A 72,089-nucleotide genomic window follows, 5' to 3' on the forward strand; every position below is an offset into this window, starting at 1 on the left:
CCCTCCCCCTTATTGATCCTAAGGTCCCTATGAATGTGTGAAGTATTGTTTCTATGAACTTATTTATCCTTTAGCTAAACGATGTTCTTTTCCCTTTACTTCTTTTGAGCACGGCAAGTAATAATTGTGTGATCATTATTTACCATCCTCTCTTAATATGGTTGTCTCTTCCTCCTCGCAAAATCCAATCAATGAACATTACAGTGGTAACAGTGACAACATGGAACCTATGTGCGATGAATCTAGTCATGTTTTCTTGATGGAGTTTGAAGACGGTGATTCAATAGCTTGATATCTTAGAGAAAATGCTCAATGTGTGCTTGGAAATAATACAAATTTTCTTTCTGTTTTTCCAAAGTTGAACAAGATAGTGTGTCGTGATACGGCTGTCTCATTCTTGGAAGCCAATAGTGGCCTCATTCTTGATCATGTGTCTCCGCTCCACACGAGGACCGCTTCGAGTTTACCTAAGCTTGATGTTTCTTTTTCTCTTGGCGTTAGGCCCAAATCCCTCAAGCGTGTGATTCAAAGTGGTACGGTAGCACGTACAATTTTTAAGACTTGCGAGGAGACAACGGAACTAAGTAAGGCTTGCTTGCGTCACGTAGATATTCTATTGTTGTGTCCATCCCTTATGAGTTTTGTTTTTTGTTGTGGCAGCCAAACCTTGTTTGGAGGATACACCGCCTGCAACTACAAAAAACGAGAACGTTACAGAGGGTGCCAAACTAGATGAGCATACTGCTATTGAGTGCTATCATGAGGATGTAATGCCCGCTAGTTCATCTTCTCTTGTGCCTTATATTCCCACTAAGATCCCTCTATTCCTTATTGTTGACATCACTGAGACTTGCCCTCATTTTGCATTCGAGGGGTGCATATTGAACCAATGTGAGACTTACAAACAAAGCCCAGAAGTCGCTAAGTATATGCGCTATCTTAAGGTAGACCTAGTTGATCCACTCAACACGGACACCATCACTTGTGCTATTAGCGATCAATTTAATGCACAGTTCATTGGCAATCTTACTGTAGGAGACTTTGTGCACATTGAGAACGTGACTGTGAAAAAAAAAACCAAGTCAGATGGTTGCACATCTCCTTATGTACTATTTTTCAACTCTTCCATGGTTTGTAGAGAAGACAAAGCCTTTTGAAGTCAACCTTAGTTTCTACCCAGAGAGCAAAGTGCGTCAATTTTTGGATGAGGCACAATCCTTGCATGCACAGGGCACCCGTATGCACTTTGGAACTATAGCTTCTGTCATTATACAGGGCCATGCTAGCACTTCAAAAGCTAGTGTTTCCTAGGGTGATCTTGTTGTTGCAGATGGGCCTGCAGTTGAGGATTGTGCCACTATAAGACTACCTTATCTTTGCCCTTTTATATATTTTTTGCTTTCTAATATTTTCCCTTTCTTACCATCATAGCTTAGCTTCGTGAATGGATGCAAAGATGATTACCACGCTATCTTTTGTGCTCTTGAGACCGATGTGCATCCGATGTTTGTTGCACAAAACATAGGTTTCTTCACAAGCCGGAGCAATACGCTCTCAGTCTTGGGTATTACTATCCTAGCACGCGTCAAAATTCCTCATCTCAAGCATCGTTTGGAGGAAGCATATAAGGCCCATATTCTTGATGTTGGTCACAATCAAGAAGTAAGGATTGCTCTTGCTTTTCCTTTTTCACCATAATAGCTCAAGAAAGCTCTAGCTTGTCAAGTGACTGTACATAGGTGATTGGCACATTGCACTTTGTGAATGTGAATTCAATTTTGGTGGAACGTTTTTGTGGTCAATGCAAATCTACTAAGATTCATCACCAACAAGAGATAGAATTTTGCTCTATCTGCTTGCTTAGAATCTACAACTATTGTTTTGGTGCCCAAACTTGAAGGAAAGATTTTGACCAACAAAGATTCCCCAATTGATGGTTCCTTAGCGGGTGACATAGTCGACAAAGTGTTGCATCTTGACAAAAACTTTGTTGATTTATATGCTTCTGATGTACTAGATGCACGTGATATGCTAGCCTCCGTTGTTCGAACTAGTAAATTCACCATCAACCAATTAGGTATTGTCACATTCTTTGTCGAAGAAACAAAGTAGCACTCCTCCTCTACAATATTGAGGCTCCATCACCTCCACGCAGAAAAACCCTCTTTATATTATATTGATTTCATCCATTGCTCATCTTGTAAATTGCCATCTCTCTCTCTCTCTCTCTCTCTCTCTCTGCGTGTTTCGTTTACTTGTCTTCCTCCCTCCCCATAGCCCAAGGGGGGGGGGGGGGGATTTTGCACGTACATGGGCTCCTCAATCAACCAGAATGCATCTTTGCAACAACTCATTCATAATGATATCGAGAGTACTTTCCTAGCTAGTCACCCATGGAATAATAATGTTTTCCTCATGCTCAATAAAATAATCAGGTCACACTCGTCATTGCAAAAAAAAAAAAAAACATCATGATAGACGCAGTGAGAATATCGTTGGAGAAAACGCCAATGACGACACCTTCTTTAGCGCATTTGGCTTCCAGTAGACATGATTCCTCCATTTTGACCCAAGTATTGAATAGCCACACATCATCTATTGGTATTTCACTTGATATTATCCACGTATTCGCTTTTAGATTTAGTATTGCATGCGACGTCCATATTTATGGTGTGCCAAAACCTTCACCCAAAAGGACAACATTCAATAGTGGAGCCAATTCAACAACATTCCACAAAATCATCATTGTCGATAGAAGTGGTTGCCTATGTTTTTACTTCGGGAACAACTGATACTCGCGCAAACGCAAGTATTGTACTTGGGATAAAAAAGAAACGGAATCATTGAAAGTTTTGCTTCTCCAGAACTCCCTGTCTCCATCGCGAGGAAATTTTCTTGCTTGGGTGATAGAACAACCCTAAAAATAGGTGCAATAACAACAAAAAATAAAAAACTTAAAAAACAATTACACCCCACAATTCCCTTGAACATAAACATTGAACAAGCCTCCCCACCAAACAAAGCTATACATCAGTACATAAAAATAGTGAACAATGTTCCTATATATCAATGTTCCAAATGTGGACGTTTAATGTTGTTTTCACAATTAGCTCGAAAAGGGCATAGGTCGGCACTTGGGAGGTCTAGAAACAACGAGATACATGAGAACTATGTTTAAACTTCTTGGGGTCGTAAAAGGCAAGACCATGGTGGATTGCTCACCCAATTGAACTCCGTAGGATTTAACTCCCCCTTGGATACAATAAACAAGTTCAATGATTTAGAAATCCTCCTTGTCAATGTCAAGCTACCTTTTGCCAAAATTAAGGAGCTTACATACGATGGTCAATTTGGATTACCAGGTAGCGTTGTTAACATTTTGACATCCTTGGGGAAAACACAACAAATATTACCGAGGTTTATTCATAACAAAGCGTCAATACTAGTGGGTATTAAGCGCCGTCTATAGTATACCCATTGCTACCTTTCCGAAGTTGCCCACCCATTGCTTACAATGAAAGCCACTTCTCAACTATTGCAAACATCTTTATACAGGAACAAAAAAATTACTCTGAACAACGAGTGGCTCAGCCATTTCCATTGTCTACATTTTCCTTTGCCTGATGATTTTGTCGATGACAATCAACCACCAGAAGAAGATGATCTAGCCACATATGTCATGCTTCATGGAATTGAGACATCACAACAAGTAGTGGATAATAACAACAAAGTCTTCTTCGTAGCTCTTGCTGAGGGAAATAGTCCTTTGAGTAGTTTCAAAGATGAATACTGTGAAGAGCTTAGTTTCCCTACTATTTTCTATGGTGAGCCCCGTAAATACCATATACTTGCTAAGCTTAGATATCAACATGTGGATCAATGGGAACTTATGCACAGTGATAGAAGATTCTCGCTAAATATAGAGAATCTTTTCTTCAAAATAGTCAAAGTAATGACTCAAAAAATCATGGGGTCCATTTGGATTCATATGTGCAAAGGCAAGCTAAATCACAATAAACTAGTGGCTGCACAAGTTGTTGGAGATACTAACATTGAGAAGGTTTTGTCTTGTCAACTTGGATATTTTGACTTTGAAACATTGAAAACATCACCTGACTACAAGGAAAATTTGAAAAAAAAAAGCCTTTGCTATGATTAGAAATCTTGGGCCACCAACATTCTTTTGTCACATTTTTTATGACTGAGAAACGTTGGAAACCTTTGATTGGAGCACTTGCTAAGCTGAACCCCATTGTGTGTGCAAGCTCACAAACAACAGCATCATATATACGATATTTGGCTCGAGCTGACCCTGTAACAATAGCCCACTTTTACTTAAACCCATATAACGGGATAAAGAATTTGCTAGCCAAGGATATAACCTAGGAAAACTCAGATTACTTTTTCGTAACCGAGTTTCAGAGCCGAGCTAGCCAGCATGATCATGGGCTACTATGGATAGAAAATGCTCTTATTTATGGAAAAGATCCCAACGAAGATGTTGTGGATTTCATTGACAAGTACATAACAATTGATTCCATGCTTCTTCCTATAGATTTACAAGAAATCCAAACACACAACCATAAGAATTCTTGCTTTAGAAGACGCAAGGGATGCCAATTTGACTTTCCTCGCCACCCAATGCCTTTGAGTATGATTTTAAAGCCTTCTCGTTCTCAACATCCAATATCCAATACAATAAAAAGAAACACAAACAAATCAAAGATAATCTATTGCTACTAGATTATAAAGCAAATATTACATTCAAACAGTGGCTCCTATCTATGGACCTTCACTTTGAGGAATACATCCAAGCTATAGCATCCACAATCTCATACCAACACTTATTTTGAAAAGAACTATCAAAAATATTTACACAAATAATTAATTCAATCCAACCATTTCAAAGATTTGGGATGCGAATTTAGATATACAATACATTTTAAATGCACATGGAGTAGCTACCTATTGCACATCATATATATATAAAAATTTGATAACACACTTATTAAAGCACTCAAAGAGCAGTTCAACTCTTGCATTCAAAACAATGCAACTACATTTGATAGACTTCAAAAAGTAGGAAACACAATACTAAGCACACAACAAATAAGCTCGCAACAAGTAGTATATATTGCAGTTTCTCTACCTCTTTACAGTGCGACTCAATAATTTATATCCGTAAACACAAACTCTCCCCACGAGAGAACAATGCTTCTCAAGCGAAAACATCTCCTGCAGCACATAGACCCCACTAGCACGGAAATCTTTTATGAAACAAGCATAGACACATATTGTGCATGTGTTGCACAACTCAATGCCATATCATTGGCAGGATTTGCCTCCACATACACTACAACAAGCAACACATACAAAAAATGTACCAAGCCAAAAAATTATACGATATGTCAAATATAATGCTGCAGAGAACCCATATAATTATTATAGAGAACAATGTCTTTTGTTTCTACCATGGATAAATAATGAAAATCAGCATCTAACAAATGGAGTCACATGGAAAGATGTATACAATCAAAATAAACCTTTCATTGATACAAATGAATCTAAATACAACAAAACCACAACAGTGAAAGACAACCTTAACACCAACTCATTAGGCACTAGTTCACCTTCGACATCTATGACACTATCTGATATTTCCTCCCATATTCATGTTGACATCACACAAGACCTAAATATGCAACACCGCCAACTGCATACACACACTATACCAGCCATAAAAATAGTGCTCCAACCAAATGTTATTTATTACAAGATCATTTTACTGCCCAACAAAGGCTAATATTCGATGATATTTTGCTAAAAAAACGTATATTTCTCATAGAAACAATCTACATTTTCTTGACTGGAGACGCATGCACATGTAAAACTTTCACCATTCTTTTGATTGTCCAAGGGCTTCGACGTTTCTATAACCACAAATCACATTTTAGTCCAACAACAATAATAGCTTTGCTAATGGCATACACGGGCAAGGTTGCTTTTAACATTGGTGGAACCACTATCACTCGGCCCTCCACTTGTTGCTACTCACATCATCTAACCCTTCCCTATCAACTGAGAGATTGAATGAGCTACGACTCCTTTATTGAGACTTGTAGTTATCCGTTTTCGATGAAGTCTCCTTGATTGGAACCAACATCTTTGCTATGGCAGACTCTTGTCTGCGCACAATAAAAAAAAACTACTACGACCTGCCATTCAGTGGTGTTGATGTCAACTTGTGTGGCGATCTTTGCCAAGCTAGTCCAGTACGTGACTCTTGGATTTTTTCTAGAAAACCTCAATTGCTCGAAGCTATCTCACCCTCTTTCTAGCATGACCACATAAAGTGCTATGAGTTAATAATCACCATGAGACAAACTAATAAGACATTCATCGACATAATCAACAAGACCCAATAAAGTGCTATGAGTTAACAATCACCATGAGACAAATTAATAAGACATTCATTGACATACTCAACAAGATACGCATTTCAAAACACACCCACGAAGACATTTTGTTCCTCAATTTGCATTACATGCCCACAGTACCTCATCCAGCCATGGTATCCCATGCGAACAAAGATAAAGACCTGCACAACCAACATATTCTCAACACTACCATAGGGACATCAATATTTATTGAGGCACAAGACACAAGGGCAAAAACTTGCAACAAAACTATTCAAATACCAATAGATCCAAAGTTGACAGCAGGTCTTCACAAAAAACTTCACTTAAAACTAATCCTAATTGTGAAAATTTGTGTTGGAAATATGGACATTCTAGATGGCCTATTCGATGGTATATTCAAGCAGTAACACACAACTCCAGAACTCAAACCATCTGGATTCACTTTCAAACCACTAAAGTAGGCTAAAAAACTAGATATGAAAACAAGCAACTATACAATACATCAATAGATAAACAATGGAAACCAATCCAAAAAATAGCACATGAGTTTCAATAGGAAAAAACCTTCTAAACACTATTACTAGAAAACAATGCCCAATTCAACCTGCAACTATACACCGTGTGTGCACAGGGCTTGACACCAGACACCTTGGCTTTTGATCCAACCAACAGTCGAAGTCACGGTCTTGTGTACACTGCCCTCTCTTGCATAAGAGATCCCAACCACCTTTAACTCCTGACAGAATCAACTTTCGTCCATATTAAAGTAGACCAAACAGTTGTAGATGAGCTGCACCGCCTCAAAACACGCCACTTGGCAACCTTCACAGCTTGACCTCTGCTCTTTGCCCATTGATATACAATCTCTTAGCATTGTGTCCGTTAAGAAACACTACAAAAATCTTATTCATGATCATAACTTCATGGCTTCCCACATTCTTTGTCTTCAAGAAACAAAGCTACAACATGTTGACACAGGAGCGATGTACGATTACACATACACACTCAAACAAATGGCCCCATGAGAGTGTCCCTCTTCACATAAAAAAAAACCATACATCTATAATGCTACAACATCATTTCCATGAATGAGATAGAATGCATTTCAACACTCCTCAGTACACCACATGGTCCACCAATAACCCTGATAACATTGTACCATAGACCCTCCAATCCAGTTCCCTTGCTCCTGCAAACAATGACCACATTACTCACACCTCACCACTAGCACACCCCTACCATTTTACTCGGTGGTGACTTCAACATCAATGCTAACTACCAAACCCTTAAATACCGTGCTATTCCTAACCTTCTCTCCACACACAACATATAACCCACAACACAACAATCTACAATGCAACTTTGGACCATATTTGGACTACAAAAATTCTTTGACTACAACAGGCATTACCTTCTCATTTTGGTCAGACCACTTCGAAAACACATTCCAATGCCCCCCTCTTCTTGCTCTGTGACAGCACCTTCAAGAATCCTTTCATTAGCAGGCCTCGTGATACCTCACCTTGTTTTTTCTTGAAGAGATTCTTTTTGTGCTCTATTCTCTCAAGGGCAAGTGTGTAGGAGCTGGAACTTGGAACGCTACGGGCGCCTGGCATGCTGCTTTTTTTTCGAAGATTCAGCCACCCTCTTGCACGGAGTAGCGAGATGACCAACTCTCTAAGCTTTGTTTTCTGCAGCTGAGAGGCTGAGAGAGAGAGAGAGAGAGAGAGAGAGAGAGAGAGAGCGAGCAGCAGCAGCGGCATGAAGGTGCTGCTGCGGCATGAATAGGAGTGGCAATGCTGAAGGTGGTTCGGGATCACATGTGATGGATCGAACGAGCAGGTAATGATTCTGCACAATCGATGACGCTATTCAGAAAGTAATATCTCTTTTTGTGCGAAGCAATATGTTAGTTGTCTGCTAGTCACGTCCCTTGCGCGCACATTCCAAACCTTGTGGTTGTGAGTCCCCTTTGTATTAGGTTCACCTGTGTTCAGCTGGTGCGTGTTTGCGTTGCTGGGTCTCTTACGCTAGATTTCAGACTTCCAAGACATTGTGCTGCGCATGCATTACATGCATCATGGGAATCCTAGGTGACACCCTCGCTCATGCCGAGTACTTGACAGTGGCAATGCATCAACTCATCCGAGGACCTTCAAAAGAAACCCTTCTGTCATGTCCCAAGTTAGACTGCAATGGTTCCTTCCATTTGAGCCGTCCCATTTGCTCAATGGTTTGTCACAAAGTTGGCCAAAATGAGCATTGAAGCTTGTCCATTTAATATGAGTATGGAATCTGATACTGCCTGTGTTTTTCACGTAGGCCTTGTGCAACAGAATTTGATTTGAAATTTGACACCTGCCTTGCGTACCTACAAACTCTCAAACTAGCTTCCAAAGATAACGAGGGAGTCTATTCCGAGTTCAAGAAACTTATGCGAGATTACAAAGCAAGAAGGTAGTCTTTCATATTGCCAAAAGTTGTTATTGTGATGCAATGGCTTCAAATAAATGAAGTCTGGTCTTTAATCCATTTCATGCTTTTGCTTTTATTGTGTTATTTGTGCTTACTGATTCTACCTATGTGATTTATAGCATCAATGGCCTCGAATTAGTGGCGAAAGTGGAGTCCTTGTTAAAAGATCGCCATGATCTCATTTTGCAGTTTAAAGCCTTTGTTCCTGAAGGTTACAAACTTGAAAACATTCCAAAAAAGCCAACAGCAATCAGTCAAGCCTTGGCATTTGTAAGAAAGATCAAAGTATGTCCTAATATACTCTTCCCTTCATTGATGTTGAAGTGCACTTTGCCAATGACATTGTTGGATTGTTCCTTTATACTTTTTGCTTCTCGAAACAGGCACGATATGAGAATTTGCATAGAAGATTTCGGAATATTCTCTCGAGTTTTATGAAAGATGAACATCAGGCGCAACATGTTTATAACGAGGTGCTTGTTCTTTAATATGCAATATATTAGGCTGATTTTATGATGTATTTTGTCGATTCTAATAGAGGGGATTTCTACCAGGTCAGAGATATATGGAAGAATTATCCAGATCTAAAGGAAGAGTTTTTGTGCTTTCTTCCTGAAGATTCGAATAAATGTTTTTTTTCGCAAGTCCATATGGAAACATCACAAGTTAAGATACCACAGACGGTAAGTACAACTTAAATAAAATGTTTTCTTAGCTTTTATGTGTGCTCTTCATCACATTCTCGGCGTAACAGGGAGAGATGCAGCATGACTTGGTCTGCTTCAAAACTTGCCCAAAGAAATCTGTTGATCAAAGTAATGAATTTCAGCTACAAAGTCCTGCTCATAGCAAAGTGAGGGAGTGTGAAAAACAGTTGGATAGAGACAAAACCGAGCATGGGTGGTTGGTGTCAGATCAGGAACTTGTTGAAGAGAATAAACAAGCCTTTATTGAGCAAAAGGAAAGGATTGCTGAAAGGTTCGATGATCGACCTAGGGGCTCTGAACAAATCAGACATGCTGCTGTGTCTATTGGCATTGGTATGTGCCAACCACTGTGATCAACTTTTCCTTGCTAAGTATCACTTGCTCCTATTCTCATTTCTTAAATGTGTTTTGTAGTGTTAAATAGGAACTTGGTCTTTCTAAGGCTTATGAAAAGCATATTGTCCGGGACAAAAAATTTTGATGAGTATTTGCAGTGTTTAGCCACATACTCTGATGGCGTTACTACTGTAGAAGATTTCGTCCTGCAGGTCTTTTTCTTCTGCCCTTGCTTACTCGTTTTGTCTGACATTCAATTAGACAATTCGATGATCTCTGATTCTGGTCTATGCCTTCAATTTTTACTAAGATCATTGTTGAACTTTTGTGACCTTTGCATTTGCAGAGCTAGAGCTTCTATTATTTGCAAAAGAGGCAAATTCGAGTCATGAATGTAGAAAGCGGGTTTTCAGCCAACATACAGAAAAAGGTGAGACTGAAACAAATGAAAAACCAAGAAAAAAGAGTAAAAGGCAGCCTCCTACTTTTACGGAGGCTAACTTTAAGCAGGAGAAAGAGGTCATTAAGCAACATTTGCCCAATCTTAGAACTCCTTGCAGATCTTCTTGTACGACGAGCCTAGAACAAGACAAGCATGAAAGATACTCTACCAAAGAGACTCCCAATGACAAATCTTCCCATGCTACCTGCAAGAAGAGCAAGGAAAGGGAAAATAACAAAGAGAATCTCTATGACAAGTTCTCCCATATAACCAACAATGACGGCTTGGTGCAGTGCAATGACAATAGACACACTTTCAAGGACAAGTCTTGCCATGTAACCACCAACAAGAGTGTGGAGGAAGAAAATAGCATGAGACACCCTCTCATAGAAAATCCCCTCAACAAGTCCTCACGTGCAACTAGCAGCAGCAAATATTCCAACAAACCGCTTTCTAAGCTAGATTCGACAAAGTGGGAGCAGTGTACTCCAAGCTATCGTCTTTTACCAGATGATGTGAGTCTGTTCTGTCTTTGTTTAAGTCGCTTTAACTAACTGTGCGATTAACATGTATTGTGTGTTTGCTTGCTTTTAATGCAGTATCCCTTGCCAAAAGTGGGATCGCGATTAGATGAAGATTGTCATGTTTTGAATGATAAATGGGTCTCGGCTACATCAGGTAGTGAGGACTACTCTTTCAAATGCATGCGCAAAAATAAGTATGAAAAGATTTTGCGTCAGTGCGAGGACGACAGGTAATTTTTGAGGCTGCTGAATCAACTAGCTAATTTTGTGTGATTTGAATAACATGTTGATGCAAGATGTAATGAAAAATGTAGGACCGATTTGGACATTCTTCTAGAGTACGCCAGGTCTACAATTATTGGCTTAGAAAAGTTGCTGAAAAGAAGTAGCAAACCAGGCGAGGTGGTGGTTGAAAATTACATAACAGGTATTACTGCAACAGTGTTGGTCTCCAAGCATGAGCGACTCAATTTATTTGTTTTGTTTTTAAGAAGATCAATTTGTGTCCCAATTGGTTCTTTCCTACTGATATGTGTTTATTATGTCTGTAGATTGGCACCGACGACTTATTTCACTTATTTATCATGGCTGCGGTCCTGAAGTTGTGGAGTGTCTGCACCAAAAAGCAGGTATTGTGGCACCTTTAATTTTGATGCGAATCAAGCAGAAGCAGAAAGAGTGGTTGAAGTACAAGGCACAAATGCGTAAGGTTTGGGCAGAAGTATCTGCAAAGAACTATGAGAAGTCTCTTGATTACAACAGCGTATATAACAGACAACAAGAGATGATTAGTGAGCCAACGACCCATATCCCTGATGTGATGTTAGAGTACCCGGACACTGCGTTGCGGGAGGACATTCCGACAATTCTACAGTGCTCAGCCAAGGAAGACTGCTCCAACACAGAGCTCACGGGACTCGTACATGTTTGGAAGGAGCACTTGGAGCCAATGTTTGGTTTACATTATGATTGCAGGGAGGACAAAGAAGACCTTGAATACAAGCTCAAGGATATTGGGACAGAAAGTGATCAGTCCATTCCACAACAAGATGGTTATGATGAACTCAAGTATTTAGAAGCAGATGAAAAGGCTTGTGCTGCCTCAAATGGAGAGTGTTCTACCCAACTTGTGCATATAGAACCTTATAAAAAGGATGAACGTGAGATCTTGCCTCTCTCATAAGAAGTTTTAAGAAAGTGACGACATGCATTCTACTAGAGCACTGGCAGAAAAAGTCTCAAGCTATTCCTCTGCAAATGAGAAGTTATTGTAGGTTTCATACATCCTTGACGATCAGGATTATTTTCAGCAAAGAAAGGTTAAAAAAAGGCTTGTTGATCATGCCATTATTGAGTAAGCACAGGTAGCATTGGCAACATGCTTGAAAGGAAGTTCTCATTGTGAATTATGGTACCTACATCATAAAAATATATTGGAAGAGAAATAGCTGGGGATAGTAGACAGCCGGTATTTGTAGGTTTTGAGATACAAAGAAGTTGTGTAGCTTCAACTTCTTGCGAGGAAAAGGACTGATTCAGGAGTAACAAATTGCTATGAAGACATTGCCCACTTGACAGTGTATAGAGACGCACATACACGGACATCATCTTCCATGAGTGCAATCTAAGTCGGCAACATGCAAGCATCTTGCAACATCGGAAGAGCAGGTCTGATTGCGTAAATTTTTTTGCTAAAGATGAGAATTAGGATCTTCAGCAGTTGTTGTGTTCAAAGACATAAAGCCTCTTCTGCGGTAGTTGTTCGAGCTTGGTGAAGTTAGTTCCTCTGGATGCAAGGGGACAGTGATGCAACAGACCATGACCTCATCTGTTTTTTTGAATGGCATATCAAAAACTCCCCCGCTCCCTCTCTCTCTCTCTCTCTCTCTCTCTCTCTCTTTTGGAACACTTTTGCCTACATAGCGGGCTGATCGTGAATGGATCCAAAACCAAGGTTATGCTTGTAAAGACCCTCAATGATGAAAAGCTATGCATTGTATACAACAATGAGCAACTTGAAGTGGTAGATAGCTTCAAGTACCTTGGCCTTGAGGTTCCATCCAATCATAGATGGAAGGATTGCACAATGCGTCGCTTGGAAGCCGGAAAAAGGGCTTATTATGCATTTGAGAACATGTGCAATGTTGGAGAGATAAAGTGTTGGGCTCTCAAAAAGTACCTCTTTGATACATTGGTGACACCGGTGCTTCTTTATGGAGTGGAGGTGTGGGGTAGTAGCATTGGGAAGTCTATTTGGAAAGAGTTTGAGAATGTCCAAAGGCGTTTTCTCACCAACTTTCTCCAAGTCAAGACACAAACACCTTACATGCTCTTACTTCTTGAGTCCGGATCGCTTCCCATTGAGATCTTGGGCATGCAAAGGGTTGTGGAGTACATGCTTAAGACACAACGTAGTCCTTTGTATCGACTTTCTAGAATCGCATATGAAGCAAATCAAAAGGTCAAAAAGACATACAAGAGCAAAATACTAAGTTCGGGTGGATGTTTGACATCAAGAAATGGTTTGGAAGATGGGATGCATGTCACTTGGTCAAGGATGCGTCGATCGACTCCCAAGTTAATGAGGCCTTTTTACAACGTCAATGTATCACGGCTTCGGAGAAATCCGAAGGTTCTCGTTTCAACCATTACACCACACACATTGTTCTAAACCACAAATCTTTCTTCTTCTTTGACCGCAGTAACCGAACCCATCCCTACATCTTTGAGTCCATCCCATTGAGTGCGATCTGCACCATTGCTTTCATTTGTCTTAGCTCCCATTCTCTACGCTGCGAGACAAGACGTTGGGGCACTGACGAGGAGTTTCATCGACTTTGCACCTTATGCCCTCGTCAAGTATGAGAGAGTGAATACCACACACTACTTGAGTGCTCAGCTTTTGACCACATTAGGTCCTCTTTTTCCTATATATTCAGCCATGAACTCTGCCTACATATCTTCCTCTCCCAACCACGATGTGAACTCTCTATTGCGATGCTCATTTTAGCCATTTTTGAGCATCGAGAGTCACTTATGACTTACACTCACACCACGTGACATGCTCATTTGGTTCCATAGGTCATATTTGACCTACGAGGATGATAATAGAACTCTCTCTTTCTCTCTCTCTCTCTCTCTCTCTCTCTCTCTCTCTCTCAATATATACCTGTGTTTAACAAACACGTTGGCCACCATGATGACAACCATGACAGCCTCCTCTTTGTGGGCTTGGTATGGACGAAAGACTTGATTACCAAACTTCTTCTTTCTTAGTGCTTGGTTCATAATAGGACCTTGTTTATCAACATTCATTCTAACTAACATGTCTGACCATTTTTGCTATCATTACACATTGCACTGTCATGTCAGAAGTATGTCGAGCAGACCAAAAATGAGTTTGAGATCAATCTTTTTAGGGTACTTCCAAAGGACTACTTAGCAAGGTACCATACTAATCAAACAGGGCATTCCTTACCATATGGATTGATCCATGGGTCACATTCCAATTTGGTTTCTTCCTATTCCATCACACTTATTACAATGAGAAGTGATTGCTAAAAGGAGAAATTAATTATCAGCAACTTTGATGGGGTGTCTTTTGACATCTTCTTCGCTGTTTGCTGACGGCATTACAAATTGATTTGTTGGTCGAGTGTTTGGTGGAGGAAGGCAGAATGGGCAAGTTGATTCATATAGGTCATGCTTGCAATGGTGGGAAATGCAGATGCGGCAACATTGTGTCAGTCTCCATACTGCTTGAAAGTGTTATGGTTCCGACATGCCACTATGTACTATTGTAGGACTCTTGATAGATTTCCTTGAGATATTGCACTGTTGAAGTGAAGAGCAACCGGTCTGTTTGGATATCAGCGGTGACAATATTGTTATCTGTTTTATAAGACAGCATCGTCTCCTATAATTTTCTTTTCATATTCGGCATCAGGTCCATTTTCTTTGTGCTGATCATTCTCTAGCTTGTTGACTGGTGCTTTGAAGCTTTGGTATGCTCCTGCACTTATGCTTGAACTTCTTATGCAGCTTTGCTAACTCTTCTTCACACTTTTCTTGATTCTTTTGATATCACTTTTATGCATTCTAAGATATTCCCTTGTGTGCTCTTGGCATGCTGCGTGCACCTTAAGTGCATTCTTTGTAATGACCTGGAGCTTGGTTGTCTGCTCCAATAACTCAGTCACCATGGATTCTAGCCTACAATTTTGGTTCTAGCAATTTAAAACCCTTCAGTACCCCTTCAGGTGTACTAAAGGAGGGAGATAATGTAGGGAAGGTGCCACTAAACTGGGAAAGATTTTAGGATAGGTGATATGATGTAGGGTGTAGCTCGTAGTGTGTGCGCATATGTGCTCCTACTTATAGTTCTAATATTTCCCCTTAAGTATGAGAACGCGAGAAGTACGGCAAAAAATATCTCCCTGAAGCTAAAGACAAGAAACTGAGCTCAAGACATAAACTGAGCATCTAGCACGATACACATAATATTCCTTGTTCAATAGGCTTAGTGAGACAATCAGCCCAATTATCAGATATAGGAGTGTAGATTAATGAAATAAAACCATGCTCTACTAATTCCTTCAAGGCATGATAGGTGATAGAGATGTGTGGAATCTCTGGTGCGAGCGGAGGAACGAAAGTGAACATAATTGTTGATTGGTTGTCGCAGTAGAGGGAGATGTACGAGATATCGCCACATACTCTGCCTCTGTAGAAGAGGGTGCAAGAGTGAGTTGGCGTGAGCTCTCCTCCAGTGCCAGTGAAGACATTGCTGGAGGTGGAATGATGCAGAGGGTCTTGAGCAATTCAAATCCACATCAACATAGCCTGCAAAGATGAGAGGTCCATCTTGCTGATGAAATTTAGGGAGTGATGCATAGTATGCTTGAGGTAGCACGAATTGGAGCATTGGAGAGCAGCCACAATCATGCAAAATTGACTTGATCACAATCTAAAGATGATGTAGTGGTAGTAGCAAGCAGAAACCATCCATCAAGCTGAGGAAAGGGCTAAGTTGCAAGAAGAGCTGAATGCAGTGCAACTTAAACCATGGCAGGCACCAAGGTCGGCTCCTTAGAGGCAGAATGCATCATCCTTAAAGCTAAGTTGTCCGCATTGAGTGCTGCAAACTGTGCATCCTATTCAAGTGCAAGAAATTTGATAAAGTCTATGAAGCAGCTTGCTAAAGCTTACGACCTGCCGCCAACATGTAAGCTGATGAAGGGCCTAAACATGAGGAGGCTCATGAGTCCCACGATGAAAATGCTATCAACACTGCAAATGCTCCCCTTTTTATTCCTCTAGCTCAGTTGGCATAGAGCTAGAAAAACAATTAGTCGGCATGCAATATTGAGGACACACCTAAAGGGGTACTACTAGCTTGTGAATAGCCCAACATTGTAGATCATTCCTTTACTTCAAGAAAGAAAGAAGTAAATTGATGCCAAGGTAGATTCGGTCCAGAACATTCTTGTGCGGATGTGGGTTTCTCGTGCAGTACCCCTTCAGGTGTGTCGTCAATATTGTCAGGCGACTAATTGTTTTTTCGTCTCTATTGGCTCTATGGAAACTGAGCTAGAGGAATAGAAATGGGAGCATTTGCAGTGTTGATAGCATTTTCATCGTGGGACTTATCAGCCTCCTCACCCTTCATCAGCTTACATGTTGACGGCAGGTCGTAAGCTTTATCAAGCTGCTTCACAGACTTTATCAACCTTTCTTGTACTTGAATAGGATGCACAGTTTGTAGCACTCAATGCAGCTAGCTTAGCTTTAAGGATGATGCATTCTGCCTCTAAGGAGATGACCTTGATGGCTGTCATGGTTTGTTGCACTGCATTCAACTCTTCTTGCAACTTAGCCCTTTCCACAGCTTGACGAATGCGTTCTTCTTGCTACTACTACTGCATCATCTTTAGATTATGATCGAATCAGTTCTGCATGATTGTGGCTGCTGTTCAATGCTCCAATTTGTGCTACCTCAAGCATACTATGCATCACTCCCTAACTTTTCATCGGCAAGATGGACCTCTCATCTTTGCAGGCTATGTTGATGTGGATTGGATTGCTCAAGACCCTCTTCAACATTCCACCTCCAACTATGTCTTCACTGGCATTGGAGGAGAGCTCATGCCAACTCACTCTTGCACCCTCTTCTATAGAGGCGGAGTATGTGGCGGTATCTTGTACATCTCTCTCTACTGTAACAACCAATCAACAATTGTGTTCGCTTTCGTCCCTCCACTCGCATCAAAGATTCCATACATCTCTATCACCTATCATGCCTTGAAGGAATTAGTGGAGCATGGCTTTATTTCGTTAATCTACACTCCTATATCTGATAATCGGGCTGATTGTCTCACTAAGCCTACTGATCAAGCAAAATTATGTGCATCGTGCTAAATGCTCTGTTTCTTGTCTTTAGCTTCAAAGGAATATTTTTGTCCTTACTTCTCATGTTCTCATACTTAAGGGGGAATATAAGAACTATAAGTAGGAGCACATATGTGCACACACTACGAGCTACACCCTACATCATCTCACCTACCCTAGAATCTTTCCCAGTTCAGATGCACCTTCCCTACATTATCTCCCTCCTATAGTTTCTACCCACAATCAACTCCTAGTCCTATATATAAAGTGGTATGGTATAAGTCTTTTTATGTTGTGCAATCAAGCTTCTTTACATTCAGCTAAGTCTTGTGTCTTGTTCATTGTGCACATTAGTCTCTATTTATATTTTGTCTAATCTCAAATTAGAGTGCAGTATTCATTTTTTTTCAACAACACAAACATCCAATACTCTCCCTACAAATAACCACAAGGGTTTGGACCATGAGTAAAAACAACACACAATCATTCAATACTCCCCCCGCAAATAACCACAAGGGTCCGATCTATGAGTAAAAGCAACACTCAATCATTCAATAATCCCCCCACAAATAACCACAAGGGTCCAGCCATGAGTTATGAGCAAACATTTTCAAACATCAATTTTCTTTAGTACTCCTGGGAGTAAATTATCAATCATTGAAACCAAGGTTAAAAATAGAGTCAGAAAATTCAAATCGGCACCAAGATAGGTTCAAAAAAGATACTGTCCATTCCAAATGAATTCCAAAATTTATCAAATAAAATTCAAAAAATTCTAAATCAAAATAAAAAATTATTTTTGACATTAGTCGAGCTTGAATAGACGTCTGATTTTTCATCCTGCACCAAAAATTAGAATTAGGTTTCTTCCAGAAGTTTGTAGCCAACCGTAGCATGATCCATAAGCTCTTGAATGGTTGAAACTGGCTTGGACAGACTGTGTTTTTGTGGCGGTGATAGTAGCCCCAAGATATAGCAATCACATTGGGCCTCGCAGCTTATCAATTCAAGAAGAAACACCTCTTGAGAGATGTTCAAAATTTCAAGATTTCAAGTTGTAATTTGCTAGGGTTTCCATGGCAAACATTTCAAGATACCCAACTCTGCCAAAAGCTTAATTTTTTAGAATTATCAGAATCAAAATCCGCTTGCGTCGATGTGTGGGGTTCATTGAGACAAACTCCTCCTTCATCTTCTCCTTCTCTTGCAAGTGGTATTGGGCTCTTTATGGCTTATGTCCCTCAAGACAGAGGGATGAAGACGGGAGCGTACATTGGGGAGTTTAGCAGGACATGATGTTGAAGGTGAAGATGCAAAGGAGCGGTAGATTGAAGCAAATGATTATTTTGATTTTGATGTTTCTGATCAAGGGATGGGTTCTCATAGTGTTTGTTAAACATTGCCCATCCAGTGTGCTAGGTGTTAGTGCCTGACATGTCAGTATTTACCTTTTACTTACTTTTTGGGTGTAACGAAGGTTGAAGCTTTGAACCTTAAGGGCATATTTACATAAGTGCCTAAGTAGTTGCATTTACCCGAATAGTCTTATTGCCAGAGGGATAGGTGTTCATGAGATTGTTGTGCACTTTTTAGTTATTCAGCAATTGTATTGCCTTTGTGTATGTGTATCTTGATGTTGATGATGAATACATAGCGAGCAATACTCTTTCTTTCTCGGTCATGGTGTTTTGTCTACTTCTACTCTACAAATGGGAGTGGCTAATAAGTCCGAGGATCTTCTAAGTAATTCCCCATGGCATATATGGTGTCAAACTGTTGCAAAAACTGTAAGTTTCCTTGGATTTTCCTCCCCCAAAGCACGAGGAAAATTTCTTGTGAAATCTGAAAGCGTCATCTTCCTCTGTCTGCTCTTTGGTAAGACGGAAGGGCACCACATGCCAATGGTAAAGAACATATTGAACCACTTTAAGCACTTACAAATAAATTGAAAGAGATGTAAGATGTTGGGTCTAAAGGCCCTCTAGACACCCTTGTATATAATTTATTATTCTTTAGGTGTAAACCACCCCTAGGGTCATTTAAAGTGACCCTCATATTTGTACCCATATAACATCAGAAAATAATGTGGTGTTATAATTGGAATACCCTACCTGCGTACTCTCTCTCTCTCTCTCTTTCTCTCTCTCTCTCTCTCTCTCTCTCTCTCTCTCTCTCTCTCTCTCTCTCTCTCTCTCTCTCTCTCTCTCTCTCTCTCTCTCTCTCTCTCTCATCTGCAGGAAACACCAGCGCTACCCTCTGCCTGCTCTAGCGCTCCGTCAAAGCGGTATCAGAGCACAGTTCGTGCACGTGCCGGGGAGCAGTAAAAGACACTTTCTCTCTCTTCAATTTTCAACCCTCTCCCTCTACGATTTTCAATCATATGCGTTTTCTCTCTCCTCTCACTATAGCCCATAGCTTCTTAAGGAAGCTTTGAGAGTCTCAAAGCTTCGTGAAACAACAGGGATTAACAGGCGAAATAAATCACATCAAAAAGGGGGATTTTATAGGTGGCTGAAATTCCAATAATTTCACAGCATTTTGATGCTTTACACATGGAAATTGCACTCACAGGTTGAGAAAAATTGGGGCTTTTGCTGAATTTGCAGAAATTTGCAAAAATTTCAAAAATTAGACTATCAAAATTTGGGGCTTTTGCTGAAATTTCATTACTTTGCAGACATTCGTACATGTATTGCAATTTGTGGACAGTTTCAGTAAAGACTTTGAGCTTTATTCTTGAGTTTCTCAAGGAATTAGATGAAAACGTAGGTTTATACGCATCGAAAAGTTTATCTGGTGCACAGTTATGTATGTGGGATGCTCGCCATTGAGTTGATGTGTTACTGAAAATACATTTTGTAGTAGCTTTTAATCCATTACAGATTTGAGGTTGATGCATATGTCTTTTGATTATATTGCTGAAGTGGGAGTATTTATGCAAAAATTATATTTCCTATTTGTGTGCTAAAACTTCAGCTTTTACTACTCAAATTCATCCTTCTTTACTGCTACACACTTGTGGTAAAGTGCCAGTAACAAAGTATTACCATCCCTTGCTCTTCTACACTGATTATTGAGCACGTAATAGGCTAAAATCTCAGTTTTCAGCATGTTGTCATAAAAATACAGCAGTTAATTGTTTTAGTCTTTTTGCACTAAAATGGCCTCTAATACGTCCACAAGCAGTGATTCAAAGTATCTCCTTGAAATAAAAAGGTTTGATAGCTTTGTATTTGACTTGTGGAAAGATAGAATGCAGGGAATCCTACTCCTGAAAGATTGCGATGATGCACTTTTGGTCCTCGTTTTGTCTTCCACCATTTGATGGGAAGTGAAACATGTAGCTTTGTCAGATGAAGATTGGGCTAGACTTAACAAGAAAACAATTTCTGACATAAAGATGGCAGTGTCTGATGATCTGTTCACGGACATTAAGCATCTTGAGACTGCTTATGCTATCTGGAAGAAATTGACAGACACGTATGAGAACACAACTCCTGTGAATCAAGTGCATCTTATGCGACAGCTTGTAAACATGGAGTTGGATGAGTCCAAGCCTGTATTTGAACACTTGAGTGCTTTCACAGGTGTCTTGAGTCAATTGCAAGACTCTGGTTTACAGCCTTTTGGTGATAAGCTTAAGGCTATCTTCTTGTTGATGACTTTGCCTGACATCTGGGAAGCTTTGGTTGTCTCTTTGAGCAACAGTGCTTCCTTGACATTTGATGGTGTACTAGGTTCTAATCTCAATCAGGAGTTAGAAGAAAGACCAGTGGTGGTGAAAGTAGCGGGTTGGCGTATAATGCAAGAGACAGGTCTGAAAAGAAGAATAATGCAAACAATAGAGGCAAGAACAGGAGTAAGAGCAGGGGTAAGTCCTAGGATGTTACATGTTGTCAATGTGGACGCAAAGGGCATAAAAAGCTCGACTATAGGTACTACAAGAAAGAATTTGAAAGAAAGAAATAGCAGGGCAAGAAGAATAAGGATTCTAATGATGCTTAAAGTGATGATCATGGCTCTTCTTCCAAGGAAGTTGCAAAGGAAGATGTTGATTCGAGTGTTGTCATTGAAGAAATTGTTGATACGGATGATGCACTTGTCGTTGACTAATGTCTTCATGATGATAGTGTGGCAATGGCTAGTGATATGTATATCACAAAACCAAAGGTAATTGATGCATTACTTTCAGCCCAAGATGGCTTGTCACAATCATGGATAGTAGAAGTGGTGCCTCGTTTCATGTTACTCCATCTTTGGAGTCTTTTGCTTCATACACTATAGGTAGTTTGGGTAAACTTTACTTGGACAATAATTGTCACTATACACTTGGAGCTTGAAAATGGTCAAGAGCTGATTTTGCATGATGTTAGGTATGTAACTGGCATCAAGAAAAGTCAAATTTCGATTGGACAGCTAGATGTGAAGGGTTATCACACTATGTTTGGTGGTGGTTCTTGGAAAGTGCTTAAAGGCTCTCTGTTGATTGTAAAGGTAAGCAAGAAGGGAACTCTTTATTATTTACATTGCAAGACATTACTTGGAAGGTTTTTGGATGTGGCTGAAGTTCATTCTCACAAGGAGATTTGGCACAAAAGTCTTGGCCATATGAGTGAAAAAGGGCTTGATGTTCTCTCCTCTTTGGGAAAATTTGATGTAAAAGTCCCTGGCCTTGATTTTTGTAATGATTGTATCTATGAAAAGTAAGCGAAGTTCTCTTATTCCTCTGGTGTCGCTCGCGAATTGCGTGTTCTTGATTTAGTACATCTGATGTTTGCACTATGCCTGTGAAATCACATGGAGATGCACAGTACTTTGTGTCTTTCATTGACGATCACAGTAAAAAGACATGGGTGTATGTACTAAAAAGTAAAAGTGATGTACTTGACTCATTCAAAAAGTTTCATGTATTTGTGACCACACAAAAGTGCTTAAAAGCTATTAGGACGGACAAGAAGATAATACGCAGCTGAGATGTAGTTTTCAATGAGGTTAAATTGCTGAAAAATGCTACACATGTAGACATGACAAAAAGAAGGTCAAATTTTAGCAAAATTAGCCAGCCATAAAGCCACCTTTGACTGAAAATTTGACTCATTTTGATGCTGAAAATGAGCAGCAATCTATTGTGCAATTGCCGAAGACAATGGACAACAAATAGATGCACAAAATGGGATTATACTACATGAACAACATGCTGAAAATGAATTATAGCAGCGAGGTAATGCTGAAATGGCTGTCGCCAATTGATGGTGTGCACATTCCAAACGATGTAGACCCATTACCAGTTGATGCAGATCACTGGATGAGAAGGTCTACACATGTTAGAAAGGGCAACCATAGAGGTTTCAACCATGTATGGATTGCATTTTGTTGATAGATGAAGGCGAGCCTCTTACATACAAAGAGGCCCAGTCTTGTGAAGACAAAAGTAAGTGGGAGCTTTCTATGAAATCTGAGATGCAGTCACTGTATGCAAACAATACATGGGAGCTTGTGCCTTTGCCCAAAGGTAGGAAGGCTATTCCTAACAAGTGGGTTTATAAGGTCAAATGTGTTGATGATAAACCCAAGTACAAAGCACGTTTGATTGCTAAGGGTTATGCACATAAGGAAGGCATAGACTTACAAGAGATCTTTTCACTTGTGGTGAAGATGACTACGCTCCAGGTTTTGTTTGTTTTATGTGATCTCTTAGATTTGGAGTTTAGATCAAATGGATGTAATTACTGCTTTTTTACATGGTGAATTGGATGAGGAGCTCCACATGCTGCAGCGTGAGGGCTTTGTCATTCTAGGGAAAGAGCATTTGGTATGCAAACTGAAATGCAGCTTGTATGGGCTGAAATAAGCCCCTAGGCAATGGTACAAACACTTTGATACTTTTATGCTCAACCATGGGTTCAAATGCAGTCATGCAAATTACTGTCTTTACACTAAAAAGGCTCCTGATGGTAGTCTTATTGTGCTAGTCCTATATGTGGATATGTTGATTGCAGGAAAGCATAAGGAAAATTTGAATGCTTTGAAAAAGGAGTTAAATTCAGTTTTCTCTATAAAAGATTCGGGTGCAACTGAACATATTTTGGGTATGCGCATTGCAAGGGATAAAAAGAAGCGTCTTTTATTCCTTTCTCAAGACAAGTACATCAATAAGGTGCTTGAGAGATTTAATATGGCTGATGCTAAGCCTCTTGTTACCTCCACACATAAAGCTTAGCAAGCATGATTGCCCAAAAGATGTCCATGCTCCTTATGCATCAACTTGTGGGTCTTTGATGTATGCCATGGTTGCTACACGATCGGATATTGCTTATGCAGTGGGAGTTGTTAGCAAGTTTATGTATAACTCTGGCAAACCACATTGGGAGGCAGTGAAAAGCATTTCTAGATACTTGAAAGGTACACAGGACATGTGCATATGTTATGGAAAAGGTACATTATCTGTGCGGGAATTTTGTGATTTGTACATGGTAGGTGATCTTGACACTCAAAAATCTACGAGTGGTTATGTCTTTACATTGGCTGGTGGAGCTATTTCTTGGTGTTCAAGATTGCAAAAGATTGTTGCATTGAGCACTATAGAGGCTGAATATATTTCAGTCACAGAGGCTTCAAAAGAAGCCATTTGTCTTGGCCGTCTTGTGAGGATGTTTGGTCTTCCGGCTCATGCTCCCGTGCTTGGTTGTGATAGTCAGAGTGTTGTATGCCTTGCCAAGAATGCCATGTTCTATGCTCGTAACAAACACATTGATGTGCGGTACCATTTTATATGCCAGGTACTGGATGATGGCCTTGTCACTTTGACAAAGGTCAAAACACAAGATAATCCTGAAGATGTTCTCACTAAGTGTCTTGCTAAGACACAACATCATCATTGCTTACACTTAGTGGGAGTTACTTAAAGGTACCACATCGGGCCTTTAAGTGGGAGGTTGTTGGGTCTAAAGGCCCTCTGGCCACCCTTGTATATATTTTATTATTCTTTGGGTGTGAACCACCCCTAGGGTCAGCTAAAGTGACCCTCATATTTGTATCCATATAACATCAAAAAATAATGTGTGTGATAATTGGAACACACTACTCTACCTTCGTTCTCTCTCTCTCTCTCTCTCTCTCTCTCTCTCTCTCTCTCTCTCTCTCTCTCTCTCTCGTTCATCTACAGAAAACACCAGTGCTACCCATTTTCCTACTGCTAGCGCTCCTTCACAAGACACATGAGACGGGGAGTGGCGGAGTTCCACCCAGGAGAGCACTGGCCCCAAATCCTGGTACCCCTTTCGGTATTTCTTTATATTGCTTCAAAACAGTACAACGGCAGTACTCCATCCTCTACCCATCCATGCAGTAGCATGCCAAAGAATGAGTTTATGGCACATACTTAAAGGCCATGGGCCTATTCAAAAGTAGTTCATGAAAAGCGTCAAGTTTTAAAAGCATCCAGTTCCCAAAGCTTGCACAAAAGGGTTGTCTGTACAATGTGTCTCATCATCAACATGAATCGTGGGCGTCCATACAACTGACACATCATCAAGTTTTTACATAAGAATTTTGTGTGTGTGTGTGTGTGTGTTTTATCTTGATTTTAATGCCCTTAGGCCGTATCAAACAAGGTCCCATAAGTTGGTGGTAACTTTATTTTAAAATTGGGCCATTCGGAAAGACTTTTCAAGTTAGTAAGAATAATCATTGATAAATGTAAGAAATACTTATGATCTGTGAGAGATTGGACAGAAAGAGGACCAAAAAGATCTGAGTGAACAAGAGCTAGGGGATGTGAAGTGCGAGTGGAAGAGTTAAGAAAGGGTTTCTGAGTAGCTTTATCAAGTAGGCAACCTTCACATAGGGTATTGAGTGTCAGCTATTTACAAAGACCGAGAGCTAATTGGTGATTTGTCATTTGATGGAGAGTATGCTGAGAAATAGGGCAAGCCCTGTAGTGCCAGTTGAGAGTTTCTTCTTGCACAGAGTAGCAAAAACATAGGAAGAGTTTCCAAGGGGGTAGAGTTGTTCTTGCCGAGGCCAAGTGAGTGTGAAAATCTGTCCACTAGGATCACGAACTTGAATTTGGTAGAAAGATTAGAGAATTCCATCTTCAAGCCTTGATAGGTGACCTAGATAAGATTTTTGCAGAGACCAGACACATAGTAGCCTTGAGACACAATGATTTCGTGATTCCAGACAGAGCAATCTTGACATTACCATAAGCTTGAGCAGGTTGGGTGCTCTCATCACCCAAGCTAACTTCCAAGGGCGTGGAAAGAGTTAAGATTCTTGAGCCATTCTAGGTGATAAGTCATATGATGGGTGGCATCACTATCGAGAAACCATGTATCAGTAGAATCAGAGGGGACACCAATTAAAGTATCACATAGTTGCACTAACGGATGGGCCGGCATGAGAAGAGGTTAGTTGGCGCCATCATAATGTGTAGCTCCGTATAGTGAGCTTGGGCTCGAGGGTAGGGGCTGAAGTTGCCCGCATTGAACCTTTGATGAACAAGGTCGTCTATAGTAGACAAGGGCACTACCTAAAAGTAAAAATTAAAATTGATGGTTCAAATGTTATTGAATTATGCTCGGTAGCTCATAGTAGTAAATGATATAAATTGTGATCTAGGAAAATACTAAATTCTGGGCTATTAAAGATATGTGGTTTACAGTAGTAACTTGTTGAAAAGTCTGGTGCAAGAGAGAAAGTATTCAAAGATCTAAACCAATGATTTAGACACTTTTTGAACTTTATTTCAAAATCTGTTTGAGAATACAATTTGGATGTTATCCGTTTTGAACTTGTCTTGGTGCCGATTGGAATTTTTTTCATTCTGGTTTAATGCTGGTTTCAATGGTTTGTAATCTGCTCTCGGAAGGAGTACTGAACAAAAACTTGGTGTTTGATAATGTAAAAATATCTTTGTCTCGGCATTTCCTGGGAGGAGTGTTCATGTTTTCTTGGGAGCGTTTAGTTGTATGTTGATCGATGCACGTCGGGTGTCTGAGAAATGTTTGGTTATATGCTACGAACCTCCAAGAGACACATCCATTGAGACACCCATTACAGATTAGTGCGGTCTAGGTGTGATGGCTAATTTTTCTATTCTAAAATATCAAGATCTTCGATATGGAATGAGAAAACTGAATGACTTTCGGGATTGACCCTCAGATATCTTTTAGCAAACTTGAGTTGTTTTGCATATATAGTGTAATTACGAATGATTACTCTTCTTTCAAGATAGGGAGATGTCACAAACTACTGACGTGTCAAGCGACTGAAGACCCAACGGGTTAGGGCTTCCTGAGCCTAACCCTAGCCAACCTTCAGATCCTGTCAAGGAGCGTAAACCCTAGTGTGTATCACTAACAAGGGGTTAGGCTCGAGCATGTAAGGGTTACGGTTTCTTCTTTCAGCAAAGAACATGGTTTTGTAGGTGGGGGTAATATTGGTGGTGTAATCTATGAAGCATGACCCACCGAATTTCTCCCAAGTTGTAATACATTGGAGTTTTAGAAAAGCTTCATTCACTTGGGGTCAATTAAGGCATCATGTAGCAAGTGTAATGCATCCCATCTTCCAAACCACTTCTTTATATCTTGCATCCATCTTGTGCTCAAGATCTTGCTTTTATGCGTCTTTTGAAATTTATTTCTTGCTTCCCATGCAATTGTATGAAGTCGATGTGAGGGGTTTTGATGCATCTTTATCATATACTCCAGAACCCTTTCCATGCCCATAACCTCAATTGGAAGAGATCCCGACTCAAGGAGTAGGAGCATATATGGTGTTTGTCTCTTAACTTGGACAAAGTTTGTAAGAAAACACCTTTGGACATTCTCAAACTCTTTTCAAGTAGACTTTGAGATGCTCCCACCCCACCCTTCAACTCCATAAAGAAGAACCGGTGTCACCAATGTGTCAAAAAGGTACTTCTTGAGAACCCAACACTTGATGTTTCTCGCATTACACATGTTCTCAAATGAGAGAGGTGGGAGGAGAGAGGGGAACTGGCAAGAAGGGGTTGGGTAGGTAGGAGGGAGAGGGGCGTTATATATAAAAAGAGAGGAGGACGCTATAGAGGAGGGGGTGTGCTAGAGAGGGAGAGGGGGAAGGGGACAAGAGAGGAAGATAAAGGGAGTATATATATATATGTGTGTGTGTGTGTGTGTGTATATATATATATATATATATATATATATATATATATATATATATATATATACATATATATATATATATATATATATATATATAGAGAGAGAGAGAGAGAGAGAGAGAGAGAGAGAGAGAGGTTACCCTAGAGAGGGGAGACATTGGAAGGGGGAAGAGAAAGGCGTGACATCATAGAGAGGAGGGGGAGGAGGGAGAGGGGCTGTGAGATAGAAGGGGGTCCTTTTCGTATGAGGGGAGAGGGGGGTTGTGTTAGAGAGAGAGGGGCAAGGGTGCAAGGGAGGAGGGGGGGGGGGGGGGGGGGGGGGGGGGGGGGTGAAGGAGGAGCACTTCTGGAGAGGGGAGGGGGGAAGAGATGTAGAGGGTGTCTTTGAAGGCCAAGAAGTACTAGTTACTCCATTGATTGGGATATTTTTCATGCATGTTCAAGGAGAGGGAGGGCATTGAGGAGGAGGGGGGGAGCATTGGGGTGGGTGGGTGGGTGGGGGGGGGGGGGGGGGGGGGGGGGGGTGTTATATTGGAGAGGCGATAGGGGGAGGAGGGAAAGAGAGGGTGTTGAGGAGAAGAGAGAGGCATGGGGGACATTGGGAGGAGAAAGGGTGCTAGAGAGAATGGAAAGGACAAAGTGAGGGTGGGGCATTTATCATCCCAAATAAAGAGAGAGAGGGCAGAAGGACTGGTGGGTGGGTGTTACATAGAAGAGAGGGGGAGATGAGAAAAGGGGGGTCATTAAAAGAGAGGGGAGAGAGAGAGTGAGCGAGAGCAATAGAGAACATGGGAGTAAGGCGTTGGGAAAAAGAGCTCTGTTAGGAAATAGGGCGTACCTAAGTCAATATTAGAGTAGTTTACTTAAAGGAGAGACATAATTTTCACACATGAGAGATTATAGAGTAGAGAGAGAGAGAGATAGATAGATAGATTTTATTATCGTCCTCGGAGGTCAAATATGACCTATGGGACCAAAGTTACATGTGATGTAGTATGTGTATGGCTGATGAGTGACTCTCGATGCTCCAAAATTGTAGTGATGAGAGTCGCAATGGAGAGCCCACACTTTGGCTGGGAGAGGAAAGTGTGTAGGTCTAAGTTATGGCTGAAAATGTGAGAGAAGCAAGTTCGGATGTGATCAAAAGCTGAGCACTCTAGTAGTGTGTGGTACTCAGACTCTCGAACTTACAGTGAGCATAATGTGCACAATCGATTTGACTCTTCTCCATTGCCCCAACGCCCTATCTCGCATCGAAGGAAATGGGAGCTAAGCCGAATTGCTGCGATAGTGCGTATCGCGGACAAGGGAATAGGCTCGAGCATGTAAGTGTGAGTACGGTTTCCTCTCTCAGCGAAGAACATGGTTTTGTAGTTGGGGGCAATATAGGTGGTGTAATGTATGAAGCGTGACCGACCGGATTTCTCCCAAGCCGTAATACATTCGCGTTGTAGAAAAGCTTCATTCACTTGAGAGTCAATTGAAGCATCATGTAGCAAGTGTAATGCATCCCATCTCCCAAACCACTTCTTTATGTCTTGCATCCATCCCGTGCTCAAGATCTTGCTTTTATGCGTCTTTTGAACTTTTTTGCTTGCTTCCCATGCAATTGTAGGAAGTCGATGTGAGGAGTTTTGACGCATCTTTATCATGTACTCCACAACCCTTTCCATGCCCATAACCTCAATTGGAAGAGATCCCGACTCAAGAAGTGGGAGCATATATGGTGTTTGTGTCTTAACTTGGAGAAAGTTTGTAAGAAAACGCTTTTGGACATTCTCAAACTCTTTCCAAGTAGACTTTGAGATGCTCCCGCCCCACACTTCAACTCCATAAAGAAGAACCGGTGTCACCAATGCATCAAAAAGATACTTCTTGAGAACCCAATACTTGATGTTTCCCGCATTACACATGTTCTCAAATGCATAATATGCTCTCTTTTCCGCTTCCAAACGACGCATAGCACATTCATGCCACTTGTGATTGGATGGAACCTCAAGGCCAAGGTACTTAAAGCTCTTAACAACTTCAAGTGTCTCGTTGTTGTACACAATGCATGGCTTCTCCTTATGGTTGGTTTTCACAAGTATAACCTTTGTTTTGGATTCATTTACAATCAGCCCACTATGCAAGCAAAAGTTCTCAAGGACAACCATAAGCTTTTGTGCATCTTCTAAAGTGTGTGCTAGAAGCACTACATCATCCGCATACAACAAAAGCATGATTACCGCATTGCAAATAGTGACCTCTTCAATGCCTTCTTCTTGCATAAAGTCAAGTACCATTTGTTCCAATTGATCGATGCATAGACCAAAGAGAGTTGGTGACAATGGACATCCTTGTTTAACCCCAATAGTGCTTACAAAAATTTCTGAAATTTCTCTTCCCATGCGCAATTGACAAATCACCTTCTCATAGATTCCAGAAACCGCAAGCATAAACTTACTTGGCACTTGGAGTTCTTCCATCCTTCTCCACAAATTGTTACGTGGAATCATATCAAAGGCTTTCTTAAAGTCCACAAAACAAAAATACAATCGCTTGCCTTTCAACCGACTTTCCTCCATGAGAACACGAAGAGTGACAAGATGATCAATGGTGCTATGGCATCGACGAGAACCCGCTTGTCCCTTTGCACGCTTGTCATTCTCTTCAGCCCAATCACTCAATTTTATCTCCATTATGCACCCAAATAACTTTGGCATAAGAGACCCAATCATTATAGTCCGGTAGTTGCTTACATTCTTTACATCCCATCCTTTATGCAAAGGCTTAACCCAATTAGTACTCCAATCATAAGGCATACCATGTTGAAGTGCAAGGTTGAACATATCACACATCCACTCATGGGTAAAATCTCCCGTCCATTTGATCATCTCCGGCTTGATACCTTGAAGATCTCCCGCTTTGCGAGTGGCCAACTTTTCAAGCCCACCGCATACATCCTCAATAGTAAAAAAAGACGGCATACATGGGAGTGAACCATAAAATGGCATTTTTTCAGTATTTGCTTGCTCATATAATTGCCTACAATGTGTGTACATATCCACTAGACTCAAGTTACCAAAATTCTCAACCCGCTTGCCTCTCAAGTTTCTCCAAAATCTTCCACATGCATGTGCCTTTTCTTGGACTTGAAATTCTTGTTGCTTTACTTCCCATCTTCTTCTCTTCTTTTGAATCAATGCCTTGTATGTATGCAAATGACTTTGATAGTTGTCTTTGTCCATAGTTGCATCAAGCTTTATCAAGGACTTTCGAGCATCTTGACATCCTTTATCAAACCACCTTTTGCGTGATCTATCTTTGTTGATACCGTGGAGATGCTTTATGGCAAAGCATTCTTCCGCACAAGAACAAATAGCTTTCTTGAAAGCTTCCCATTTAGTTTCCAATGGTGCATCACATTGAAGCTTTGTCATCCATAATTTTTGCTCAACCATTTCAATGTACATTGGTGCCCGTTTGAAATCCATACATAGTGATAACTTCTCTTTCCTTTGGCTGAGATTATCATGCTTAGTTGCTTCTCCACATGAAAGGTCAATACATAAGGTGCGATGGTCAGATTTCGGGGACCATTGACCAAACATAAAACTCTTTATGCGATACATGATGGCTTCAGAGAGTAGCATATAGTCAATCACACTATCCCCATTATGTCTCCTACATGTAAATCCATTGGTTCCACTCCACAAAGATACACCATTGGCAATGAGCATACCCATGCTATTACACATGTGTAAAAGTAACTTTCCATAGTGATCCGGCTCTTTCTCATCCATTGAAGTACGATCATACAAGTGAACTTCCTCCAACTCCCTTGAAATGTATGGCATATCAAATTGTTGAGTATCATGTTGCAATGTTTTTGTGCGAGCATTCATATCCCCAAATACAATAACATCACCTTTACCTTTGAAATAAGCAATGTCCTCTTCCAAATCAGAAAATGGTTGATCTCTATCCATGCAAGCATAAAAGGGAGAATCATGATGAGGAATGTAGCAACCGGCTACAAAAATGGGTTCTCTTTTTGGTGTCATAATTTTCAGCCATACATAACGTTTGTACTTGTCATCTTTCACAATTGATACAAAATCTTCCAATCCTTTCTTAACCATACATGCTAACCCTCCTTTTCCTCTTCGTTGCTTGAGATTCTTTGACCACATCAATGAATGTACATTGTAATCCTCCAAGCCGTTAATCCTTTGTGTATCATGCTCCCAAGTTTCAACAAGAAGTACAACATCGGCTTTGCTTGTTAGTTCATCAATGCCAACCCTCGCATTCCATGGGTATCCATTACAATTCCAAAAGCATATTTTCAATTGTAACTCGATCTCATAGGTCACGCATCCCTATTTGCTTGAGAGACTTGCCTCCTCCTTGGACACATTTTCTTCATGAGAGATCTCCTTGTTTTTATTATTCTTTTTCTCATATGCCTTGCGACACATATTTTGTTGCTTAATAGTGCGATCTTCACATACAAAACATTTTGTATCCCTCAAATAGATCCAACTATTATCAAGGATAATCTTTCGCTTGGTCTCATCCGGCATGGTGCATACAATTGGCCGTTCTCGCGAGCAAGGAGCTCCTTGCTTCCCCACTCTATGTGCTCCATAGACCATAACTCCGGACATGCCAAAGTGGGTTTTGAAGAAATCTTCAATAACAATGGCAAGAAAAGGAGGTGTCTCTAACTTCCCTTCGGGAATTCCACGAATAACAATGTTCTTGGAACGTCGCTCCCGTTACTTCAACTCCTCCACATCCACATTCTCAACATTCTTTGTTTGAACCATAGCTTGCATGAGTGAGGAATTAGAAACCACATTGCTACCACATACATCAGCCCAAGACTTGTTTGTGCATACATTTTTCATGTCGCATACATCCTGGCTCATAGTGTCAAATTTCTCCTCTTTCAATACATGGTCATGCTCTACTTTGCTCATCCGCTCCTTCAAAGCATTCAAGTCCACAAGAGAGCGTTTACATTCCTTGACTTCCTCTTCAAGTTGCATCAAACGTGTTGTTTGCATCTCAAGTGTCCTCTTGAGATTCTCATTCTCAACCACAAGTACCCTTAGTGTGCCATTCTCCATTGCAAGTGCTCATAAGTCTTCGCCTTGTTTGTTTACGGTCTCTTGCAATGATACCAAGTACGCCATGATCATGGTTTCCGATGTCGTTGGTTGGGTGGTTGTGTTGCTATCTCCACACTTAGGAGATTTTGGATCATTTTTCACAATGGTTGTGGACCTTGTTGAAGAAGAAGAACCCTTGCGAGTGCCGGAAGACATTGTATGTAAAATAGGAGATGAGAATCAATTTTGTTGAACTTGTTCACTTCGAAAATGCTGCTACAGAAACGCCTTCCATAACTCTAAAAATTTCTGTCTTTACATCAATGCGTAGAGGACTTCGTGCTCTTCGATTGAGGCTATAGATCACCCAAATCGGAGTTCGGATGAAGAAGTTATGATCAAAAGAGTGGACTGATGTCTACTAGGTCAAAAAACGGCTGCGTTTTTTGAGAGAGAGAGAGAGAGAGAGAGAGAGAGAGAGAGAGAGAGAGAGAGCATGTGATATATGTGGTTTACTCAATGTGGGCTACGTCCGCATGTGTGTGTGTGTGTGTGAGAGAGAGAGAGAGAGAGAGAGAGAGAGAGAGAGAGAGATTTGTTGAAATTGCCAATGGGCTATTTTTAGCACAAGCTTCACCAAAGCCTCCACCAAATTTGTACGATGCACTAATAACATGTGTTGATGGCAAGCAGAAAGTGGTAGTGGCCCCTGAAGTAGGTTGTGAGAGAAAAGGCTCTAACAAAATTTTTGGAAGTGCTACATTTTATATGGATTACTTGCTTGTCTTTTGGAAGAATAGTAATTCAGCCTTTTCAAATATATATATATATTTTTTGGCCATACAATTGTGAGTAGAAGTGTTGTACTAACACAAAAGAGAATGTTCATAAAGCCCCGAGCACAATCAGTGCCTTGAGGAGTTAACGCATAAGAAGCTCTTCAAAACCTAACATTGAGCACATTGTGCATAGAGATTATATATGGTGTGTTAGGCACACTATGAATCTAACATCAATCCAGCAGGGCTCGTGAAATATTCACTTGTTTTGCCAAACTGACAATAGTGAGTGTTTGTATTGAATTAGGTAGAAAGATTATAAAGACACCTCAAGCTCTTGTTGAGCCTTGCAGAGCCTTCTTCAAAAATGATTACCAAAAAATTGTGATGTTTTCTTTGTTATTTGTTTGTTGAATGCGTAAGCTAATGTCTTCTCCACTAGTTCTTCTTTGTTTTGGGAGGGGTTAAGCAATGTACAATCTTGGTCACGCTTAGTGGTAATTTATGTTTTTTTAGTTTCTTGATTGATAACATGTGTTGTTAAGCCGCTACATAGATCAGAGATCATAATGTTCAAACAATTTGGAGCTTTTAAAGGGAGTTCTAACCCGATACAGAGACCACAACCAAAAAACATATATGTCAAACTGGACGGGGAAAGAGTTCTTGAAGCTGGTGAAGACATCCTTATGGAAAAATAACACCAAAGACTCCATGCCACAATTTGGGAGTCGATTGCTAGGTCAGTGGATCAAGGTGGCATCGGGATACCAACCTTTTTGTTCTTGTAGAGGCCCAAGGTGCCAAATTTGTGGTCTAAATTGCAAAGCAAGACAAGGAATGGGTTGTTATGACAAAGGATATGAAGGACAAGGCGAATCTCTTTTCTAAAGATGGCTAGTGGAAAGGACAGAGGTTCATGACAAACTTCTAGCCCCTCAGTGGTCTAGCTTGAGACTAGGTGGCACAACGAGCGATCTAGTACATAAGTGTAACAGAGCAACGGAGGCACTATAGTGGGTAGAGATAGACAAATATTTCCAAACCTCCATTACACCTAATCCCCTTGGCTCTCTAAAGCAAGTAGCAAACTATTGAAACCTTTTTGGAGAGAAATCACCAAAAAGGGTGATTAACAAACGATGCCAATGACTAACCCATTTTTGGGACAATAACAGTGATAGCCGATTTTCGGAAAAAAAATGGTTATTTTTCCTTTGCCGGAGCCTTGGCGACACCGTTGGAAGGCTCGGCAATGCCTGGTCAGCCTCACGGCCCTGGCTTTTACTGGCATGGCCTCGTCACATGCCCCCCCCCCCTCTTCGATTGGCCAGCCTTATCAATCTCTCCCCTCCTCTCGTCCTTGAGCTACCATGCAAAACAGGGGGATAATATTCTCTCTCTCTCTCTCTCTCTCTCTCTCTCTCTCTCTCAGCCGCTCACGGCTCCAGCCTGTGAAGGCACGCAGTTAAGGAGATCTCTCTCTCTCTTACACACACACACACACACACACACACACACACACACACACACACACACACACACACACACACACACACACACACACACACACACACACACACACACACCTCACCCTCTCCCTCCCTCACCCCCTCACCACCTCACCCCATCTCCCTCACTCTCTCGCACTGTACACAGCCCGCAGGCGGCCTATTTCTCTCTCTCTCTCTCTCTCTCTCTCTCTCTCTCTCTCTCTCTCTCTCTCTCTCTCTCTCTCTCTCTCTCTCTCTCGTTTCCAGCCCGAAGGCGCACAACTTAGCAAAACAGGCACTCTCTCTCTCTCTCTCTCTCTCTCTCTCTCTCTCTCTCTCTTATCCACACACACACACACACACACCCTCACCCTCTCCCTCCCTCACCCCCTCACCACCTCACCCCATCTCCCTCACTCTCTCGCGCTGTACACAGCCTGCAGCAACAGGCGGCCTATTTCTCTCTCTCTCTCTCTCTCTCTCTCTCTCTCTCTCTCTCTCTCTCTCGTTTCCAGCCGGAAGGTGCACAACTTAGCAAAACAGGCACTCTCTCTCTCTCTAACACACACACACACACACCACAGACCCGAGCCATCTCACTCACGTTCTCCATCGCTTTAAGCAGTCGGCTGGCCTACGGAAAAAAAAAGATTTTTTAATATATATATATATATATATATATATATATAAACTATAGATAGTTTATTATACCCTCATTCCCATCCACACACTTTCGTTCACACACACTCACCTACACGGCACACTCTCCTGACTACACACTCATGCACTCACACATATACATACATCCACATTCACCCATACATACACACGCACGCATATACGCACACACCAGTAAAATACAAAAAAAAAACGAAGAATTCAACGACATCGACGCCATCGACAAGAAGGAAGATGACCCAAAATCTCGCGACACCTACACCAAAACAAGCAAAGGCGCCGAAGGCATGCCCCGGCCGACCCTGAAGTGATGAATGTGTTACACTGACGCATCAGCGAGGGTGCCATTCACCGGCAATGCGTCAACGATGCCCTCTTTAGTAAAACCGTAGGTTATTATCATTTTTCCCAGTTTCAACCAAACCTTGTAAAAATTCCCCAACTTGTAAATTCCCATCTCTCTAGGTGATGGTCACAAGGGCCCACCTAGAGGTTTTCCTTATAATATTTCCCAAGACAAAGCAAGGGTCAACCACCCAGGGCCCACCGCCTTGCTTTGTCTCCCTTGATTATATTACCCTAATCTAAAGCAGCCAGCACCTATAAAAAGGCACTGAGAGGTCACTATCAGAGGGGGGGGGGGGGGGGGGCAAGTTCATAAGATGTCAGCACTTGGCTGTATTTTGGTGGGAGGAATTGGCAACATTTTCATCACAAGAGAGGGGACTTAGCATAGTGGTTTGCTTTGGGAATTGTATGATGTACAGGAAGCTATGTCCACATCTCGACTTTAACGGTCGATCCACGCACACTCATGTTAGCAAGGTTTCATGTCAATGAGTCATCTCTAGAGAATGCACCAAGTAGGTTCACTATCTATCCCTCTATCTCTCTATCACCATGATGTGCCACCACGCTGGAAATAAGGTTGCTGTAAATATGGCAAGAGAATATTTCTCCCTCACACCCCCAAGGGTTTTGATCACTTGTCTATTCTGTGTGTGTGTGTGTGTGTGTGTGTGTGTAGAATTCGTGATATTTCAAATCACCGTTGTCTGCGTCCTAGCCGCTCAAAGCTAGGTGGTGCCCCCCTTGTTCGCTTTACCGTGACCGGCTCGCGGCATTCATCGGCTCCCAGCGTTTTAGAGGCCATCGGGGTTCGTGTCGCGCTTTGCTCTCGTCAACAACAAGAGCTAGAAAGAAACAAACCAAGTGGCTACCCACTTTCACCTCAATGGCACTGAAAGACTACTGATCAATAGAGTTGTAGAAGGGCTGAAAAATCTCTTAATGAGAACTAGAGAGAAATATACCAACTGGCTACCCAGTTTCACCTCAATGGCACTGAAAGATTGCTGATCAACAAAGTTGTAGAAGGGCTAGACAATCTCTTAATGCTTCTCTGTGAGTCCAATTTTGAGTGGAAAGCCTAGTGATGGCCCAAGAGCACCCATTTTTTGAAACCACAAACCAAGGGCACCTACCACACCCTAATGTTCAAGGTTGATTGGTTCTCCCCTCTCAACAATCAAAGGAGTAAACAATGGCTAGAAGCTAGTTGGGTAGTAATAGCAAATAACATATGGAACCCGCAATGGCCTTTGACAATGAAGATCTTTTTGTGGAAGGTGTTATGGGAGCCTTGCCAATAGGCGTTAAGATCCAAGATCGAGGTATTAGCTCAAATAGGTGCTCGGGGTGCAAAACGGCAAGTGAGAACCCCTCCCACTTATTCAAGGAGTGCCCAACAATTAGAGGCCTAGCAGGTAAGATATGTAGACAAATTCAAAGGACTTGGAAGATAGGGTTCTTTACGAACGATTTGTTTTTAATGAGGGAAGGGGATGAAAAGCCAAGTGTTTCTAATTTGTACACAAATTGTTAGATTTTTCTTCTTTCAAAAAATTCGGAAGGCCAGGAAACATCGAGTGCTCAAAAAGGACCTCTTTGTAGCTAACTTCACAGAGATTATCCAAGAAATCAAGGAAATGATAATTAAAATTGAAAAATTGAAAAATGAAAAAATTCGGACGAGTGGAATCGGATAACTCTCATCGTCATGAACACTTACAATGAGTAAGGGCTCACAAATAATGTTTCACCTTTGACTGAAGCCATGTAACTTGGTGTAACCAACGGTCCCTCAAAGCTTGACACGAGCTTGAGGTTTCTTTGTACATTTCTTTAGGGAATATCTAATATATCCACTCACCATTGCTAGTTTGGCAAAAAAGAAAGCATTTAACTCAATTTGAACACATGCGAGCTATAGGCAAATGAAAGGGCAATCATGTAGGATACACATGTCTTTTTTGGAGAATGATGGGGACGACACATCCTCACAGATACTGTACAAGAACGGTATCTACTCAATAATGGGCCACGCCCTGCCCACCATCATTTGTAGTCATATTATTGGCATCAAATTAAGCTCAAGGGGGTCATTATGTATAAAATATATATATCACGTGAGTTCAAAGACTATTTTTAAAAGTCCTTATTGTGAATTTTTGACAAATAAAAAACACTCTTTTTCTATTCAATCTTTAAATTTTTTTCCCATGAAAATGTGAGAAATTATGAAATTTAATAACCCCTTCTACTGCACTCACGTGATAATCGCATAATTATAGTGACCTTCTGAAGGTCTGCATAGAGCATGAAGCTAACTTTGGATTCTCTCACAAAGTGTTAGCAGAGTTCATGATCGATGTCGTCCAATATAGTGGAAGCAAGAAACACTAGGTGAAAGCCTCACTTGGTGAGTATCTCAAAGACTGGCTACAACGCCTATAGCCTAGATGATTACTGAAAAATTTGATTGTGTGCTTGGTGAAGGAAAAAAAACCAAGTAAACAAAAGGGTAGACATGATAGCATCATTGAGTGGAATAGTTGACATGAGGGTAGAGCCATCTCTCTCTTTTCCTCTCTCTCCCAAAAACAAAATTATAAAGCGACACAGAGAATGATCACTGTTTACGAGCATGAATAATTTACCTAACAAGACGACATGCAGGAGGTGTCAATGAGTCGCAGATTGCAAGACGTGTGTGGTTAACTGCAACTGGGAGCAAACGTGCAGCTGATAGAATGTAGATGACTGTTGTGTGCCTTCAAGATTACGCTTCAGTGCTTTGTCTTATATCAACAAGGACTGTTGTTTGCTTTTGAGATTGTGCTCTGCTATGGTTGGCAATTGTCAGCGCCCTACTATTGTTGATGACTGTGGGAGCGTATTGCTTTAATCTATTGGCCATACGATTTCAATCATGATGAGTGGCTTAGATAATTCCAAATGGCCATGTCCATGCTCTGGGAATGAGAAAAAACATATTAGGCTCACCAAGTAATAAAGGTTGTTTTTACTTGTAAACCATCAATTAAAGATAAAAGGACAAATTTAGTATGTGGGTCTGGTATTTGGTTGGTCTCCGATCGGTGAAACGAGCCATTTGCTTTGAGGAGAGAGAAACCAAGGAAAGACCCACTACTTGAAATATTCGCTTAGTAAAAGACAAATTGAGTCAAAAATTATATATCTTGGAAGGAGAGTTTCGCCAAGGTCATTGGTCCTTAAATCAATTTTTTAGCGAACAAAAAATTCAAAGTTTGCTACTAAGGAGCAACTTATAAGAGGACAGGTAGCCAATATGGTACCTTGCTCACACAATAACCTACACTAAGAGAGCAAGAGCTGCAAAAATCAAGCCTTGTACATAGTCAGGGATGCTCTCTCTCTTTCTCTCTCTACCCCCCTTTTCCTCTTCCTTCTCCGCTTCACTTGCATTGTACGCACCTGTAGGGGGTACCCAATCAGATAAAATCAGGAAAAGAGAGGAATCTGAGTTGATACCTGTAGCTTGGCAGGAGAATTGTTGCGCGCAGCCAGCAGAGGGAAGCAGCGATGCTTGCACGGAAGCTGGTGCACTCAAGTAGACCAATAGGAATTTGCGCAATGGAAGTAGCGATGGCGGATGCTTGCACGGAAGTTGGTGCACTCAAACAGAGCAGCAAGGAATTTGTTGGGCGCAGGTGGTGCAGGCAAAAGGCGGAAGAGGGGGGGACATAGGCAAGGGTGGGAGGGATATCATGCAAGCAGGAGGCGAAGACAAGGAGGGTGTCGCGCGCGGAGTCACCGAGGAGGCCGTGAGCAGTGGATTGTGCCAAATTCATTTTGTCTTTAAAAAGGGAATGTGCTACTGTATCAGATCAGCGTGCGGGCCTATTTGGTATAGAATAACCAAGGTAATGCGTTCATTTCCTGCACATAGGATCGAATCCTCCTTTTGGAGGTTGAAGGCCCTTCACCCTGGATAGGGTGATCCTCGTACGATTCATAGGAGGAATCTAGGGAACTAGCAAATATAAATAAAGAGGAGCCAATAGTAGGGTAAAGGGGCCATTAAAAAACCGGGGTCCTGTGAAGGGACCCCTGGACCCCACACTTTAACTTAGTTTGTGTCCACTCTAAAGACACCACTGGCCCCTTGGTGAGCCGGCTTAGCGCAGCTGAGGATGCAATCCCCACCGTCAAATATGTGTTCAAGCCCTATTGGCACAATTGGCTTACATTACCCCCCTTATGCGGCTTGCTACCGGTGCCCGTTTTTGTTACACGCAATTCGATTTCCGCCATCGCATGGCCTCGTGAGAGCTTCGATCATGCCAAAAACTTCACGGGAGGTAGCGACAGATCTGCTCTATCCATTGAGCGCCTTTGCAGCAAAAATGGTGCATTGTGCTGCGCGCAACCTGTTGCCCCGCTTAGGTGGCTCTAAGTTGGGGGTTTTACCCTAGGGCAGGACATCACCGTCGGGCGAGAGGCTAGATGACACCGAGCACTATGTGAGGCAAACCAGCTCCTACGGCATGCAGCAACCACAAGTGGCTCATGTAGATGCTCCCTATCTTGCTGCTCCTCAATATTATCCCCGTTGCCTCTGCAGCCTTCAAGCCACACCCACTCCATTTTACTCCATTATCATCGCTCTCTGAGTGATGACAAATATCCGTAGTCGTTGCTTTACTAAGGTGCTTGGAGCTTGCCATTGCCACGGCCCACACACGTATGAGCAGCAACATCTCCATCTATCTCTCTCTCTCTCTCTCTCTCACACACACACACACACACACACACACACAAACGGCTCACGCTAGATTTCAGACTCTTTAGTCCAGCATGGAAAGAGAGCAGCGGCCAGCGTGGACTAAAGCGTGGAAGAGGCCAATGTGGAAATAAGGGAGATAATAAAACGGCCCCTGGCGGCTGGCTGCACACAGTAGGGAGAGCTTGCCAATGTGGAAAGAAGAATATTGCAGGGATTGTTGCGGCTTGGACTGAGTGCATATAAAAACAAAATGGTTATTGGAAATTTCCCCTCTCTCTTTTCCCTCTTTTCTCCCCCTTTCAGCGTTCCAGGAGAAAACAGAGAGAGGCATTTCTCCTTTCCCCTCTTCTTAAAGCCACACCATCTCAAATTCATCATGGCTGCTACTACTGCATACATTCAAATTGAGAGCTCATATAGTCCCTTCAACTGTGCCACACCGAGCACCATTGAGCCTAATCGAGTGGTTCAAGCGAAGCGTTCCAAGAGAAAACAGAGAGAGGCATTTCTCCTTTCCCCTCTTCTTAAAGCCACACCATCTCAAATTCATCATGGCTGCTACTACTGCATACATTCAAATTGAGAGCTCATATAGTCCCTTCAACTGTGCCACACCGAGCACCATTGAGCCTAATCGAGTGGTTCAAGCGAAGCGCAAAGCAGAGGCCGGATCTTGTAGCATCAAGAAAGCCAAAAGCATGAGGGGTGAACCACGCAATCTAATTGAGGTGGCTCTCTAACGGGGGGATTTGCAATCGGGAGAGAACTGATTGAGGTGTGTGCCTTACTTTGTCTGATGCTCGTGTGTGTGTGAGAGAGAGAGAGAGAGAGAGAGAGAGAGAGAGAGAGAGAGGCCAAGAAACAAGGCAATAAGCAGAAGCTTTTTGTTTATTGTAAGTCAAGGCAAATAGTAAAACACCAGAATATGTTTTATCGTAGTATCATCACTAGATGTATTGTTAAAAACCAGTTTTAATCCAGATATCCAATCAACATTAGATTTTATGTAAGTCAACACTAGAGCCAGATTCGGCTAATACCAACCTCCGGCTAATACCAACCATGCCCAAGATTAAGAGAGTAAGATCTAGTTTAGAGAGATACCATGATTAAGCCAAAAATCCAAGACCAAAAAAACCAACTGGTAGCCAGTAGACAGGCAGTAGATTTTACAAGACAGTGGGTAGTAGATTGCATAGTATTTAACAATTTTCTAAATTCAGTGAGCAGGACTAGAAGCAGCAAAAAAATTCATCATTCTCTTTCACTGTGCCAAAGTAAGAAGAACATGTCATCATTCTCAACAAAGCAATAAAATTTTTGACCACCTCAAATATTTGAAGGAAATATGGAACTAGTGAGCAGAAGTACACTCACTGTCATAAAATATAATATCTAACTTTAGCAAATGCTTTTCTCATATTAAATTGATCATTTAATGTGGGAGAATAAATGGGAACAAGAGTTAGAATAAAGACATGTGCTTCTAGACCTATCTCAACACGGGACCATAGGAGAGATGGTTGCATCTCAATAGGGGTCCAAAAGGAGATGGTCTATCAAAGAGCAATGTGCAATAAGTGCTTCTAAACTTACCTCAGCAGGGGACCAAGAGGAGAGATGGTTACATCTCAATAGGGGTCCAAAAAGAGGTAGTCTATCAAAGAGCAATGCGCATCTGATGGAGCTTAAAATACCTTAGGGTTAACTTCATTAAAGACCTCCAATAGTTAGTGTTAAAAGTCCTTTGACCTTAGGCAAGCTAGGGTTGAGCTTGAAGTGGGGACCCAGCTTAAACTTACCTTTAACCTTAGGCAAGCTAGGGTTGATCTTGAGGTGGAAACCCAACCTAAACTTGCCTTTGACCTTAGACAAGTTAGGGCTGAGCTTGAGGTGGGAACTCCACCTAAGGTGCTTGTCATGCTTGATACCTAAGGTATTTGAGGTACTTGTCATACTTAATGAGGAAGTTGTTTGAGAAGCTTCTTATGCATGTGGGGTAAGATGCTTGAGTCAAAAAAAGACCCTACACACTTAATGAGAAAGTTGCTTGAGAAGCATCGTATGCATGGGGGGTAAGATGCTTGAGTCAAAAAGAGACCCTACACACTTAATGAGGAAGTTTCTTGAGAAGCTTTCTATGTATGGGGGGTAAGATGTTTGAGTCAAAAAGAGACCCTACACAATGAGGAAGTTTCTTGAGAATCTTCCTATGCATGGGGGGTAAGATGCTTGAGTCATAAAGAGACCCTACACACTTAATGAGGAAGTTTCTTGAGAAGATTCCTATGCATAAAAGTCCTAAAGATAGGGGAATCTTTAACCTAACCTTCCACTCACCCAAGGGGCACCCCTTTTGTAAAAGGGCACATGGGACACATGTCAAACTCTCTCTAAGCTTAACCACATGGTGTGATTGAATGATATTGGTTGGGCTAAAGAGGGGTCCAATGAGCTTCTACTTCCATCCTACAAATATCTAGATATTTTTAAGCTCTCTCTCTCTCTCTAAGGGGTAAGGAGGACACTTGTCACAAGACTACCCATGTACTTGAATGCATGCAGCATGTGATTGGCTAGAGGGAGAGGGGTCCAATGAGCTTGCAGCATGTGGAAAAGCTAGTCCCAAGCAAGCAAGGGGGGTGCTAGGGGGATATACACCACACACACGCTCATTTTGTGGATTCATTCTCACTTGGTGAAAGTTGAGGAACTCCACCTCCTTCTCCAAGCTTGTGAGAAGTAAGAGCCTACACCAACACTCTTGGTTATGGAATGCAAATCCAACCAAGAGCCATGCTTCAATGCATAAGCTTGCCATCTTTATTACTATGCTATTATGTATGCTAGCAAGAAGAGTAATGATAAGTGAGGAACTTTTTCTTTCTCCTATGGAATGTTTCTTCTTTCTCTTCCCTACCCTCATTCCCCACTAGCTGTCTCCACCTTCGAAGGTGTTTGAGGGCTTGGGACTGAGACTTGAGATAGTTAATGCTTTCTACAAGTTTATGTTATGCTTGTGATACATGAAGCTTTCCATATTCATTGCATCATGTAGGTCACAAGGAACATAAAGATTGTATTATACCAAGTCTCTCTTGATGGGAGAAATTATAATAAAAATGCCTATTGGAGGAGGCACCGGCTCCATATGAATCCGGTTCTCAACTATTGTCATGTTCTCTAAATTCTCTCTCTCTCTCTCTCTCTCTCTCTCTCTCTCTCTCTCTCTCTTGCAAAAGTATTGTTCATGCGAAGTTAACTAAGTACCATGTTTATGTTGCTACCATCAATTAAGTTCACCCGTTATGCTCACAAAGTAATCTCTCAAAAGTGCTTCACCTAATTTTCTAATTCTGCTACTCTCAAAGTTCATAGGCTATTTTCATTACATTGGTATCAGAGAATTTGGTTTCTCTTCTCTTTCTTAAGAAGAGGGTTCCTTAAGTAGCCTATTAGTGGTTGATTTTGTTAATTATATTAGGGTAAGTGGGATTGGGATCTATTAGTGTTGAGCCCACTATGTGGGATATGGTGCACACCTCGGGAGATTTGGTCTTAATAATGGGGTCATTTTAGACTTACCTACGGCTTTACCATTATTGAGCCATAAGAAGTCTGAAAGGAGCTATCCCTTGGCAACTCTACTATGTTAGACCCACTCCACTACTCTCTATACTTAACCAAATCGACCCGTGGGTGTAGATACTTAAGTGCCTATTTTTCAAAGGCTAGGAGGAGTAGCAACTAAGGTTTCGAATTGCCAAAGCATACACTAAGTAAACACCTAAGTTTAATTAACATGCCTGACAATAACCAAGAGAGTAGAATGAACATTGATAACTTTGATTTTGCACATGAAGGTGTTAATGATGATGCCCCCATGTTTGTTGATTATCTTGTTACTAGGTTGCAACAAGCTATGGGCAACCCCTCTTTGCAAGCCGAAGTTACTTTATAACTTCGTGCTTATGGGATTTTCTTTCCTCTCAAAGAGGAGAGAGAGCTTAGGAGGCCTCTTGGTGAGACTCCCAAAAGAAAACTCTCTCCCATACGAGAGGAGGAATTTAAAGAACGAGAAGGTAATGACTCCCTAAGTTCCTTAAAAGATGTGGCTCCATGAAGATGGCGGTCTAGACGATTGCTAACTCCTCCCAAGAGGAAATGGTTTGGGAAGAGAGGAAACAAAGGAAGAAAAGGGCAAGAAAGAGGTCACCCTCTTCTCCTTCTTCTTCACCTTCCTCCTCTATCGATGAAAGCTATGGCTATTCTCCTAGAGAATACAAGAGGGGAGGACATCGCAAATCTTACCCTGCATGGCGAAGGTTACAAAAGCTAAAGAAGTTTAAAGAGGGAGGAAAGAGTATCTCTTTTGTCACCTATGATGGCACCTTTGGTGCTACCAACAAAGTATTGGCCTTCATCCAACAATTTGATGCGGCCTTTGGAGACGAGGGTGTCACGGAGTCCTCCAAGGTACACCATGTAGCTATGCACTTCCAAAAATTGGCTCGTCAATGGTGGGCTAGCCTTCGTGGCAACGGAGAAGCCCCAAAGACATGGAAAACTCTACGAGTTTCCATCATGAAGCAATTCCTTGCAAGTGATGCAAAGGACAAAGTGCTTACCAAATGGTGAAGTTTTAAGATTCTCTCTCATGAGTCTATCCACAAATATGTGGACAAGTTTTGGGATTTACATCTCAAGGCTACTATCTTTCAAAAGATAGACTTTGTCAAGAAAAAGCAACAATTTTGTGCGGGATTACCCAAAGAGATGGCCGAGTATGTCAACTCTCAACGGCTTGGTTCTATCACCAAAGTAATCCACCACACCATGGTTGCTTCGCGCATCAATTTCCAACAAGGGGCTAGATGGAATGTCAAGCCCATGGAAAATAAAGACAAAAGTGATGCCAAGGGGAAAACCAATGCCCAAAATTCATACCAAGGCTATTTCAACAACAACAATCATCGGTCCAAGGAGAAGGGATTTTACAAAGGTAAATATAAACTCTCTCCTAAAGAGCTAGAATATTTTCGTAAGGACCACAAGTTTGAAGCTCCAAAAGAGGATGCTCATTGCCAAGGATTTCTCCTTTCCTATGCTTAGGGAAAGATGCAAGAGCATGATGCCTTTATTTTGTTTGCCCCTGTTTCAACTCACAACTTCATATCCACGGAGTTGATCACCAAGCTAGACATACAAACCCACAAGATGGGAGATACATTGAAATCTGATGGAGCTATCAAGGGACAAGACCTCTCAATTACTCCCTTAATTGGAAAATTGCTTCATGTCCAAAGTTATATGGACAAAAAGGATTTCGTCATCTCCCCTCTCAAACATGAGTATGTTAATCGTTGGGGCACCATGGTTTAATTGCATGGCTTCCAACATGAATTCCTTGAAAGGAGAATCTACTTCACCTACAAGGAAAAGAGCATGTACATAGATGCTAATGAGTTGGGAAACACCATACCTTTGCAATAAAGGGAATCAAGAGGAATTAGAGTTGTCTAATTTCCTAAACGGATCCCAAGATGTTTTCACTGATGACATTCCTAGTGAGCTACCGCTAAAATGAGGGATGATGACCATGCAATTGAGCTTCTACCAGGAAGCTCACTGCCTAACAAGCCTCCTTATCGAGTTTCACAAGCTCAACAAGAGGAGATCATGAGGCAAGTGCTTGAATTGGTGGAAAATGGGATGGTAAGGTCTAGCTCCTCTCCATTTTGTTCACCATTTCTTTTAGTGCAAAAGAAAGACGACACATCACATGTGTGTCCACTATAGAGAACTAAATAAGATCACTATCAAAAATACATTTCTCGTGCCGTGGGTAGAAGATCTATTTGATAATTTACAAGTTTTGGCCTGACAAATGCTCCAGGCGCATTCAAACTCATGATGGACAAAAATTTTCAGGCCATCTAAGTTCTCTTGAAGATTACATGAGACACCTCCACGTAACCTTTCAAGTTGTGACAGAGAATAAGCTTTTCATTAATCAAAATAAAAGCGAATTTTTTCTACAAGAGATAGGTCACATTATCTCTAATTATGACACCCATATGGATCCAAAAAAGCTAGAGATAATAAAAGGATGGCCTAATCCAAGGAATCTACATGAGGTACAAAGCTTCATAGGTATATGTGCATACTATAGATTCTTCATAGAAAAACTTCTCGCTAATAGAAGGCCCATTACATGACTTAAAAATAAGTATTCATGGACTACAAAAGTGCAAGAAGCTTTTGAGAAGCTTAAGGAAAATCTTATCTCTCAAAATGTGCTCACACTAGTAGGTCTCTCAAAGCCATTTGAGGTCCAATGTGATGCTTGTGGTAATTGCCTTGGAGCTATTTTGCTTCAAGAAGGGCATGCCATAGCATATGAGAATCAAAGACTCAACTTCGATTCGATAAGTGAGTATGGGGAAAATACGAAAAAGAGCTACTAGCTATTCTATATGCCATAAACACGTGGAAACATTGCCTCTTGGGGACTTTATTCATCCTACGAATGGATCACAAAGCCTCAAGAACTTTATGACACAAACCAAGCTCTCCGACAAACAAATGAGGTGGAAAAATTCTCTTTTTCAATTTAAATTTCATATTGCTCACATTGTTGTCAAGGACAATTGTTGAAAATTGATAAAGGAAAGCAACTTGGATTATTTCAGCCAACAGGCTTAACAAGAAAACACACTCTATGCCTGTCAAAAAAACTATTAAGGCACATCAAATGGCAACCCTCTTAAGATCTCAAGTTTTCAAGCATCATGGATTTCCAACATCCATAGTGTCAGACAAAGATCCTAGAATGACCAGTAATTTCTAGAAGAGTCTCTTTTGGAGTATAAGAAGTAGATTAAATTTCTCTTTCGGTCTATCATCCACAAACAGATGACCAAAGTGAAATAACTAATCTAATGATTCTTGAATCTACTAAAAGCCTATGTCATGGAAGTAGATCAACATTCTCGATGATAGAAGCACCTATCTCTTATAGAGTATGCGTACAATGACATTGTACATACTTCTATGGGGAAAGCACCTTTCAAGTTTAAAGAGGGAAGATCCAAAAGTCCCTTACTACTTCAAGTACATGGGAAGATCTTCACTGCTGATGAATATAGCTGAGACCTACAAGAATCTTTTCCAAAGATTAAAGGGGTTATATCCATCTCACAAGAAAGGTAAAAAGGGCTGCTGCTACTAAGCACAAAAGAGCCTTAGCCTTTAAGAAAAATGATTGGGTATTGTTAAAGTTTCTCAAGGATCATCTGAGGCATACTACGGGCAAGAGTCCTACGGACCACCAAGAGTATGATGCTAAACTAGCAAAAAGATACTATGGTCTTTAAAATTCTTAAGCCAATCAATGAGATGGCAAATTAATTGAAGTTGCCCAACCATTGGCTCATGTACAATTTTTTCCATGAGAACCTACATAAGTCTTACAAAGGAGCGTGATCAAAAGAAGCAATAGTTACAGACCCTCCAAAAATTGAAGAGCAAGAAGAAGTACTTCAATCTAAGTCCATCCTATGACATGAAGACAAGGTTTTAAGAAACGGTAAGATTATATGACGATATCTTATTAAGTTAAAGAATTATCCTTTTAAAGATGCTAAATGGATGCAAGGAACCTAGCTTAAGGATAATATGAACCTTGTCAATGCTTACAATTCTACACTAGAGTAAGCATATGAAAATGCATTTTAAATGAAAAATGTTTTTGTCTTATAAGACTAGTTCTCTTTTTATTGTGCACAAATTTAAATAGTATGCATGCTTATAATCATGTTTATGGTGACAATGTCTCCCAAACACCAAGTAGAATTTGTCACTCTACTTTGGAAGTATGATATGGACTAAAGAGCAGACATGCTTGCGGCAACTACGTCTCCCAAGCACCAAATGGATTAGTCATCCATCTAGGAATGATGTCGAAGGGTAAAAAGAGAACCTCTACCCACTAAGTAACATGGACTAATGACTAGGCTTTATCTTCTCTACCTTATAGTCGAGGGCGACTATGATTTCAAGAGAGAGGTAATGTCATAAAATATAATATCTAACTTTACCAAATGATTTTCTCATATTAAATTGATCATTTAATGTGGGAGAATAAATGGGAACAAGAGTTAGAATAGAGACATGTGCTTCTAGACCTATCTCAACACGGGACCATAGGAGAGATGGTTGCATCTCAATAGGGGTCCAAAAGGAGATGGTCTATCAAAGAGCAATGTGCAATAAGTGCTTCTAGACTTACCTCAACAGGGGACTAAGAGGAGAGATGGTTATATCTCAATAGGGGTCCAAAAGGAGGTAGTCTATCAAAGAGCAATGTGCAATTGATGGAGCTTAAAATACCTTAGGGTTAGCTTCATGAAAGACCTCCAATAGTTAGTGTTAAAAGTCCTTTGACCTTAGGCAAGCTAGGGCTGAGCTTGAGGTGGGAACCCAACCTAAACTTACCTTTGACCTTAGGCAAACTAGGGTTGAGCTTGAGGTGGGAACCCAACCTAAACTTTCCTTTGACCTTAGGCAAGCTAGGGCTAAGCTTGAGGTGGGAACTCCACCTAAGGTGCTTGTCATGCTTGATGACTAAGGTACTTGGGGTACTTGTCATGCTTAATGAGGAAGGTGCTTGAGAATCTTCCTATGCATGGGAGGTAAGATGCTTGAGTCAAAAAGAGACCCTACACACTTAATGAGGAAGTTGCTTGAAAATCTTCCTATGCATGGGGGGTAAGATGCTTGAGTCAAAAAGAGACCCTACACACTTAATGAAGAAGTTGCTTGAGAAGCTTCCTATGCATTAAAGTCCCAAAGATAGGGGAATCTTTGACCTAACCTTACACTCACCCAAGGGGCACCCCGGACACATATCAAACTCTCACTAAGCTTAACCACATGGTGTGCTTGAATGCTATTGGTTGGGCTAAAGAGGGGTCCAATGAGCTTCTACTTCCATTCAACAAATATCTAGATATTTTCAAGCTCTCTCTCTCTCTCTCTCTAAGGGGTAAGGAGGACGCTTGTCACAAGACTACCCATGTACTTGAATGCATGCAGCATGTGATTGGCTAGAGGGAGAGGGGTCCAATGAGCTTGCAGCATGTGGAAAAGCTAGTCCCAAGCAAGCAAGGGGGGTGCTAGGGGGATATACACCACACACACGCTCATTTTGTGGATTCATTCTCACTTGATGAAAGTTGAGGAACTCTACCTCCTTCTCCAAGATTGTGAGAAGTAAGAGCCTACACCAACACTCTTGGCTATGGAATGCAAATCCAACCAAGAGCCATTCTTCATTGCGCAAGCTTGCCATCTTCTCCATCTTCATTACTATGCTATTATGTATGCTAGCAAGAAAAGTGATGATAAGTGAGGAACTATTTCTTTCTCCTATGGAATGTTTCTTCTTTCTCTTCCCTACCCTCATTCCCCACTAGCTGCCTCCACCTTCGAAGGTGTTTGAGGGCTTGGGACTGAGGCTTGAGATAGTTAATGCTTTCTACAAGTTTATATTATGCTTGTGATGCATGAAGCTTTCCATCTTCATTGCATCACGTAGGTCACAAGGAACACAAAGATTGTATTGTACCAAGTCTCTCTTGATGGGAGAAATTATAATACAAATGCCTATTGGAGGGGGGACCGCTCCATATGAATCCGGTCCTCAACTATTGTCATGTTCTCTAAACTCTCTCTCTCTCTCTTGCAAAAGAATTGTTCATGCCAAGTTAACTAAGTACCATGTTTATGTTGCTACCATCAATTAAGTTCACCCACTATTCTCACAAAGTAATCTCTCAAAAGTGCTTCACCTAATTTCCTAATTCTGCTACTCTCAAAGTTCATAGGCCATTTTCATTACACTCACAATAATCTCCGACAAGTATAGATCCAATGACAGCTTGTTCTCCCATTATTAGTATGACCAATGTTGCCTATGTCTTTGTTTGTACGGGGCACTATGTAACAGGCTTTCAACACCATACTTACCATAAGTATCAAGTAAAAGCAAAAAAGCACCAAATTTTCATCAGTTTCCATGGCAAGCCACTACTTCAGAGAGTAAACAAGAGCCCTCACAAAAAACCAGTGGTCAGTAGCTAATCCATCCCAATAGAAGTAATAAGCCAGAAGATAATTATGGTATCATCTATGCCATGTATGTATTTATTACGAGAACATGTGATTTTACCATTTGAGTGAGTTACCCCTAATCTTCCAATATCAACCATTCAAAATCAACCATCTTTTATGCATTAACAGTAAAAACTCCTGTCATGGAATAGTGGTAAAAAGACAATGTGGAAAAAATGCAAAGTATACACTAAAGATAGTGAATAGAAAACCTGAAGTAGAAGCCCGCCAACAATCAACACAGTAGCAGCGAAGAAAAGTGTAACTACAGAGCCAAGCATCAATTTTTCTTACAGACTCTCCTCTACACCAAGAAAGATGACACCAAAACCAAGTCTAAGTGAAGGGAAGAGCCCCTCACCTTATATTGTAGAGGAGGCAGAGAAGATTGCCAAAAGTACTCATTTGTGGGGGTACTGCAGCAGCCAAGAATCGATTTTCCTTAATAAACGTGTAGGAGGTATAACAGCTACACATCACTCCAAGTGAGGTAGGCAAAGAACCCGTTCCAAGTAACCCTATCCTCCAGCGTAGTTAACAAAGTGGGATCGTGACATGTTATGCGCGCCGCAACAGAGCGATAAAGAGATGCATCGATTAAGACAGAAATCTCCACACTCACCCAGGTAAGGGGCCAAAAAAAGAGGGGTTTCAAATGAACTTGGTAGGAGCCAGGGTAGGGGGTGATACCCATATGGTACCCAGTGAGCCCATACTTCAAAAAAGGTTTATACTAAGCCAAACAACCCAAGAAAGTAGTGTAGCAGCGGTTGGATCCATAAGGGGTGTCACCCCCTAGTTAGGTTCCTTTTGTGCAATTTATTCAGCCATGCAAATCAAGATATCCTAGTAGGTCAGCAGCAAGGAATTAAGTATCCATTAGTTGATTGCATACTCAAGGAGGAGATCCTTATGCTACGAGTATGCTGCTTGTACTCTAGCAGCAAAGGCTTAGTACTCTAGCAGCAAAGGCTTAGTCTAACCGCCATAAGAGTGTACGGTAAAGTGTTACAACCATACATAGTTAATTAGAGTAGTAGTACCAATAGGTAGAGTGAGTGTACCCAGAACTGGCTACTCTGGTTAAGTGGAATGACCAAGTGTGTGTGTGTGTGTGTGTGTGTGTGTGTTTAAGTATGAAAATCCCCTTATAATTGAACCATATTAGACAATTGTATCAAATAATATATTAAATAACAATATTCTAAACAAAATGTCATAAAACTCAATTAACATTTTATATACACCAATACAACATTCTGTATCTAATGGATAATACAGTCATTTAGATCAAAAATTTGATCTTTGATCATTACAAATTGATATCTTAGTGTTGTATCTCTATGTGTCCACCCTTTGGGATGAGCTTCCACTATATCTACATGGAGAAGGATCGAGTTGTTACCTGCATCCATACAAAAACATTAAGTTAGAACTAGCTATGTTTGTGCGTTTTGCAGGTGTCGACATTGGATCCGATTGTCATCCATGTCACATCTGTAGACCTAGTTTACAACTTACCCTTAGGATTGACTATTAAGTTGAGAATCTAAGCAATATAACTTCTGAGTGTAGAGTCATATGTATCCCAATGTTCACCGAGTATACTCAAAACAATGCTAGTATCTATTACCATTCATGATACAAAAATTGATCAAATTCTCTGTAGGTACCTATCTCTGTGTTTGTATGCCAAAAAAAGGGGGTTATCATTTAAGAGTGTGTTTATGGCCTACCGCATGTGGGATATCCAATGTGTTCGCTATCCAAGAGAAGACAATCACAAGTAAATGTTATGCATCACTAAGCAAAAACAAGTGATATTTTATACCCATGGTAATGAAAAAAATCCGAGCTTTATGAAACTTTATAAATTACGTAAACCCTGAATCTATCTCCAGTCCCTGTCAGTCTCAGAGTTTCCAAGAAGCTTGCTTTCAGCATTTGTCTTACAAGTTATTAACAATATAAGCAATTCTATCAAAAATTGGACAGCATCTTGTTTGTATTTCGGAGAATTTGTCAAAAAGCTACAGTACTTGCCATATTTTTGAAGACCCTCACACGAGGATTAAGGCTTTTAAACCCATTAGAAACTTTTAAATAACCATGTAATCATCAATACCGCTTATCCATTTCTTGCTTGAATCAAAGTAATGAAAATCTCAATATGTAAAAACCCAATACCGCCTGTCTAACCAAATTCGGACAGAATCTTGCTTGTAAATAGAACAATTATTCAAACCATTCATTTATGCCAATTGGGATCCTCCAAGGGAAGTTTATGGCTTTCCAATCGTAATAGGTATCAAATGTGATCAAAACCCAATCTCACAACCAATAAGTGTGAATGACAACCAGTCACTTAAACAGTTATTTTGCAACCATATCAAACGAGTATGGCACAGCCTAATAAGACCCTTTTAAGGATCGTACATACAGTAAAAGCATGTGTTAAGTCCTGGTATTGCACATCCAAGTTCTATGTTTGCATTTTTTAAAGGAATATTAGTAGCATACATTTTAGGGGAAAAATTGTGACTTGAAATTATGATTCACATAGTATAACTCTTTAATAAAAAACCAATCAACAATCTGGTCTTTTGTGAATAACCATGGCACAAACCATTTCATCTTTATGATTGGTATCTTATTTTTGCAAACATCCAAATCCAACAAGTTACGACGCACACTTATCAATAATTAAGCATGTCACTGTTATCTTCTAAGTAGGTGCATGAGCACCTACCTTCTTGTAGGTCTGGTATCCAGCCCATTCTAGACGTATAGATTGCTGTAGCTTTTGACTCGAAGGTACTCCCTATCTGTGTGTGATGATTTTGCCAATGTTGGAATGGGATCATCCTTGCATACACCATGTAAGTGTGTCTTTGTTGGATAAAGTGTCCTACAATACATGTAAATAGGCCACCCACAGTGATGACTTTGAAGGGTTGCGAATAATGAATATGGTACAAGGGAAACATGGGCATGTCTGTGTGTATGTGTGCACGCGCGCGCGCGCGTGTGTGTGTGTGTGTTGTGTTAACAACTTATGGGCGTGTAGAAGATGTATGAAGCAAGATTGAGTGTATAGAAAATGCATCAACAGAAGGAAATTATGAGATCTTTGAGCATGTAGAGAACGCACCTGTCGGAGGGGAGACATATAATTATGAGATCCTTGAGCATGTGATGAAACAAGCTTGAGCGTGTAAAAACCACACCAACAGAAAGAGATTATGAGATCCCTGAGCATGTACAGAATGCACCAGGTGGAGGGGGATTGAGAATATCACAACTTGCGACACGTAAGGAGCCCTCCTGAGTTCTCATGTTGAGAGCGTAGATGGGGGGATAACGCAAAGGGCGAGAAAATGAGAGGGGAACATATGTGCCGTAAGATAACGTCAATTTGAGGCAGGCTCTAAATATAGGGGCCTCTAAGTATAGGTATGTCACTTTGTCTCCAGAATAGAAAGAGTAGGTTGTGTTAGAGAGAGTAACATACTCACATGGAGTTCATTAAAGACCACCAATGAGCATAACATGGTTACAGGATTAAGTGGTTGGAGACAAAATTAAATTTGTATGATCCAAGGTGCTGATCACGTCAATGAGATAACGTGCCCAATTTGATAAAGGTCCATAAGTACCGAATGAAGTACTATTCAATAAAGTGGTAAGTGCTAGACAGAACAAGAAAATGGGAGCTCTTGCTGACTACATTGTAGTGCAAGTATTCCCCTCCTTAGTAAAGCCAGTTATAGGTTAGTAGATCATCCTATATTACCAAGTGGACATGGAGAGTATCCTAGTATGCACCCGATCATCCGAGGAGCTCAGATGGAAAATCCATGTGGGTTAGCATGGATTGTATCTCGCGAACGAGTAGATAAAAAGCTAGGTCTGAGGCATGAGCACAAAAAAAGGTACAAAGAGATAGACAAAGGAATCTCCTTAAGCTTGAGGTAAGGTCAAATAATAAAAAAAGGTATATTGCCAAGCAGTTGAGCAAATCCTCAGCCCAAAAGATATTCTTATGTAGTGTGGGGAAAATTTTGAAGGATTTGCATGTTTAAATGTATGTGTGTGTGTGAACTAGATAGTGAGAGCGAAATTACCAAAGAAGGAAGAAGTCAGCCAAGGGTTAGACAAGGAATTGTCAACTAGATAAGTGTGTGTGTGTGTGTGTGTGTATGCAGCTATTTTAACATAAATAATAAGACATAATTGAAATTTTACGTTCAAAAGAGAGCTGGCTCCAGAGAAAGGGAAATGATAAGTACAAAAAAAACTCAGTCTTAGAATTATCTTTGTACAATGTCTATAAGAATGAAGCCTCATTCGAGTATACAGATATCAGAAGTACTTCCCACAATAGATGTAAGTGTAATCATGTGTAGACAACTGCTTTAAGCCAAAAAAACTTCCAATATAAGATAGAGTCCTTACCTGCATCCATCCAAACAAGACAACAGATACATTAGCCTTGGATGTGTTTTACAGGTATCAATGGACTATACCAATTGTTATCCATGTCCATCTTACAACTCTTTTTAACTTACAAGCTTAGTCCAAAGTTTTTATGTGTTCCATATATATCAAAAATTGTTTTATTACTCCAAAGTATATAGTTTAGCATAGATATTATTCTGATTAGAAGGCCATCACCCCTTCTAATCCAAGTGTCTTATCCCCCTATCAACATCTTTATCAATTTTTTTGAGTTTTTTCTCTGCTAGATTAGTGAAGCTCCATCACAAAGAGCCATAAAAGAAGCCTAAAAAATTTCATTTATAGTTCAAGAATATTAAACTTGCTTTTGTTTGTTTAGGACAGATACAATTTATGCCCATTAGGATTCATGGAATCCAATCCTTCCCAAGTTTCTATGTCACTTACGTTAATTATACATCTCTTAGTAAATCAAGTGGCAGAGAACCGTTGCAGTATCGAGCCAAACCGAATGTCAAACCATGAAGTAAAAGGAATAGATGCCTTTATGGGTTTTTTTCACTATACCCGACCACGTGAATGCAAAAAAATGTATTGTATCATATCATCAAAACAACCAGTAACGAACAAGTCCAGTATCAGTATGCAGCTAGGGTATACCCCCCAAAAAAACCAAACAACTATATATAAAAAATCCAACATCAGTACGTAGTCGGGCCAAACCCCCAATATTCAATTAACCAGTATTTTGCGCGACCTATAACTACCACGAGTAACAAGTCCAAAACCAGTAAACACTTGAGGTATACCCCCCATCCCAAAAGAGATTTTTCTTGAACAATATGCACCATCAATACGTCAGGTGACCATCAACAGAGTATTGTATTGTCAAGCCAAGTGGCAGCAGTCACTATAACATACCCCAATAGTTTTAATTTAAACCAATGAACAGTTTACATAGAGCAACCAAAAATTAGAGTTTCATCAAGTCAAGCGGCAACAACCATTATGCCACACCTCAATATTTAAGGAGCGCCTTTAATCAAACCAATGAACTGTATTATGTAGAGCTACTCAGAACCAAAACCCAGTTGCGGGACCATAGCTTGCCAACAAGTGTTAAATCATTCCACCTTTTGTCACATACTGTCAAGTATAGCCAACCCATACAATGGGTCTTACCAGGCTTAAGCGACAGTGATCAAGATACCATAGCCCGGTTGTTTACATTATCCTAAGACAAGCAAAAAGGAAAGAAAACCATAATATCAAGCTCAGTAATCAGTGTCCAACCTGTATTGGTTGAGTTACAAGCTCCATGTTTGGTACAACAGAGGGTAAACAAACACACACAATCCGAACTCTTTATGCAAGTAGAACACACACAAGGCTAAGTGAGGGGCAGAATGCGCCCTCACCTCTTTAAATAGAAGAAGAAAGACCACCATCACTCATGGCATGTAGCGTGCAGAATTGTTAACATCGCAATCACTGAGTAGAGCGTGCTATTCCTCCTGGGGAATCCAAAACGTGTAGCCGCCTCTGATGTGGTCCGACACAGTAGAATAGAGCCACCATTGCGCCTCACACTAGTAAAAAAAAATTACCACGTTATTAGTTGCCAGTTTAGGTCTTGCAACCATCATATCCCTATAGGGGTTCCTTCCCACGATGGACACCGACTTAGTGCAGCTAGGAAAGGTGTAATGCTATAGTGGAGATACATAGCCAGGACGACAGCATTAGGGGCTAGTATATCTTTTTATTATGTTGAAAACATAGAGACAAGTAACAAAGTGTGTGTGTGTGTGTGTCTATGTGTGTGTGTGTGTGTGTGTGTGTGTGTGTGTGTGTGAGAGAGAGAGAGAGAGAGAGAGAGAGAGAGAGAGAGAGAGAGATCTTTGTTAATTTAACATAAATAAATTCAAGTTTTTTTAGTGTGTGTGGCATTTGACAGAGGGACTGGAACCTGTATATGAGGGTGGATTCAGACTAGGCGGCGACAGCACGCAGAGGCTTGCAGCCAGCCAATCACAGGGGCACACATCGGATGTGTTGTTCAGATAGCGCGGCGGAAACAACGAAAAAGGCATGCCAGCTCATGGAAGCATTTGAGCGTGTTTCTTCCGACCCCCCCCCCCCCCCCCCCTCGCCCAAAGGACTTCCACCCTCCACCTGGGTTGCCGTGTCAGAGCTCACCTCATAAAAGTTAAGCTAGATAATAAAATACGCTTTCATTACCCCTCTTTCACTAAGGTTTACAAAAATTACAAAAATACTTTTTTATTATTAAAAAACAAATTGAAACAATTTTACTCTCACAACCAAAAGAGATTTTAGAAAATTTGAAGGGCATTTTGGCAATTTAACACACTATTGACGGTATTTTTGAAAATTTTTAAATTAGAGAGCTATTTTAGGAATTTTCACAAATCAAAGAGGTATTTGATAATTTTCCCAAGGTTTATTGGTACACTTGATAAATATTTTGCTTTTACTATTCTTTCTGCCACCGCCCAATGTTCACAATAGACGGCGGAAAAAAATCGAGTCGTTTTTTGTTCCACCCTCTATGTGAACAGATGGGTGGCGGAAGTGTGCACCCGGAAGAGTCTCTTCCGCCCGGAAAAGCACTTTTTGGAGTGTTACTTCCACCACCCCAATGTGAACCCAGCCTGAGTTTAACAAGTTAGGCTGGAAACTTTAAAGAGGTTTCACTTTCCACGCTGGCCATGAATGTTTATTTCTATGCCTGGCCATGGGCCCTAGTCTATTGAGCGCAACCAGCCGCCAGGGTCGTTTTCTCCTCTCCCTTATTTCCACGTTGGCGAGGCCGGTCCCCCCTTGCTCCATGCTAGCCTCTTCCACGCTTTAGTCCACGCTGGCACTAAAGAGTCCAAAATCTAGCGTGAGCCCACTCAAACACACACTTAACTACAGCACGAGCACTTGCTGAAGAATCCCCTAGGACCCTCTGACAATAGGAGCTATAACGACTTTGATCACCAATAATGTGGTTTGCATGGGCATAAGTGCATGTTGTGCATGTGTGTGTGGAGAGAGAGAGAGAGAGAGAGAGAGAGAGAGAGAGAGAGAGAGAGAGAGAGAGAGAGAGAGAGAGAGAGAGAGAGAGAGAGAGAGAGAGAGAGATTGCAGAGTACCCTTCTGTTGTGGCGAGAGAGAGGTGACAAAGTCAACTGCAACCCCAGGCTGATACGAGCAACAACAGGCACAATGTGCATATTATGGTGTGTTGCGTGTGAGGCACAATGTGCGTATTATGGTGTGTTGCGAGAGAGAGAGAGAGAGAGAGAGAGAGAGAGAGAGAGAGAGAGAGAGAGAGAGAGAGAGAGAGAGAGAGAGAGAGAGAGATCCTCACCTGCTTCACCAAATGCGTCAGTGCATCTTCCACTTGAGTAAGATGGGGGGAGAGAGAGCTTAAATTATTCCGTGTGTTTATCGGACGGCCGTGGATGGAGCTTACATGTCGGCCTTTGATCTCTATTGGGAAAAGGGTGTCAATTAGTCTCATGGTCTGATACATGGGTGGATATGGAGCAAGGGCCACCTAGATGTGAGAGAGAGAGAGAGAGAGAGAGAGAGAGAGAGAGAGAGAGAGAGAGCACATGCAAGTGCATTAGACTTTTCTGGCTCCCTACGATTAGCTTAGAGTGCCTTGACCAATTAAAAAAAAGTGTAATGCATCAAAACCACTCACAAAAACACATCAATAAAAATTTAGAAAAAGATCACCAATGCACAAAACCTCACATGGGGGGGCATACACTTGTTTAAATTACATGGCACTTCATCACAATTCACACTCGTCGCTTGGGTAGTGACACGTGGAAGAGATATGGGTGGTGGTCTAGTGGGCACCATGGCCAAATCACCAACCACCACCACAATTTGGAGATGGACTGGGATATTTTGCTAGCCATTGGTGGCTCTTTATGATTGTATATATGTGTAGTTGGTTCTAGTCATCGTATGCTTTATCTAATTTCTATGGTCTAGCGTCGTGTGTCTTATGTCCACCACTGCACATCTACACTCTCCCTGCACATTGGAGCCTCGACATCTCCATTGTACCTTTTGAGTCATGGGCTTGGAGTTGAGTGTGCTGCTAGCTAGAATCTGTGCCGGTTTTATGAGTTAATTGAGTTCGATGATGTTCTGAGTCTTTTGGTGTGTCTTTGGGTTGCTTGTTCCATTGCTATGTTGTGGTTTTTCTTTTTGTTGGAGTGAGGTTTCATGCATATTGCACTAAGGAGTACCCAAAGTAGAGAGCACGACACACGTTTCCAACTACATATGGATAACAAGTGTGGCAAGGTCGTATGCTAGCATGCAAACTCACCACTTGTATCCCATCTCTCAAGCATCAACGGACCTACATCTTTAATAAAAAGGCTTTTCTACATTTTAACTTAAGAGTCCAAAGCTGGTGGGTAGTAGACTCTATCTACTATTATGTTATCCCATCTGGTGCAATCTCTTTCTCCAGGTCTTGGAATATGCATTTCTATCCAAAACCCCTCTAGAAAAGACCCAAAGGCTTCTATGTGGGTCCGCTACTAATCCTTTCCACTATTTTGATGACATAATTTGAGCCGACAACCCCAATCGTTGCCTAATCTTTCACTCACTTCATACTAGCTTAAAATTGATGATACAACTATAGTATTCTTTGACAATATTGGCATACAAGCCTACTTCCTTAGCAGTAAATTAAACGTGTCCTCAATTGGGCTACTCAAAAGAAGACTTTTCACAAGGTTGAGGTTGTTCCCATCTAGATTCTCAAGTTCATCCATGGGGGAAGTAACCAATTATCAAGACCACAAAGTCATCTTTGGCAAGTAATGCCCCTATAAGGTTGCCTCTAATATAAAAAATTTGTACAACTGTTTCTATCTTCTATACTATCTATAATAGGGGGAGGGACCCCCCCCCCCCCCCCCCCCCCCCCCCCCCCCCGAGAGAGAGAGAGAGAGAGAGAGAGAGAGAGAGAGAGAGAGAGTAAAAAAGAGGGGAGACATCTCAAGAAAAAGATTTTGAGCTTCCATATTTGCGAGCAAAACTTCATAAAATCCACGCGCCCCAAAGTAAACACCACGGACAGCTTGTCGCTTAAGGAGAAAATCGACCCATTGGCCGACATCTTGCGCAATAGGCATTTTCATTGGGAAAAACAGAATAACTACATTCATAGCGTACTGCGCAATTAGGTCCATGAGGTCCTGTACCGGAATGCGCACCTCAAGAGCAAGTGCCTGACCATTCCATGCCTGTCGAGCCTCCTCAAAGTCCTCATACAAGCATGCCTTGATCTTAGAAGCTGCCTCTGATGTGGGCTCCATCGCTTTCCGACGCTTAAGGACGCACAGTGAGTCAAACATAAATTAAAAAACCCCTTCTTCAAACAAAACCGACTGGCGAGAAAATTCTGCAATCTACTGTGGAGAAAACCTTGCAAATAACAGACGAACTAAAGTTCTGTACATACTTCACAGAAAGAAGCATCCAAAACCCACAGAAATATACATCAGCTGAACTCTGCCCAGAGAATTGGAGCTTTACTCAGTACCTAACCTGTGTACAATCTGCCCTGCTAGTCCTGCACAGCGAGAACCAAACAGAACAGCGCTGGCCACAGCTTGGCGTGCAAAACCTGCCACACTGCCACTGATACAGGTGCTGGGCAAAACTACACTCCTCAACAACGTCGAGCAGGTGGGCGCGCTAGGTAAAAAGTCGCGCAGGATCAGTGACGCACGGGCAGAACAGCGCGTACCCCAACACACACTCACACCCTCGTTGGCGAAACGACAGATGGATGCTGTTGCGCGAAGGAGAATTACGCGACAGAGGAGCAGAAATTTCTCTCTCACACACACACACACACACAGCCCCTCACACACACTTCACAAAAATTGGTGTGTACATACACACACACACACACACACACACACAGAAATGAAATGATATATTAACGTCTTCAAAAGGCCAAATGACCTATGAGACCATCAGATACAAAGTGGTGAATCTAATACAATGTCTGAAGTACAAGTACAAAAAGTATTGAATGTAAAAAATGAAAATGAAAAATGAAAATGAAGTGTGAAATGTGAAAATGTAGACTAGGCCCTCAATGACACTCTGAGTGTCGTGCTAGAATGCCTCTGATCCTCAGCTGGAGTCTCCGTCGATGGAGTGTGCTCCTGTGTCTCGGTCGTGGTCGTCTCGATCTCCCGAGCTCAGTAGCCCTGGCAATGAGGGTGCCTCTGGTATGAATGTGGGTACAACCTTGTGCTGGTGGTTGGTCTCCTGGCTCCCTCGATCCAAAGAAGTGTGTGATCTGTCTCTGTGAGTGTCGTACTCCATGTCTCTCTATGTCGGTGTAGCTCAAGTAGATATAAGCCAAGGCATCTCTGATCCTGATACCTCATGACTCTATCTAGGGGTCCAAAACCCTCTTTGAATAAGCAATGAAAGTGCCCTCGTATCTCATAATACATAGTGCTCTGGCATATGTAGTGTAGCTCTGTCTCTGGCTCTCTATCGCATAGCTGGCATATCCTTGACTACGGTGGTATCCCTCTGAATCTAGCCGTCTCAATCTCCAGCTAGTGTGAGGATGTGCGAATCTGACCAATAGCACATCGCAAACCATGAGACAAAAGAGTGTATATGTAGCTCGGACAAATCACAAACCCATCTCCCAAAAGTTGGAGAAGATGCTCTTTGTAGAAAGCCATCTTCGTGCCCAACTCCTGCATCGGCTCTACCCATGTCCTCCTGGTGTCCAACTGTATAAGATCCTAACGAATGAGTCTAATGATCTCCGTCCGTGTGACTGGCAGGGAGGGTGCATCCAGGGAATACTGAAAAGGAGGCAATCTATCCATGTTGAAACCATGCCTCTCAAACCATGAGGTCATCTACGCATACCAACATGATGCGTCTCCCTACATCGCTAACTGTCTAGAGGACTCAAGAGCCAATCTAGTACATCTGCCTCTATGTGTATCCCATAAATTGTGCATAAAGGACACTGATCTGGTAAGAGCCTCAATCTCTATAGGAGGGGCGGCTACCTCCGCTCGAATAATCGCATGCGGTACGGAGGCCTTGGCTCTAATTATCCGGGATATCATAACTACCAAGGGTCTCTCCATGCTCCTCCAACGGTCATGATTCACCGATGGTCCCCAAACCTGGACCCCATAAAGCATAGCTGAAGCAACCAAAGTATCAAAGAGCCATAGCTTTGTTCGTGGTTCTTGAAACTGAACCTGCGAACACATCCTCTCTAGCCCTCCCAATGCCGCATAGGCTCTGGATAGTCTAGTCTCTGTTGCTCTCCTCAGAGTAAACCTCGGTCCTGTGAATACCACCCCCATGTATGTATATTCATCTGTGTACTCCACAGTATCCTGACCATATACGAGTGTAGGTGCCGATCTCTTGACCCATTGTGGTGTGGTGTTAAACACCATAACCTTGGTTTTACCAAGGTTCACAGACAATCCACTATCCTCTGCAAAGCTGTGTAATGCATCCAAATGTCTCTGCATGCCCTCTGGTGACTCTGATATCAACACAATATCATCAACATATAATAATAAAGGGATCCATGTCCCTGCTAGCTGAGCGCCTCTGTCGCCCTCTCTGTCAATGTAGTCAGAGACCTCATCTACATACATACCAAAAAGTGTAGGGCACAAAGGACACCCCTGTTTCACTCCAATTGTGGAATGAACAATGTCAGAAATCCCCTTAAGAGTGCGTACCTGGCCAGTCACTGAGCCGTATAAAGCCATGATCCCCCATATGACCTGTGTGGGTACTCCCAACTTCAGTAGCCTATGCATCAATCTGGCCCTCAGCATTGTGTCAAATGCTTTGCGAAAGTCCACAAAGCAACAATACGTCCGTCTTCCATGTGCCCGACCCTCCTGAATAATGGCTCTGAGTGTAAGAATATGGTCCAAAGTGGAGAAACCCCTCCTAAATCCATCTTGTCCTACTGCTCGTATGCCCTCATTTTCTGCCCATTTACTTAGTTGCTGTTCAAGAATGGATGCATACAACCGTGCCAATGTGTGACCTATCATAATAGTACGGTAGTTCCCTGGCACCGTGGGGTCCGCTGCCTTGAAAAGAGGTACAATAGTAGATAATCTCCAAGACTCGGGTAGTCCCTCACACATGACACGGTTAAACAACCGTGCAAGAACCCCTGATAGTAAATCTCTAGCATGTATCTCTGCCACCAAACCCTCATGATCATATTCTCTCCTAGTCCTCATCCTGTCAATGGCGTTCTTCACCATCTCAGGGGTAAAGAAGGTACTAGTGGCTGGACATGGCTCTAGAGGGTCTGGTAATGGTGGTTGCCCTGGTACTGTATATAATGATGCTGCATACTGACCCCAAATCTCGGCAGAAGTAATCACTGGAGGAGGTGAATGTTCATGAAAAAACCATGCAATACCGGGAGAATAGTGAGATGGTTCATTATCTTACTGGAATTCGACTTCACGGTAGTAGTAAAGAAAGGAAAAACACATCTTAGAGCTGATCATCTTTCGCGATTGACGAATGGGGAAGACCCTATAGGAGTAGATGACGACATGCCAGACGCGTACTTGTTCAACATAGAAATGATACCGAAGTGGTCTCAAAATGTCGTTAGCTTATTAACATATGGAGGAGAGTTTGATAGAAGAGAATACAACCAGAAACATATTGCTATTCAGCAATCCAAGAATCTTCAATTGGTTGCAGGAAGGTTGTATCAATTGGGAAATGATCATGTTTTACGAGTATGCATCAATCCTGAGGAATATAATATATATCAGCGCGAAGCACATGTTCAGGAATGTGCATTTCATTGTTCAAGAAGGAACACATATAGGAATTTGTTACAATTGGGAGTCTATTGGCCAGGAATGAAAGAAAGCGTACATGAATATGTCACTATATGTATTGTATGTTCATCAAAACCGCCAGCAGAGTATTCGACATTATATCAGATAATGATAGCTCCGGAATGGAGTCAGTATATTGTTGAATATCTCACAAATAGAACTTTCCCAGAAGGAACGTCAAAAGCTCGTCAGAAATCTGTAGAGACAGAAGCTAGAGATTACGCTCTAATTGGAGATCAACTCTATAAGAGAGGTAAAGACAACCAGCTTAGGATTTGCGCATCAGAGTCTGAGTATGTGATAATCCTGGAGCAAGCTCATGGAGGAGTAGGTGGAGGCCATTTCTCAGGTGATAAGACAGCAAGACTTGTCTTAGCCGCAGGAATATGGTGGCCAACATTACATATGGACGCTGAGGAATACGTTAAACGGTGTGATGACTGTCAGCGGACCAAAGTACCACTTAAAAGAGATGATATGCCGCTTAGACCAATGATGGGGGCAAGAGCTTTTGCAAAATGGAGGATTGATTATGTCGGACCCATTTCACCTCCTGCATATAAGACTCATGCACAATACATCGTTGTGGCTACAGACTATCTAACAAAGTGGGTCGAAGCAAAGGCAACTCAAAAAGCAGATGCCAGGACCACGACACAATTTCTATATGAATACGTCTTTGTACGATATGGATTGCCAATAGAAATTGTGAGTGATCGAGGCACACATTTTATAAATGAAGTGATAGAGATCCTTCTAGCTGAATTCATGGTAATCCATAGGAAATCAGCCCCGTATCATCCACAAGCAAACGGACAAGCTGAAGCAACAAACAAAACCATATGCACGGTCCTTACGAAGATTGTATCTGAGTCGAGAACTGTCTGGGACCAGAAGTTGCATTCAACATTATGGGCATATAGGGTAGCATATAAAACATCAATAGGAACGACCCCATATAGCATGGTTTTTGGGCTAAATGCTATCTTACCAATAGAATTCTTGATTTCAACCTTAAGGGTGGCTAAGGATCTAGAGTGGATAGGGCACGAGCTTTCTGATAGAATAGATGACCTGAAAAAGCTAGACGAGCTTCGCCTAAAAGCAGTAGCTTCTATCTACGCTCAAAAAAGGCGACAAAAGGAATTTTTTGATAAGCATGTGCGGACTAAAGAGTTTAAGGTTGGGGACTATGTCCTAGTTTACACTCTGAAACAGCATGCTAAGAAGCTTAAAAAGCGAGGGATGGGACCTCTGGTGATTAAAGATCTATCACCAAGTGGAGCCGTCAAGCTTGCTACATTAGACGGAGAAGAAATGCCCAATTGGATTAGTGGATGCAGAGTGAAAAAGTATCTTTTGCCGCTAACCCAAGACATGCTTCTCAAAATACATCAAGAAAAGCTGCGTGTCCAGAAAAAGAAAAAGATTGTGGAGGAAGTGCAAGCCGAGGCGAAGGAAAGAATGGAGAAAAGAAGACTACTACGTCAGAAACAACGCAATGAAGGAGCAATACGAATAAACGCAGTCAGTATAACAAAAATGGATAATGACAAAGAAGAACCCATCATTGAATGCAAAGTAGGAACCAACCAAATCAAAGCCAGAGCACTATTGGATTCAGGAGCTCAAACTAACCTACTTTCACTCAGTTTGTACGGACAATTGACAAATGACACTAAGTTACAAACTGCCAAGCAAGAGTTAAAGAGTTACTCTGAGAATCCAATCAAAACTGTCGGATGCACAGTTTTACATATACAGATTAACCAGTATGTGTATCCTCATATGTTTTACGTGGTTGAAGACCAAGCTACACAACATCCATTATTGCTAGGACAACCATGGCAGAAGCAATACAATGCAATGATTGACTGGAGTTCTAAATCAGTGCTTATCAAATACGAAGGTGAAAGTCAATCAGTTAAGTTCACCAAAGGAGCAGAGCCAACTCCAAAGGAAGAATCCAAGAACAAAGATAAACAACAACCAGAGAAAAAGAAGAAGCAATGGCAACCAAAAGTTTCTATACAAATGGATTGCTCTTCGAAGAGGAACTCTCAACATTGGATAAGGAAGACAAGCAATAATATAACAGCTCAACCTTGCAAAAAAACGGAGTCAAAGTTGGTATGGAGACCAAAAAAGGTTGTGCCAGAGAACACAAAGGTGGAAAAAAGAGTCTTCAATACCAGACAACAGAGTGATTCCAGACAATCAAGGACAGTGAAACAGATCTGGATTCCAAAGAAGTTCATGACGGCACAAAGCTATAGCAAGCAAATTTGGATCCCAAGGATTTGTAAACAGGAACTCCCTTCAGTACAATCCACGGAAACTCCTAGGTATTTCACGGCGAGGAAATCAACACAAAGAACAAAGCAGGTTTGGGTCGAAAAGAGTTTGTGGCAAGCACAAGCGAAGCGGAAGCAGATTTGGATTGTGAAAAAGAACAACAAGGTAAAGAAGAATCCATCTACTGATTCTACTACCGAAGTGCCAAAACCAACCCAAAACCCGACCACCAATCCTTCAATCAAACAAAGAGCAGCTTTATTGGAAAGACTGTTGTATCATCGCTCTACAATTGCATTGGGAACTTATGACCAAAACAACTACAATGCTTCGCCCACAGACACTTCATAGTCGTCCAGGAGGACTCAGACTAGGAGGGGGGGAGGTATACAGGTATACAGGAGCTACAAAGCAGCTACAAGCGACAAAAAACAAAGAAAAACAAAAAATTATATTACAAGGGCAGTGTCTTATATGATTTTGCAATTTTTATGTTTGATTGCGGATATTGATAATATTTATGCCCTTATATATCTCGTTTTGCAACAAGAAGAGATCAAATGATGAATTTGGGTCTCTAGACGTGTAAATATCACTAAATAAAAGTGTTTTTGAAGCTAAAAAGTGGAAAAAAGTGGTAATCCAAGTCCAGAAATCACAAATAAGTGTATATTCATATACACAGGGTTACCAACTATTTATTGTGTATGTTTGGAATTTTTTGGCTTCAATTTGCTATTTTCCTTTATTTTTTATGATTTTCTTGATAAAAGTAAAAGAAAAATAAAAAAGCAGGTGAAACGAGATCAGAAAAAAGAAAAAAAAAGATGGTGATGATCCTAATGACAAGGGCAACCCATGGTAAAAATTGAGTACAATTCGGGAAAAGTTGCGAAAAGCCCGAAATGACAGAATTTTGGCAAAGTGGACAGATTTCTCAGAAAGAGGTCAAACGGAGTCCAAATTGAGAAATTTCAAATCCTAAAGTGCATTTCACGACAAGATAAGAGCACATGTCAAATTTGGTAACAAGTGATCCGGGAAGTCCGAAGTTAAGTATTTTTCACATCACTTTCAAGCTCATTTCCACTATTACCTTCTTGGACATAGCAAAGAGCACACAGGAGCATCCAACCTTCTACAGCCTTCTACGACTGCTACGAGAGCTCAGAGGACACCAGACATGAGAGGTAGACTCGTTGCCATAAGCTTTTGATGCTTATCATTAACTTTTGTCGCGAAAACTGACCAAAACTAAGAAACAAGAGCAGATGGGGAATGCGGTAGAATGCTAGGTAGTGGCACAATCGCCTAACCAAACCTTGCAAGAACTTATAGGTGGGTTACCCTAGTATAGAAGATGGGTTTCTAACACTCAAAGCTCGAGAAAGAACGACTGGAAAAACCCTAGGTCAACAGAGCCTGCAAGAGGCAAACAGGAAAAAGTTGTCGAAACGACACAAAACTTCTCAGGTAGCTTAACAACATCGAGGGCAATGCAACCATGGAGTATCTCCAGGTTTGGACCACCAAAAGTAGGTCGGAACAACCGATTCGGCTGCGGACACACAAAGCGTCATTTTGGCATAACGGCTGAAATTGACGACGGAATGAAATGAAACTTCACAAGCAGCTTCAAGTAACTATTGATGACTTATGTTTGCAAGCAAAACCCAAAAGAAAGCTGATCCACTTACCGATGGTGAAAAAGACGCTTTCGGACAACCAAAAGGAGAAAGATGGAGAACGGGGAGCCAAAGACAAGTTCAACCAAATAGATGGCTTCACAACATATCCAATGAGCTGGAAATGCAACTCTCGAGAAGAAAAGTTGAAGAAATTCAACTCCAAGGCAAAAAGACAACTTCGGAGACTGAAATTCCTATAAGGGGGCTTTTTAGCTAAACTGATGACTTTTTAAGTTGAAAACTAGTTAGCAGGGCTTAGGGCACTAGCACAAAGCATTCTTTGCACAAAAACACCAACATTTCAAGAAAAGACATCATACGCGTATGATGTTTCACAGCATGAATTTCACATCCATTTCAACATTTGAGTGCATAGCTTCATTCCACATGTTAATCACATCCTATGAACCAAGTATCATGAGAATTGGAGTTAGAAAACCCAAGGAAAACCAAAAAGACGCAAAGTAGGCCATAAAATTGATTTTTGGTCCTAATTTTGTCAAAATAACTCCAAACTCATTGAAACTTTGTAGGATTGTTGATTAACACATCTACAAGCTATCTGGAACCAAAAAGCACCATTTTGACACAAAAGACATTATACGTGTATGATGTCTATTTGCACTTACAGAGCCAAAACTGCTCATTTGTCATCATACATCCATTTTATATATCTAATACATGCTACATGTGAAATTTGGAACCATTTGGTCAAGAGGATCACCCCATTAGCCCAATTGAGGGAAAATCCTTCACCTAAAGCCTATTTTTGGCCCAAATCCAACATACTCAAGTCCAAACCAAGATTTGAGTAGGGACAGTCCTTCACTAGTACATGGGGAGTCCAGAGAACCAATCCCATGCAAAATTGATGAAAAAGACATCATACGCGTATGATGTCTCCAGAGCCATTTTTAGCCCAAAATCTATCCAAACTTCATAAATCCACTGAATAAGCCTATCTAAAGCCAAATCCAAGCTTATAGAGAAATTTGATCCAAAAATACACTAAAAGACATCATACGCGTATAATGTCTCACTATGTGATTTTGGCACCTCAGGGCTTCAACCACCAAACAGAAGTGATCTACATGCCATTTGAAAGTGAACCACCAAGTTTTATCCAATTTGGATCATAAAATCCAAATCCCTTTCAAAATTTTGCCAAGAGCTGGAACTGGACTAAACTAGCCAAAACTTGACCAAATGGGATCCAAACTCAAATCCAAGCATATGATACTCATGTATACACTATCAGCTACAAGCACAACCAATATGAAGTCATTTTGACACAAAAGACATCATACGCGTATGATGTCTCCAGCATGATTTTGAGCCCATTTTGCATATTTTTTCACCTACCTTGCATCCTTAGGCCCTGAATAGCTCATGTTTCAATTTTCAAGTCATTTGAATAGTTGAAAGCTTCATTTTGGCTTTCAGTACTAAAAAGATGCTAACTTCTGAAATTGGAGTTAAAGGATCCATGGATTCCGCCAAGTCATCGGCAACGAAGAGAAAAAGACGACAATTAAAGATGCTCTTGCAGAAGCGGAACCCTTTGACATTCCAGCAGAAACCCTCAAGCCAACCAAAACTTGGGTGGAGGAAGCAGTATTGGAGAAAGAGGGAATAAGGATCTACCAGGGGACTTTCAGAGATCCTCAAGGGCAAGCGGTGGATGTACCGATGATCCCACAGGAATTGGTAGATTATAGCACGTCAGAAGACATCAACAGATACCTGGAAAGGGCAGACTTGCACAGTTTCTTCACCGCGAGACCATCAGGTGTGGATACAAGAAGAGTGTACGAGTTGGCAACATCCATTCAGAAGGATGGAAAAGCCACATTGACAGCCATGGATGGAGAGAAAATAGAAGTACAGATCACTCCACAGCTCATCGCAGACGCATTGAAGCTGCACAACAAAGGGAGCTCGGTCAGGGAAAGAAGGGAGGCCATAGAGGTCTATGGGCCCAAGAAGCAAAATGCAACCTATGGAGATATGGCGAACCCAAGAGCGGAAACCCTTTGCCGACTGTACAACCAATTTCTTCATGTTTGCAGTAAAAGACCGCAAAGGTATACGACACCACCCCATGCCATTGCGACCACCATCACATGGGCATTAAAGAGCAATATGCCAAAAGAGGTGAATTACGCTCAACACATCCACGAGCAAGTAATTGCCATGCACAACGAGAAGCCAAAGTACATAGGAGGAGCGAAAATTCTGACAAGAATAGCTTATGAAGCTATTGGAGCTAGAGATCAGTGGCCAAAGGTTCCCTCCCAGAATGAGTGGCTTAGAGAAGCCGATGAGGAGGAAGAACAACCCGAAGTATCCAAGAGGCTATCCACAAGAGCACGCCGGAAAATAGAAGTAGTTTCAGAACCTGCAGAGGATGTGGACGAGCCGCTTAAGAAGAAAGTAAAGACGAAGGTTGCTCCCAAGCAAACCAAAAGTCAGAAAGCGGCAAGAATGGAAAGACTAGTGGAGCAGTTTAGAGCGGAAAGAGCTCTAAAGGGTGACTTTGAAGAAAAAGTGGCGAAACTAGCTCAGCCAGGCCACATATTGATCAATACGATCAATATATTAAAGCTTATGAGGAGTCGGAGGCTATTCTGGAGCAGCAACCTGTCGAGCCATACACTGAAGAGGAGGTACAGCAATTAAAAGCTAAGCTGAAAAAAGACGACAAGGGGAAAAGGAAAGTAGATGAGTCTACTAAGCCTCTAGAGAAAGATGGGCAAGCCAACAAAGGGAAAGCCAAGGAAGCTGAGAACAGATATCCCTCTATGACTGATGTACCAAGCCCTAAGAAGACGGAAAAAATTGTGGAGGAGACCACAGTAGAGGTGGACACAGATGATTTGGAAAAGCCAGAGGCCGAGACCAAAGAAAAGAAGATAGATCCAGTTCAGCAAAAGAGAAATGATTATGAGGATCTGGTAGAGATAGGATACGCCGAAGAAGAGGCCCTTGAGGCAGTTTATGGGATCACCCTACAAAAACAAGATGAACGGAGAGGAACGGAGGAAAAAACAAAGAGTAAAAAAGAAGGTGAAGAGAAACTGGACGAACCAAAAGTACTAGAAGAGCCAAAGCCAGTGGAGGTGGTGGCAGAAAGAGCTTTAGAGTTGACAGATGATGATGAAAAAGACGTGCACATGGTGCATGAACTGCTCAACAAGATAAAAGAAAGGTCCAAGGCAAAGGAAGTAGATATTGAGACAGCCAAACAAAGGGAAGCGGAGTTGCAGAGAAAATTAGAGAATGCTATGACTGAATCTGAAAGTCATAAAGCATCACTCTATGACGCGGAAAACGAGAGAGACGGCTTGATACTCCAGCTAGCCGAGGCTTCAGGAGAAGTAACAAGTGCACAGAAAGCAAGGGAGCGAATAGAGGATGAGTTGGAGGCGCCCAAGGATGAGCTCATTGAGCTAAGGGAGAGAGTCGAGCTCCAAGAAAGAACAATCACTAGACTCAGGACTACCCCTAGAGCTAGCAGAGCAGGAACCGAACAAGAGGGAGTTATCATACCAGCTTTGGAAGACCAGGTCCGAAGTTTACAAAGAGAGCTGAGATTAGAGCAAGTGCAAAGGTTGCACATTGCGGAGGGATCATTGGCCGCAGAGGAGAGGCTCACATTAGAAAATCAAACACTACGGACAGAGAATGAGGCCCTCCGTAAACAGCTCCAAGATCTACAAGAGCAACAAAGAAGAGAGAGAGAGAGACACCACAAGAAGAATCAGGTGGAGCAGCCATAGAGCTACCAGAAACTGGAGAGGCAACCACAATTGAAGATCCAGCCCCAGCTCAAGAGGTCACCTCGACTTCAAGAATCTCTGAAGAAGAAGAACAAAGGCTCCATGACCAAATAGAAAAGTCAGCAGAGGAGAGTGCCAAGGCGGAAATGGAATGGGAGAGG

General features: G+C 41.4%; 1 protein-coding gene and 1 long non-coding RNA gene across 2 annotated transcripts in view; both read left to right on the plus strand.

Moving 5' to 3' along the window:
* Positions 1–7,836: 7,836 nt before the first annotated feature.
* LOC147427367 (paired amphipathic helix protein Sin3-like 4) lies at positions 7,837–13,953 on the plus strand. Its single transcript, XM_086496960.1, has 12 exons — positions 7,837–8,261; positions 8,742–8,876; positions 9,014–9,179; positions 9,278–9,367; positions 9,449–9,577; positions 9,649–9,934; positions 10,016–10,061; positions 10,133–10,149; positions 10,284–10,894; positions 10,979–11,133; positions 11,218–11,330; positions 11,455–13,953. The coding sequence occupies exons 1-12, from the start codon at positions 8,200–8,202 to the stop codon at positions 12,084–12,086; spliced, it is 2,442 nt and encodes an 813-aa protein (XP_086353086.1). The 5' UTR covers positions 7,837–8,199; the 3' UTR covers positions 12,087–13,953.
* A 53,607-nt stretch (positions 13,954–67,560) lies between these two features.
* The window catches only part of LOC147427368 (uncharacterized), a 16,003-nt gene continuing 11,474 nt past the window's right edge, over positions 67,561–72,089 (plus strand). Inside the window, exon 1 of the long non-coding RNA XR_015185933.1 lies at positions 67,561–67,651. This is a non-coding gene — a long non-coding RNA (uncharacterized LOC147427368). The remainder of the gene's footprint in view (positions 67,652–72,089) is intronic.

This window comes from Adiantum capillus-veneris, chromosome 23 (assembly GCF_014529385.1).
Source record: "Adiantum capillus-veneris isolate H3 chromosome 23, ASM1452938v2, whole genome shotgun sequence".
Classification (NCBI taxonomy): Eukaryota; Viridiplantae; Streptophyta; class Polypodiopsida; order Polypodiales; family Pteridaceae; genus Adiantum; species Adiantum capillus-veneris.

What these genes read in the sequence shown, in the direction of transcription:
- LOC147427367 (XM_086496960.1), top strand. Translation starts at nt 8,200, where the DNA reads ATGAATAGGAGTGGCAATGCTGAAGGTGGTTCGGGATCACATGTGATG. An exon ending in GTGATGGATCGAACGAGCAG is followed by an intron (nt 8,262 to 8,741) that starts GTAATGATTCTG and finishes TTTTTCACGTAG; the next exon opens with GCCTTGTGCAACAGAATTTG. An exon ending in CGCAACATGTTTATAACGAG is followed by an intron (nt 9,368 to 9,448) that starts GTGCTTGTTCTT and finishes GATTTCTACCAG; the next exon opens with GTCAGAGATATATGGAAGAA.